This window comes from Pleurodeles waltl, chromosome 1_1 (assembly GCF_031143425.1).
Source record: "Pleurodeles waltl isolate 20211129_DDA chromosome 1_1, aPleWal1.hap1.20221129, whole genome shotgun sequence".
In the NCBI taxonomy this organism is placed as follows: Eukaryota; Metazoa; Chordata; class Amphibia; order Caudata; family Salamandridae; genus Pleurodeles; species Pleurodeles waltl.
Window position 1 is genome coordinate 701,931,959 of NC_090436.1, and position 72,089 is coordinate 702,004,047.

Genomic DNA, 72,089 nt, shown 5'->3' on the forward strand with positions numbered 1-72,089 from the left:
CTTTTAAATGCCAAGTCGAAGTGGCACTGTAACTGCACACACAGGCCTTGCAATGGCAGGCCTGAGGCATGGTTAAGGGACTTCTTATGTGGGTGGCACAATCAGTGCTGCAGGCCCACTAGCAGTATTTAATCTACAGGCCCTGGCACATGTAGTGCACTTTACTGGGGACTTATAAGTAGATTAAATAAGCCAATTGGGTGTGAACCAATGTTACCATGTTTGAAGGGAGAGAGCATATGAACTTTAGCACTGGGTAGCAGTGGTAAAGTGCGCAGAGTCCTAAAACTAGCAAAAACAGTGTCCGAAAAGTGGAGGGAGGCATGCAAAAAGTTGGGGGTGATCACCCTAAGGCTGTCAGGTCTAACATCATGCATACCAGTAAATCACGTTTAGTATAAGCACCCCAAAGCATGCCCACGCACAAATCATTGCTGGACTCCTTAAAACTACCAATGTAAGAAGATTGAGCAGGACCAGTGACTTGTTATCCAGTCTGGCTAGCTGGACAAAGAACCTGCTAGAAGAAACTCGCATATTAGCAGTTAGTCATAATGAATGCTGGAAGATTGTTATATTGAATTTGCTATCATATGCTTCCCCTGTTAAAAAGAACCAGCAAGCTCACAGACGCACAATGATCCTCTCGCCTAAAATGCATAACTTAGTAGGAGCTCAAAAAGGCAATTAGCAGATCAAAGAAAGCAAATGACCAACTACCATCATGGGAGACAATAAAAAACTGAGGAAACAATATATAAAACAGGTCTGGGAAGATCAAAGCTCAGGAATGAGGCATTCTGGGTGAAACTCATCTATAATGCAAAGCAAGCAAACAACAGTTCCTTCTAGGAGACCGTAAATGCTCTAGTAAGACCCCCCCAAAGTTAACAAACAATTCAAATGTACCAGAGGAATCTTGGGTCACATATTTGACTAGTGCATTTAGTAGTAACTGAAGGTTCGGGCTGCCGAGGACACCAGACCAACCTTGGTGATAGATCATGCGACCTACAGCCGACGGCGCAATTGATCCAATACTATTGATCATGAAGCGGACAGAGTGATGGAGCGCCAGGACCAAACGACATTCCACAGTCCAGATCCTGAGTACTGGGCAAAGGTGCTATATTCTTTAGTGAAGCCTACCTCACTGGCTTCACACCAAGAAATTGGAGAGGGTCAATCATATACCCAATTTTTAAAGGCGGCCATCGATTAGTCCCAGAAAATTATAGGCTTATTGCATTAATAGATGCTGAAACCGAGGCCCATATCTGAACTTTTTTTGTGCCGCATTCGTGGCATTTTTTGACGCAAAAGCGTTGCAAACGTACAAAATGCAATTATATTTTGTAAGTTTGCGCCGTTTTTGCGTCTAAAAATGACACAAATGAGGCGCAAAAAAGTATAAGTATGGGCCCAAGTATTATGCCTCTCTACTCCTACAAGAATTAATTGAGTGGTCAAATGTAAACAATCTGGTGCTAGTCAATCAAACAGGCTTCAGAGGGGCTTTGGCACAACAACGAACATTTTAGCACTAACTATATAAGAGGACAAGTGCAAGCAATTAGGGAAAACACTGTACCTTTGTTTCATAGATTTAAAATCTGCATTTGATTGTGTTGATTGAGGGTTATTGTGGCGCAAGTTAAGGGAGATGAGTATTCCAACTACTGCGAGACATTGAAGAACTCTATACAAATAATTGGCTCCAGGTAAAACTGGGTGATAGCTCGAGGCTATCAAGGAAAATCCCAAAAGAAAAGGGGCTGAGAGAGGGGTGCATGTTGGCTTCTCACCTTTTAATCTGTTTTTGGCTGATTTATCTAAAAGATTAGATTGTGCAAACTCGCACCCCCGGGCCATTTGAATGTGGCGCACCTCGCATATGCAAACGACATCATACTGCTAAGTCACTCCAAAATCGGCATGCATAGATCAGTCTCCGAATTAAATAAGTATGTCAAAGCAAACAAACTGGAAATAAACATGACTAAAACAAAAGTAATGACTATCAGAAATGGAGCTGCACAACCAACTAAGATCCGCTAGGACGACGTTTTCTTAGAGAAAGCTAACTGTTACAAATATTTGTGAGGTGACCCAGACAATAAGTTAAATTTTATGGAGAATAAACATAACCAGGAAAGCAAAGGGTCTAATTCACACATTTTGTGTCCTGCATTAAAAAGCTGGACCGCCCCTCTTTCAAGCCTCAATTCAATAATGGCTGCTAATTTTCCTCCAACAATAGCATATGCAAGTGCTGCCCTGCAAGGCAAGGATGCACTGCTTCTAGATACTCAGTATTCGGTATCCCAAAAACTGGTCCCTTTGCACAAGTTTGCTTGGCATTTGGCCCTCTAATCCAGCTGCTGGGAAGAAAATATGGCACAATAAAATATTGGTATGAAATTAGAGCGAGCCAGGGCAACTTGCCAAATAACACTCTATGGTCTGCCTTGGTTGATGATCCTTACTCCAGCCATCACAAGTTTCGCTATTATTCGATAAGCCAAACAAACATGGTAGAACTCTGGGATAAGAATTTGCCCTTCTCAATCTTTAAGCATGTGGCTAATAGAGCAGCAAAACTCCGTTCTGTCACAGATGATAAAAAATCCTTCAATATATGATCGCATGCTAGGATGGTTTTTAACAAATATGACAGGATGAAACCAGCTCTATATTAACACAGACATTTTCGATCCACATCAAACGAAGGCTGGTGGCAATATGCCTTGGCCATCTCCCAACATTAGCAGAGTTCCCGTCTTGGAAATATAAGGGGCTAATAACATGTAGATTATGCGGATCGAAAAAATACAGTTTTATACATCTAATCTGTATCTCTCCCATCCTAATATAAGCCTGGGTCACATTACTTAAAAAAGCTTGTTGGGTATAGGTATTCGTACGTGCAGGTCAGCAATAATTAGAAGCCTCAATCTGGAGGACACTCAATTAAATTGCAAACTGATTAAATTTCTGCTGATACACTAAAAGGGCGTGAAAGGCAAGCAGAAATAATTGAAACTGAAAATAAGTGCTGGAATAGCTGTCATGGTGGACCTGGGAAATTTGATCAATTTAGTTGTTAGGTGTAACAGTTGTGAAAAGAAAATAGAAATAATACAAACTAAAACTGAATTGCACCTTTGAGGTCGACAGAATGTCTCTTTTACTGCAAAGATAAATGAAATGATAAATAAGATACCTATGAATTAATTACTGTTTTGACTGAGTATGGTTTGATGTATTTTAATGGCTGATTTTAGATCTTTTTTATGACAGATGAATTAGTAGCTATGGTTTTAAAGAATTATATTGACCTTGTAATATTTTTTCAGTTTTTATTAACTAAACAATATAGAAGTTCACATTCACATTATCCCCCAGATGTGTAAACTTAATTTGGGAGTTGACAAACAGGGGTCTTTGGACAAGTGAGCACTGTGATGGTGGTTGGAGTTACAGACACAGAGCCTGCTGGGAGTTGCAGTCGGATCACTTCACCTACTAGACACACTTGACAAATGTTCTCCCCCCCCCTGGTGAGTACACTTCCTTTGTCAGTTTACTTACAGATGTACTGGGGCAAGTAAACACTGGGCTGATGGAGTTACAGAAACAGGGCCTGCTGGGTGTTGCAGTCAGGTCACTCTCTTTAGTACACAAACTTGAGAAATGTTTTCCCCCATGTGAGTAACGTTCATTTGGGAGTTGACAAACAGGAGTTTTTGGACAAGTGAACACTGTGTGGGAGGTTGGAGTTACAGATACAGAGCCTGCTGAGAGTTGCAGTCAGGTCACTCCCTCTCTTACATACACCTGTCAAATATTCTGCCCCCAGGTGAGTAAACTTCATTTGTGAGTTCACTTACAGATGCATTGGGGCAAGTGAACACTGGGCTGATGGTTGGAGTTACAGAAACAGGGCCTGCCTGGAGTTGCAGTCAGGCTGCTCTCTCTACTACACACACTTGACAAATGTTAACCCCCCCAGTTGAGTGCACTTAATTTGGGAGTTGACAACCAGGGGTCTTTGGACAAGTGTACACTGGTCTGGTGGCTGGAGTTACTGAAACAGGGCCTGTTGAGAGTCGCAGTCAGGTAACTCTTTCTACAACACACACTTGACAACTGCTATGTATTACATATCTGTAAGCAGGCTGTATCTAGGTTTGAGTATACATTTTCATTTTGGGACACAGCATGGATCCTGGAATGTATATATGATATTGTGAGAATTCTAGGCCCCATTTGGACATATGGCTCGTGATGACCCTGGGTAACTGTGATGTTGGGTCCAATAGTACCCACTGACAGTGTTTAAGCTCACATAGGGGGTCATTCTGACTTTGACGGGCAGCGGAGGCCGCCCGCCAAAGTCCCGCTGGCAGAATACCGCTGCGCGGTCAAAAGACCGCCGCGGTAATTCTGAGTTTCCCGCTGGGCTGGCGGGCGACCGCCAGAAGGCCACCCGCCAGCCCAGCGGGAAACCCCCTTCCATGAGGATGCCGGCTCCGAATGGAGCCGGCGGAGTGGAAGGGGTGCGACGGGTGCAGTTGCACCCGTCGCGATTTTCAGTGTCTGCTTGGCAGACACTGAAAATCTTGGTGGGGCCCTGTTAGGGGGCCCCTGCAGTGGCATGGGCACTGCAGGGGCCCCCAGGGGCCCCGCGACACCCGTTACCGCCAGCCAGGTTCTGGCAGTCAAAACCGCCAGAGCCAGGCTGGCGGTAAGGGGGTCGGAATCCCCATGGTGGCGCTGCCTGCAGCGCCGCCATGGAGGATTCCCCAGGGCAGCGGGAAACCGGCGGGACACCGCCGGTTTTCCGTTTCTGACCGCGGCTGTACCGCCGCGGTCAGAATGCCCATGGGAGCACCGCCAGCCTGTTGGCGGTGCTCCCGCGGTCGTTGGCCCTGGCGGTCCATGACCGCCAGGGTCAGAATGACCCCCATAGTCTGGGTATTGAATGGTAGTGATTTACATAAACACGACAGTGGGTAAAGATGAGCTGTGAGCATGCATGACATTGCATTTCTGTGACATTTGTTGTGTTGTAACGTATCAGACTCCACTCCCCCAGGTATTCCTGTCAAGCCCTCAGGAAGCAGGATGGCCAAGACCTTCTTCTCCTAGGGAAAACAGTGTTAACGGGGCACTGGCAGGGCGGCCACCAGTCTTCTTGGCCAGTAGCTGGTGCCTGGAGACCAGGGAATGGGACTTGTGTTTGAGGTTGATCTACCTCTTCCTAATGACCTTCGTTCTGTGCAGGGTGGTGCCTATGGCATTCACTCTGTCAACGATCCTGTCCAACATTTCCATTTTCCAACTTAGAAGAGTGTGCTAGATTTGTGTTCCAAACAATTGCGGCTCTGCTTTTACACTTTCATCCACAATGAATCAACTCATCTTCTGAGAAATGGTAATTTTTTTGAATGTGACATAGAAAAAAACAAGGGTGACAGGGATTTGCTTAACAGGGGAAGTGCAATAGGGTGTGAAGGGACAAAAGTGTATGCAGGGTGTTCTATGGAATGGTGACAAAAAGGGGTGCCTAATCTGTGTACTCTACAAAAAAGCTGCTTGGACTTCTTTGTCTTGCAGTGGAAATGCAAAGGATTGTGGTATGTGAAGGGGTGTGTTTTATAGTGTGATTTGCCGGTGTTTCCACTTGGCCAATGTGTGTCAACTGTGGTGTCTTCGAATTCATACAGTTGTCTGTCACTTTGCTGACCGCAAACCGCAATGGTCGACCGCCATTGGCTGACCACCAGGAGGGGACTGCCACAGTGACTGTGTGATCGTAATATGCTTGGTGGATGGCCGCAGCGCTGACGGTCTGACTGCATAAATTCAGGCCACTGTGTCGCTGGCGGTCTGCCTTTTTTGCTTGGCAGTCAGAGGTCCTGCCTGCATAACTCATATACGGTGGTCTTGGTGACCACTGGGGTGGCGGTCTTTTCAGGACCGGCAACATGGCTGTCTGGCGATCCGACTGCCAAACTTGTAATCACGTCCATAGTATTTCCTGCCTCAAACATGGAATGATAGCTTGCTAATTTATACCTAAGGACCTAAGAATTGTTCAAGGTTAAAAAAGTTGCATCATTGGGATATTCTTCATGGATCTGCTCTTTAGACGACCTGCCTGTACTGTTAAACGCAATAGAACATAGCTGTCCATTAGGGACTTCACTGTAAAAAGTCACATTATATTTCAAATGCAACTTTACTATTCCAGGAAGCAAATATACATTGATTATGACCTCAAAGTCAGCAGGTTTTATCTATTCCTTTGTTTACAAATACATACGGCTCTTTGATAGCAGGTTTCATTGATATGATGGATGAATTGAATGTTGTGGTTATGGCCTTTTATGACGACCGCAAAGAGTAATCTCATTATCTATTTGGCAAAAGATTAACACTTTTTGATTGTGCATGTAGGAAATTAACAAACATAGTTTCAGTATTATTGAACCAGAACTGCAGCTGATTATTACACAACCTATGTACCACAAACTGAGGCACCACAAACAACTTATCACTAGGAATTCATTTATATACTAGGCTCCTACGAGCTTCAAATATAAGTGGGGTGGCTGTACACCTTAAGTCTGCAAACTGAGGGATATTAAGCTTTTCATTACACCTTAGGACCAATGTTAAGATCTCTTGGATTTTTTACATCCATCATTTGTCCAGCATCAGTCTAATGTTACTTCTGGGTAGCGTAAATCTAACTCTGTTGCTGCTCTTTCAAAAAAAGATTTTGAGTAACATATTCAGCAGCCTTAAGGGACCATTGCCTTGCTTAAACCGTGTACTGTATAAACTGATTTCATCTGGAGTCTGTACATGAACTGTGCTCAATAAGGCCACCATAGTTTTGCTAAGAGATTGACAGCTCATCTCACAGCATTGATTGTGTGAAAGAATGATACATAGTGAATCATATCTGTTTTTTTTAAAGTTAGGGGCATATTTATGATGCCCTAGTGCCACCTTGCAGTACATTAACATCATTGTTTTTGACATCAATGTGGCCCAACGAAGCCGAAATCCATGCACCTTATTTACAGGGTGGCCCAATGCATACATTGCTCGACTCTATAGCCTTTGCGCTACATTATGCCTGCGCTATCTATGTCAGACAATGGTAGGTCAGACTCTCCTCCACTGTCCAGTTGTGGGGAATGAAATCTCTTGAACATGCAAATGTTCCTGGTGACAATAGAAGTACCCCGCTGGGCAACAACCAAGGATCCGCTCCTGCACACAATGGTCCAGCGATTTTTATCAAATGGCAGACGGAACTTACTCCCAGGGGAGCATTCTTTCAGCAGTACTTTATCCCCGCTTGCAAATTGGAGGCTCTAGCATGACGTTTGTGGCTGGTTTTCCGGTTGGCACTGACGTGTCTCTCGTATACTTGTCAATCATCGATAGCTCCTGGGACCCACTGCCGGTGATGTGGAATAGAATCTACCACTGCGCACCCTAAGGAAACATGTCCAGGAGCTTGGCCAGTAGTGGAATGGGGAGTCTGTCTGTAGTTCCGCAGAAAATAATATATGACATATTCACTAGACTGCCCACTGGCTGCAGCAATGCGTATGATCTTGTTCTATGTCCGCATGAATCTTTCGACCTCCCGATTTAGCTGGGGCCATTGTGGTGTGATTCGCTGATGCCGGTGGTCTCAAAGTCATAAGCAAGCTCTCTACTCTGAAATGGGGGCCAATTATCAGTCTTGATCTCAGAGATGAGGCCATGAGTAGCAAGAATCTTTTCAATACGAGGAATTCCAACATCAGCTGTAGGAGATGGAAGAATTTCCACTTCGGGTTATTTGGAGAAATCATCGATCATTATCATGTTGTACTAGCCATCAGAGAGACTCCCAAAGTCAAGACTGGTGGAAACCCATGGCTGACGCGGGCCTGGTTCTGTCCCAACAGGGATAGGCCGGCTGGGTTCCCCAGACATTTGGCACCATTCACAAGACCACACAGTGTTTTCCATGGGTTCATCCATTAGGGTAAACCACACCTTGCTCCTCTTAGTCTTCACCATGCTTTGGTGTCCATTGTGTGCCAGCTGTACCACCCTGTCGATGAAGGAGGAAGGAATTACTAACCAGTAGCCTCTCAGCAAACAACCATCAGGGTCCACAGACAGTTCATCATGAATATGATATAAGTTCTCCATTATTTGTTTGGAGACAGTAGTGTGCGAGTATAGTTGTTTCTTTACAGCCTGCCACTGATTGAAATGGATCGTCTGCAGAGCCCTTTGAAGGCAATCATCTTGCGCTGTGGCCTGAAATATCATGTCAGTGGAGACAGGCAGCGGTCTTGACCTGTCAGACACATACCTCACATACTGTTCGGTTTCACAAGCCTTGTGGATCTCGCTAGCAGTGGCTGCTCTGAGGTGGCAAGACAAATAGTTAGCCAGGTCATCTGATCCTGGTGTATATTCCAACCGACATCCATAGTCCTCCAATTGGAGCATCCACTTCTCTATCTGTGGCAAGGGTTTTGATGCTGTCCCAGTAAAGAGGGCTATAAGGGGTTTATGGTCCGTGGTGATTATGAAAGGTTGGCCATAGACATAAATATGAAAGTGCTTGCAGCCCCAGTGCACAGATATGGCTTCTTTCTCAATTTGCGAATTCCACTGCTCGGTGTCAGTCAGTGACCGGCTCGCAACTGCCATGGAGACCACTCATCATTCTCTTGTTTTTGGAGCAGGACGTACCCCAGGCCCTTTGGGCCAGCATCATCTTCAAACTTTGTGTCCTTACGGGGATCAAAATACTGCACAATGGTGTCACTGGACAAAGCATCCTTAGTAGCTTCAAATGCAGTTTGTTGGGCTAGACCCCCTACTCAAGGTTCTAAGGACTTCGTTACGTTTTGGAGTGGCTGTGTCAAGGAGGCAAGGTCCTTAATAAAACGGCAACAGTAATTCACCATTCCGAGAAAACTTTGGACTTCAGTCACATTGGTAGGTGGGGGCACATGCTTAATGTCCTGCATCTTTTCTGGATCTGGTGCCACACCGTCGGTCGAGAAGACATATCCAAAGAATTGGATCTTATATGTAGCATGACTCCTTGGCTAGGACCAGCTGGTGGTATCCTGAATGCAGGTCTAGTTTGGAGAACTCAGATGATCCACTTAGCTCACCTATCAAGTCATCGATCGCGGGGCATATGATGGCGTTGTTGGGGATATGCATGTCCACACACTTCTTTTGTGCGTCCCATCGTGAGAATGCACGTGCAGATGGAATAGCGCACCACTCACTGGATCAGGCCCTGGGTCTTCACAAGGCCCGGCAGGAGATCGGAAAGCTTCAGGCGGATGTAGGGGGCCAGGAGCACCGTTGCCATGGAGACACACGCGGCACGAGCACTGCATGGGAATTGCGCCCACCACGGTGTCGGGAAGCACTGTAGGTCGAGACACCCTTCCTGATAAAATGTAGTGCTGACACACTACGCAGTGCGCTAGCGCAGTAATAACACTGCAACACATTTTTTATGTTTCTGTGGTGAAGCAGGTGGTGCTCACTTCTCCTGTATCCCGTCTACTACCCCGCCCAATCGCCACGCTTTATTTATAGCCACCAACCGTGACCCGTAGGTTAAGCACATAAACCAACATTCAGGGAGGGGGTTGATGCGGCTCCCCTCACGGCCCACTATTAACAGAGATGGTAGTGCGACACTACAATGCTATTCCTATCTGTAATAAATCTGTCTAGTCATTATAATATCCCTTGATTATCTTGTAGTACCAATTCTCAAGAAAGTTATTATTGAGTGCTGTAGACCAAGTTTCCTGATTGATTCTTAGCAAAAGTGATTGACAGAGTTTTTAATGAACAGTGTCTAATCATAGACAAGGAAAATCGATGCATTATTAGAAGTGTACTACATCTTGTGCTGGGCTATGGACAGTCAAAAAATTCTTGAATGTATTTTTACTGATTGAGAATTATATATTAGCCTAAAAGTGCTTACTTTATTTAACATTGATATATCACAGTATGCCCTTTTACCACAGTAAAAGGTTAACACTGCAGTCAATTTTAGAAAGAATGGGTCAGAACAGATCAAGGCTTGTCTTTCAGAAATGTTTATAATAAAATCTGAAGCCACAGTTAGAACTGATTAGAGGGATGGGTCCACAGAATATGTAATATTGGATAGGAGCAGTCACCTTTGTTGTGCCATTCCTTTACACTTCACACTCTAAATCAGCTGAGTGAAGGGACAAGTAAGAAAAAGAAGCAGACATGCCAAAGATGCCAGGAAATACATGGCAATACTTATATGTGCATCTGATGCCGTTCTTTTGTCTCAAACCCTGAACATCCTAAAGAAGATGAAAACCTCTTATGATAATGTGTCTTTTTTGCACGGGCACCCACATATGTTTGGACTGATGTTGCTGTGTGTCCTGACCCCTAAAAACAATGTCAAAATTGCCTAAGTCCTAATTGGTGAATTTAACTTCCCAGTAAAGCCGTAGTATATAGTGCAGAAAATACACCAATGGCATGGGAAAGTTAATGTCACCTGTGGCCTACAGCACATGTACCATCCACTGGATTAGCAAGGGAAACATAGCTTCAGGCTTACCCCTGTAGCCTTACTTCAGCAGCTTTTACATCTACAAAGTAACAGTTTTTGACAGGCAGTAACCCTACTTTTAAATATTAAATAATACACTCCTTAGCATACCTTGTCACCTGCAAGGTAGGATGCCTAGTATTGTACACATGGAACATGCAATGATTTAATGTTGGCATATACCTGCTATGACCAGACTCCTACAGCTATTTTCACTGTAAAAGGATGTCTGCCCTTTGAGAAAAAAGCAGAGTTCCCAATAAAAGCTTAACTCTGCCATCTTTGATTTGGGGCCAACTACAGGAATGATTCAAACACTATTTATAATAAATATGTAGGAAAGATGACTCTTTAAAAAGCATTTTACCAACCTGATTCCCCAATAGGCTATCAGGCATTAGCCTGTTTAGAGATTGCCTGCCAGTGATTCCTCGTGTGACAACTGATCACAGAGCAGAAACAATGGCTTAAGCCTTTTAAAAGGAAGAGCTTAGGGCTGACGTGTGTGACAGATATTGGCTCAGGAAAGACCGCTGAGAGAGTCCAGGAACATCCATAACTTGGAAGGGACCAGGGTGAGGCCTGTCCATTCACAGTTAAATGTAAAGGGAGGTCTGAGGAAGGAAACTCATTGTTCTTTAGGCCCTGTGTAGCCTATCAGGCAACAACTCAATGAGAGTGGGAGTTGGTTTCCCAAAACTAGTTTGGTATAACTGGCTGGGAGGGAACTAAAATGTTCACTAAACACACCCTTGACTGGCCAATAGGCTATCAGGAGCAGAAGGCCTGTGCCATCTTAGATTTCCCTTAGAATGGTACACTTTGGGATAGTTTGCAGAATTCCAAACAGGATCAGCAGCAAAAGTGCATGGTTTGTCCCCGGGAACATTTTCCTCATTGCCTAGGGAGTGTCCAGGAGTCACCCGAACCACTGCATAGTAAATCCTATAAGAGTAGCCTCATCCACAGCTTAGCAGAACACTCTCCAGAACTGAGAAAGAACAGAAGGAGACAGGACCTGCTGTTTGAGACCTGTGTAGAGACCCGAAGGGCTGGACCTGCTTCCATGTGGCTACAGTGAAACTACAAGTTGCAAGAGATCTTTTTCCGGAAGTGCCCAGATGACCAGTAGCATCAGAGATTGGACTGGGCCTGCTTGCCCTAAGTGCTCTCCATAAGGTTCTGGGAGCCTTTAAAGTGGCCAAGATATGTTGCTCCAGAAACTCTGAAAACATTTGACTTTACATTTTTTTGACTTTCAAAACCTCCAGAGCATCAGCAGGACCTCATGGCAAAAGTTTCAGAGTTTAATGCAACTTTATGAGATACAGCTTCAGGCTTGCCTCACCGGCGGATTCTGTGCTCCATAAAAAAGACTAAGGGCCTGATTAGGAGTTGATTGGCTGAACCATCACAACTCCAATGGGGCAGCTGTGAGGCGGCCGTCAAGCCGGCAGTCTCACCACAGTCGTATTTCGATGTTTCCACCAGGCTGACCGGATGAAACGTAATTTTATGATGTTCCTGCCAGTCAGCCCATTGGAAACAGTGCAGTGGCATTGGCCTCGACTCACTCAGCACACAACACCCTTGGACTTGGCACTGTCTACCATAGCAGACAGAGCACATTCCGAGGGTGGTGTCAGGGGGACCCTTCAATGCCCATGACATGGTCGTAAGCAGTGCGGGGGCCCACTTGTGGCTCCAAACTCTGCCTTTCCACCTGCATTTTCATGGAGGGGACCCCATCATGGAAGGGCTATTGGAAAGGAAAGTCATGATCAGCACGGGGGTGCCGAACCCAGCACCTCGGTGGCTGACCATGACTTTGACCACCGCCAACCCATTGGGATCTCTGATCCTGGTGGAGGTAGCCGATCGTAATCTGGCAGTTGGACTTCCAGAATTGCAGGGGTCTGACTGCCAACGCGGACACCAAACTTTTAATGAGGTCCTAAGTGTAAAGGTAGAAATATTGACCTGGCAAAGATGCAAAAAGTATCCGCCCAACGGGAGGATTTTGTTGGACCTGAAATTTGAATTTCTCATGCACTTAGCTCTTCTCCCCAAAACCAACAGCTTCGTTGGTACTTCATCCTTCAGCTCTCCGACTTCAAGAGGACTTCTGCGGATACAGCCTGCAATCTTGCATCACTGGAGAATTTCTATTTCCATTTCAGAGACTAAGGGTTTGACTTATATGTTGGCAGAAAGGTACTCCGTCATAATAGCAACAGAGTTCCCTTCCCATCAACATAATGGTCTGCTCATAAAATGTAAAAGTGGGAGGACGACAGCAGAGGCTATTTCTTCTCTAGCATGGGCAAACTTCTCCAAAGGCCCATTCTAGGCTTTTGTTTTTTAAAATAAAAAAACTTTGTAACTTTGCCATATGGCTCTGTCCTGTTTGACAGAGCCATACGTCAAAGTGACAATCCATTTACAGGAACTGGCTTGACGGTGGTTCCTGTATATTCTACAAATGTTCATTGACTTGACAGAAATTTCTACATTTGGCTGTCAGGACCTCTGTCAAGGTGACAGAGTAGAATACTCCATTACCCTGGCACAGAATAACCTGAATGTCAAGATATAAACCGGGCTCTAAGTCGGAAGGCAAAGGTTTTGACCGGAACGAATCTGCTTGATGTACCTGCCCCATGTTTCATCAAGGCCTGAAATCACACCTACGTGACCAAACACTAATTAGAACTTTACACAAAACGTGACTACTAATTAGAGCTTTACCTTTTCTTGGCACCTTTTGCTTTAAATATCTGAAAATTCATGTTTCTAGTTTCCCTTATTAGATTTGTATCATTTTGGTGTAATTGTACATGTTAAATGTATCTCTACTTTCCTGAATTGGTTGTGGAACTTCTATTGTAATTGATGCTAAGTACTTTACACATCTTCAGAAGTTAAACATTTCTGCTCCTCCCCATAGCTACCAGAAGGTTGACCCAAGGCTCAGATTACTGACATTGTGATTTAGTGTTGCAAGTGGTTGGCCGTATTCCTTGTGGTGGTCTCCCATCTACCTAAACTATTAATTCACTTTCTTACAACTCCTATATACCCTTTACGAATAATTAAAATCCAGTACAAACTATTCTAAACCTTACATATTTGACAAGGGAAAACATTAAATAAATATTCCATTATATCAAACATACCTGTTTGTCGTGAGCACAGGTATTTCCATATTTAAGCCCTATATGTGAACATAATGATAAATGATGTATCTACATAAAGAAGGAAAGGATTCAATTTGAAAACGTCACAGGAACTGACCATCATTCATTTGTTGAAACTAGGTTGCAGACCAATAAAACGAGTTTAATAGCTACTAAGAAAAAGTGCTTGCTGCGCTAAGGTGTGGGGCGGTAATACATCAATATATGTTCTCTTCTGACTGAAAAAAAATGTTTTCGGCTATCACAGTGTTTATCCTACGTTTCTTGCCGCAAACAGAGGAAATATAATTATACTAGCCCAATTACAAATATGGATTTCAGTTTGATTTAACCTGGCTGCCAGTCTTCACCAGGAGATCATTAAGGATATTTTAGGAATGAAAGGAAGTTGAAAAATACAATAGGTAAAATATATAAGAAAACATTGCGTAGAACTGAGCTGTGACTGCCCCCAGCGCTTTGACAATTCCGAGACAATCCAACAACAAGCGAAATGCTGGGTAACGTTAAACTTGTTTTAGGATTGAATCATGGTTAAAATAGCTATCTTCTAAGAACGGACCACTTGATAAGGTTCAGAAATGCGGATCGTTCACCTCATGTTAACATTTTCCGAGTTATGTATTTTCTGACAGACTTTTGTGTGCCCCTGTGATGGTATAAATCTGCACAGTTATGCACATTTTATTTTTCTGTAATTTTGATAAAGACTCCTGATTCAGGTTTCTCCAACTCCTGTTGAGAAATAATTGATTCTGGAGCTGCAGACAGTTCTTCTTTTTCTTTTACAGTTAAACTCAAAGGAGCTGATCTAGAGTTTGGAGAATGGGTGCCAGTCCAACCATACCGAGGGCCTCATTTACAAGGTATGTGGCACAGGGTACTTGCTGTGCCTCCTTGCGCCACCAAGAATGGGCAGAAATGTGCCCTTTCAACAAGAAACAGTGCATTTCTGTCCTCTCCCCCTGTGATGGCGCACAAATTGCTGCTGTTTGCCAACACAGACACCCTTGCAAGATGATGCAAGGGTGCCTGCCTTGTGGGAATTATTGTTTTCGTGCAGGAAGGGACACCTTCCTGCACAAAAACAATCACAAAAGGTGTTTTCCTCTGTCTATGTGTGCTGCAGAATGCAGCACACATAGAAAGAGGAAGAAAGAAACGGGGAGAAATAAAGATATTTCTCCCCGTTGTGGCACTCTTACGCCAACCCTGAGATGGCGCGAGAATCTTACGCATTCCTGGACTTGTAAATCTGGGACTGCATCAGATTCTTTTGGGCTCCAAGGATGCTGCTTGGGAACATCCCAAGCAACACCCATGGAATGCCCCTTTCATGCAGTGTTATGCATTAAAGGGGTCCATATTTACAAGGCAGTGAAAAGCCACACAACATGGCTTTGCGTGGCCTTGTGAATATAGGTTGGCACACTGCACCACCGGAGTGCTACAAAAAATATGACAATGCAGTGGAGCAGTGTGCCACTAGGGTCTTGAAAATGAGGCCCTGAGTACATCATCCATCTGCAAGTGTTATGGTATACCATCAGAGATTGGCCTTAATGTCTGTCGACCATCATGACAAAGTTGTTTCTGTGTGTGGAGCCTGATTTCTCCACAGTCAGTCTCCACTTTGTCGATGCTGATATAATAGCTATACATCCACCATATTTAGAGTTGTATGCCATCATAGTGGGATGAATAGACTAGCACAATTTAGAACTTTAAACTCTGATGAGTGTACATTCAGCGTATGCTTCAGTCAGAATGACAGACACATCTGTCAAACTTCAGTATACGATGAGCAATGTGATGTACACTTATGCCAGTTAACACACACACCTGAATCTCATCACCTGAGTTAAATCACCTACTCCAAACAACATAGAAGACAAGCTTCATAGTAGACTCTCCTTTCCTTTCTCTACACTCACACAACAATTTAGTGTAGCAGTAGCTGAACCACAAATTATGGGCAGGCTAAATGTTGTTTTTTTTCCCTATAAATAATTATTGTTTTTTTCTCCGAAATGACAAGGAGAAGCAACCCTAGATTTTCTGAAAATTAGTTGACTTTTATGGTCAATGAAATAGTGAGGAGTGAGCTACAATTATCAGAAACCATAGTACAAACAACAACTATAAGTCAGATGTGGGACAGAACAATGGATTAGGCCAATGCTGTGGCTACCTTCCCTACAAGCTCCCACAGGAGGAAAATTGGGAGCTCTGGAATGACCTGCGGGGAAGAATATGTTCCTTTGCATCCAGGTCACACAGAGGAGCCCTGAAATCTGGTGGTGGTTCTCCCAAGCCCCTCAATCTCATGCACTTGGATGAAAATGTGTTGTCCAACCTCCACACTGAAGGAATTACAGAAATTCGAGGCAGTGTGGATACTGGTGAGTTTTTAAAGTAGTTTTAAATATTTCTAAATATTGACTAAATTGACTAAAACATGTTACTAAATAGAAGTATATTATGAGTATGTACTCTGTAGCTAAATACCTTGTATGTTTTTATAATTTAGAGAAAATACTTTAATATACAATGTAACAATGAAGTATCTCATTACACATGTATAATATTGGGCTTATACTTTACCGGTGTGTGGATGAAACCCTTTCTCATGATTCTTTAAATGTAAAGTTAAATTTAAATTTATTTTAAAGCATGTTCACACTACAATTTACATGCTTTTAATTTTAGCAATTTAAAAAGCCAAGTAATCAGCTCTCTCTTTCTCACAGTATTTTGCACAGGTACTCATTTGGCTTCCCTATGCTCCCTGTAAATTCTGGCCTATACCACTCAGGCATAATTCCGAACAATCTGATTTTCATTTGAGCAGCTCCAAATTACAATATCAATTCTAATGTTACATTAATAACAACTCCTACATTAACTTAAATGCATGAATAATTGTTCCTTTCTACATATCTGCTATATGTCACATTTCACTAAAAAGTGCACCTGCAATGTTAATGTATATATTTACCTTTGGATATTATTGTCATGAAGCACCAAGTGTTCATGATACACAATGTGTTATAATCACTGCAAAATGCATTGTCGCGTGGGCTCTCATTATCCTAAATGAGAGTACTGGATTTCTGGGTAGCAGGGTCGTTCCTGGTGTGGGGGACTGAGTCTTACCCACTTAGAAGGACCTTTGTTACCTTCAATCCGGTTTTGCTCCGGCTAACTAGCAGTGCCTCATCTCTCCCAAGGGGAAGGGATGATTAGGCAGCCGAGCGCATGACATCTATAAAACTTCTCAGGGAAGTCGTGGTCACTCAGGTCCCAACCAGCTCTTTCATTTACCGCATGATCTCATATACAAATGACAAAGACAGTTTAAGTTTTATAGATTGTTTTTAATAAAACAACTGTATTTTAGATATTAAGGCATGAGCCGCAATAACCAGAACCACACAACACAGTAGGATTGAAATAGTCACTATGAGAGTGAAACATAAAAACAATGCTATCATGGTGTTAATAGTTTCTATTCTCTCTCAATAGATTATATTTAGAGCACAGCATGTTAAGCTATTAGCTTGCCTTTTAGATTCCCTGGGAAACCATCAACCCTCATACCTGAGCAAAGACCTGTGATCTGGTTCAGCATCTGCAACGAGGCAGTCAGCGTCTAGTTCTGGTTCCCTGGTCGGAATCTCCCTCTTACGTGTACTAGGACTAGGAAGTGTTTTTATAACTACCACGCCGGTGTTCTAAGAAACATCCCTACGTAAGAATGTATACTTTCTACAAACCCTAAAGACTAAACTCCTACCACGTCTATCGGCAATGTACCAGACTGCATCCCTGACTGAAGCACAGAGCGAGCAAGAATGTATTGTTTGAGAACTCCAGTGCTGAAGTAAGCTAAACAGTGTGATAGAAGAAAATAAAACAATACCGTAGAACTGGCTATTTGAAAAATAACAATACGAAGCTGAATAAAAAGCATTTAGAGGAAAGTGCACAGAGGCTCTATGCTGCGAGCAAAGGAATAAAATACATCCAGGGCAAAGTGCACGAAGGCCTAAAACCCAAAGCTAACGCGCAAAGGATACATGAAACTGACCACACTACACCCTCCCCTTGTCGGTAGCAAGTGGTTCTAATCAAAAACGAGAAACAATATTATGCCCCAGATACAAAAATATACAAAATACATTTCGACAAGTCCAGAGGACATCAAAGCATAAATGTATGTCTAAATTTGTAAGCATGTGACGGTAAAGCCAAATCATTAAAATGTCAATTATAAAAAATCCAATTCTTAAATGGAAGCCACAGAAAGCAGGAGATCCTCCACCTCGACAGACGTCAACACTGGAAAATCCACTCCAAATACTATCATGGAGCAGGTGTGTTCCAAAGCCCCATAACCATCCAGGGTGGCACCCCGTGCAGGGCCTATGAATGAGACAATACCATCTTCCTCCAGGAAGGGAATCTCATAAACTGCCTCACGAAGCAAACGCAACCGCAGTGCAAAAGTCTGGGAATGATCCCTAATCGGGAACATCAACAGATCAGTATCAACCACTGGGGGGCGCTGCAGTGAGAGACAGAAAGCCAGGTGCATGTTCAAACGAGTACCAAAGGCACCGAAACACGGGCTGCACACAATCCAAAACTGGTCGGAATGACAGAGACCAGTCACACTCCAACTGTCCTACCTGACAGAAGTTTCACATTCGCTGCCGCTAAGAAAAACCTCCTTCATCCCATTAAGACATCTGTATAAAAAGGGAAGCTCCCACACCTCATGTATGTAACTGTCTCACAATTTCTCATATCTGCCCACCGGAATATGCCTCAAACAAGAAGTGAATTGCTGAGTAGAAATAGGCAAATTTATAACCCCGTGTATTAACCATTCAGCTGACGGAATCTCAGCCACAGTAAAAGGCAACTTTTCCAACTTTTCAATATTCAACATGACATATGTCAATTCCTTTTTAGCCATCAGCTGCTGTTGACGTGTCAAATTAAAGGAAAAAAATACCTCCCTGGTTCTGATGTGTTGCCATGGAACGCGACCCGCCTTCAATGTCTGTAGAGTCCAACCCAACTGCATATTGGAACGCGTCTGACTCTGCCCATGATATAAAGAAGACATATCTGATCTAATAATGTCGATAGCAGAGGAAACAATATTATCAATCGTATATACACGGTCGGACAGGGTATGCATTCCATTATCCACAACAGACAATGCCTGTTTCAAATTCTCCTGATCTATCTGCCTCAACCGGGCCGCTGCCTCCTGTTGTGAAAGTTTCCATATCTCATTGTACACTTCATACAAAAACCGTTTCCTCCGGGGCACTCTTGGGCCTGACAAAAAATCTTGCAAGTCAGTATAATTAGACAGTAAAGTGAGATGTGTCTTAACTGCATCTAGCGTGGATGTTTTTAACCATTGCTGACAAAGCTTCCCCATGCTATATGTAGTAATGATATCAGCATGTTCTGGTGATATGTAGCGAGGGTCTGCCCTACTAGTCCTGAAACCCCCTGAAGAGGTGACAAAACGTTGATGACACCTATTAGTGACTATGGGGGTCATTCTGACCCCGGCCGTCGGCGGAAGCCGCCGGCCTGGCTGGGACCGCCAGAATACCGCTGCGCGGTCAAAAGACCGCTGCGGGTATTCTGGCTTTCCCGTTGGGCTGGCGGGCGACTGCCAGAAGGCCGCCCGCCAGCCCAGCGGGAAACCCCTTCCCACGAGGAAGCCGGCTCCGAATGGAGCCGGCGGAGTGGGAAGGGTGCGACGGGTGCAGTTGCACCCGTCGCGATTTTCTGTGTCTGCAAGGCAGACACTGAAAATCTTAGTGGGGCCCTGTTACGGGGGCCCCTGCAGTGCCCATGCCAGTGGCATGGGCACGGCAGGGGCCCCCAGGGGCCCCACGACACCCCTTACCGCCATCCTGTTCCTGGCGGTGACAACCGCCAGGAACAGGATGGCGGTAATGGGGGTCGGAATCCCCATGGCGGCGCAGCAAGCTGCGCCGCCATGGAGGATTCCCCAGGGCAGCGGAAAACCGGCGGTACACCGCCGGTTTTCCGTTTCTGACCGCGGCTGTACCGCCGCGGTCAGAATGCCCATGGGAGCACCGCCAGCCTGTTGGCGGTGCTCCCGCGGTCGTTGGCCCTGGCGGTTTTTACCGCCAGGGTCAGAATGACCCCCTATGGGCCACAATAACCACCCGCCAGGACGCGTCAATGAAGTATTTAGCGTACCATTCTGGACCCAGTCTGTAAGTTCACCAAACGTGGCATTAATATAATGTTTCCAATCTTTCAATTTGGAAGGGACAGGTATGCCAGGCACATTCAACTCCTTAATCGTCGCTAAACCTAAACAGCTAGTCTGTTGTACAGTGTCATTTAAAAAAATCATCTGGACAGGAATAATACATGCCCTAAACAATGTGTCCCTACCCCGCATTTGCCAATTTTTTGTTCCCCAAACACTTTTGAAATCAATTGTCTTGGACCAATATTCATAACCTTCAATTGATAATTTGGACACAAACATATTTGAATACAATAATTTAGTATCAGTCAATAACATTTGCTTATTAACATGCGGAGTTACCCTAAAATAATATGACTTGGCATTCTGTTGATGATGCCCAGAAAAATACATAAATTTATCATAATAAGTTTTAGAACTCCCTTGTGGAGGAGTTGGGCAATGTTCTCATTGCATATACTCAAATATTGATTTAGGGCTACTGGCTTTATGAATAAAGTGGTGTCCATAATAATTGTAACAAAACTTGTCACCATAATTATCTATAAACTGGTAAGCATCTTCATTGCCAAAGACAGTATAATACTGTAATTCTGTCAACATAGAATCAACTGTCTTCACATCCCAATCATCAGATACAATGCCTGGTATAACTATATCATTCATTGATAACTTTAGAACATATGGTATTTGAATTGTCTCAGTGGGACCATATATATCAAACATTACTCTATCCCACACAATCCCTTCCGGAATTGGTACAGCAGAAATGTTCACAAAGGACAAGTCTCTTCTGACCATATGTGATGAAAAATGTGTTTTCAACACCTTCTCCAAGTGCTCAATTTCAGATCGTCCAGGAAGAAAATGACCATGTATTACCAGAAAAAAGGTAACAACAAACCCCAGCCACAGAAAAAAAACCATCACAGTCATCAAAAGCCAAATATAGTTCCAAGGAGACACAAAATAGGTACTTTTGAGCCTACACAACAGCTTACGTGGACCCAGGGTTGGTGTTGAAGAGGACGAAGAGTCTGACACAGTGTCTTCATTGTTAAAGCAGCCGGAGGCAGTTCTCGCAAAAGGTGCAACCGTAAACAAAGGAGCAGATTGAGTCTCCCTCCGTGGGACGCTGTAGACAACACTTTCAGAAACATCAGTAGTCACAGCAACGTGATCAAAAGAATCCAAATTATTTGCCGTAAGTGGAACAATCGCAAGATCATCTTCCACACTCCCCAAGCTCGGAGAGGAAACAGTGTCGGTGCAAATCACCTGCAGCGGAACATCTTCCCCAGTAGTTAGAGGGATTCGGGAACTACTGGGCGTTCCTCTTGGTCTGCTGTGCCGAATCGGCCACATGTTGTAACTTGACATTGTCGATGGAGACAGAGCGAATACCTTTGGCCCCTTGCAGCGGTGGCAAAATCACAGTTCTTGTGCCGTGAATACCTAGTACAGGGACTGGCGCTCGATAGGAAGGGACAAATTCTTTCTTCACCGTGACCTTTTCACGCACAAGATCCCCAACTCTGGGAATCCAACCAGTAGGCGTTACTGGTACATCCGTAATTCCTGTGGAGGCAGCACTGGCAGAAGAGTTATCTTCATAGAATTGTTGTAAATCCTGTAAAACAGTGTCACGATCATTTATGTCAAAGGGCGTTTCCGCCGCCTCCACACCAGGACCATCAAGATCAGGAACAAACATACGTGTTCCAAACAGGCACTCATATGAAGTACGACCCCCCCAGGGACCTTCTAGGCAAGTTATTAAGTGCTCTCTGTACTCCATACAGGTGGGTTAGCCAACTACGACCCGTACCTATAACTCTGGCCGTTAAGGATTGCTTTAAATCGCGATTTAAACGCTCCACGACAGAATTTCCCTCAGGATTAAATGGAGACGAGAACTGGAGCTGGACCCCCAACTAAGCCATGGTGTCCCTGAATGCCTTTGAGGCAAAAGCAGGGCCCTGGTCCGAATGAAAAGCCGCAACTGCATATGTATCGACAAAGATACGCAAATCTTTAATAACAGTCCGAGCGTCAGCCGAGCGCTGTGGCCAGACCCACCCAAATCTGGAGCACGAATCTACAGCTCTCCAATATATATTTGTATGCACTATCTGGTGTCAGTGGACCACAATGATCCAGGTACACACACTGTAAAGGTTTATTGGAAATCAGAAGGGGCGTCTGCTGCGGGCGCCTAGCCGTGGAAACTTTAATTTGTTGACAGATGTCACAACAAAGGACATACTGCTTTGTCTCTTTATAGAGACCAGGCCACCAATAACGAGCCTGTAAGAGTGAAATCGTGGCAGCCACGGCGGCATGTGCAGATGTCACCCCCTCATGTGCTGCAGTAATTAATTGAGGTCGTTCAATTTTATTGGGCATTTCACGTACACCAATGCCTGGGATTTTAACTACACCGTTAAGCATACCACCCATGCAATAATCATATTTAGAAGGGAATCCTTTAGGATATGGCGTGCCATCAGCCGTAGCCTTAATAGCAGCCAAAATCTCTGTGTCTGGTCTGGAACTTGAACGAGTTACTGCGGCAACAGTGGCAACTGCCACTGCCGATTTTGCGGCTTCATCAGCCAAAGTATTGCCAGCAACGTGTATTCCAACGCTCTGGTGTCCAAGTGTATGCACAACATGGACTTTAGGAAGCGTTTCTTTCAGATCCGCAACCTTCCCCCACAGTAATTTGTGTATTATGGTGTTACCCTTGGAATCTCTGTACCCATTCAACCTCCAGTAATGTAAATATTCATTGAAAGACTGAACACAGTAATAGGAATCACAAACCAGTAAAGTTAATACCCCTGGATCCACATGTTCTAGTGCTAACAACAGAGCTTTCAGCTCAACCAACTGTGCTGTACAGTCCCCCAATGTTTGTGTATAAGTATGTTGGGGGCAGAACTTCTCCCTCTCCATAATTCCGCTCACCACCGCACATGCAGCAGAATACTGTTGTTTAGTCCCAACCGCTGGCTGCGCAGAGCCATCGGTGTACATGACCACCTGATATTGATCAATAGGCAATGTGCCAGCGGGAACTGGGTACTCCATTTCATATTAAAGAAATTCTTGAGTCTGCAGTTTAGGGTCAAATATGTAGTCTACATCAGTGGCTGTCAAAGACGTTGCCCATTGTATCCATCACGGGTGTAGCGCTTTTGCATTAGGAACACTCGCTTTCATCACAGCCTCTAAGGCTGGAATCGGGGAAACGACAATGATCCGTTGGCCCTGGGCAAGAGGTCGTTCTTTAATCACAGCCATCTGTACCGCAGTGAGAATTTTCTCAGTCTGTGCAAAACGTTGTTCTGCAGCAGAATACAAGTGGGACTTGTATGCTATCGGGACCGTCCCACCCTCATTAAAGGTGACATACGTAAACCCAACGGCCCCAGGTATGACCCTGATGACCAGATGTGTCCTATTGTCCCTTGTATGTAAATGCTTTGCAGCTAGGAGATCATTTTGCAGGTCTCGAAGAGTATGTGTATGCTCAATCGTCCAAAATGTACTTTAAAAATTTGGGCGAATCAACTCGTATAAAGGTTTTATACCTGTAGCATAATCAGGAATGTAAGTTCTGCCAAAATTTAGAAATCCCAACAATGACTGGAGTTTCTTAATCGTATTAGGAGGTTGCAACTGTGCACATTTTTCCAAAAAGTGTGGCGCTAAGCTCTTACCCTCGTTCGACAGCTCATATCCCAGGAAAATGACGCTGAGGAAGGCAATTTTTGACTTTTTGAAGTTAAATATGTAGCCAATTTCGGCAAATCCCACAACAATGCGGGCCACCCGCCTTAAATGTTGTAGTAATTCGTCATCCGTGAGATATATATCATCAACATATGACAACGCTTCAGGGTCCAACTCGTGCAAAATTTCAGTCACACGAGCAGAAAACAGTCCTGGGCTATTCTTATACCCCTGAGGTAAACAACAACATTTTTTCTGGGAGCCAAACGCACTAAAGCTCGTAAAATCTCTACTTTCAGGTGCTATATTCTGGCAGAAGAAACCATTCGAGATATCCAATGTTGTTTTGTATTTCTTACGCACAATATTATTAATGAGTGCTGTGCTATGTGAATTCTGTATAGCATATGTGCGTGTACGTCCATTTAAATGTCTGTAGTCCACCACTATCCTATAAGAATGGTCCGGTTTAGCTACAAGGAAGAAGGGATTATTCATCGGCGAGATACAGGGTTCAATTACTCCCTGGTACTCCAATTGTGTAAGTATTTTCCTCACCGATGCCCTCGCTTCAAATTTTATATGATATTGCGGTTGTGGCTGAGGCTCGCCTTTTTTTGGAATTACATGGTAAGGTGAATCCCTATCCCATCCCACATGATTTCTGTATAAGGCGGGTGCTTGTGCCAGAGCCCATTCGATGCCATAGGACTCCGCGAGTTCTCCCAGAACAAGTGGTGAGAATGAAGGTATAATCACCTCCTCCCCAACTGGACAATCGCGCACAAAGTCTGGGGGCCAATCTTGTTCGGCCAGCAGAATGTCATACAATTTGACCACACGGTCCCAAAAGATGGCGTTTATACTGCGCTCAATGTCCCCTTCTAATTGTAAAGTTACTGTATAAACTCTATCGGGATCAGAGACACGCATATCTGCTGTTTCGACTTGTATGAAGTCATCAGTTGCTTTCACCTCCAGATGCTCTAGAAGATTCCGGCGAACTATTGTGACCTCTGCGGCACTGTCTAACAGTGCTAGTGCCCATGTCTTGTTCTTCAAGAGAACTCTCTTCTTGTGTGGCATGTCTAACTGAGACCGCCGCCACTTTCTTCTTTTTAAACTGCTGTTTTTGTTGGACCGGTTTCTCTTCCTTCTTGACAGAAACCTCAGATGAGCGTTGTGATTCCTGTCTTGGTTTCACGTACTCCGTTCTCCGCTCTGACCGCCCACATCTCTCATTTCTCTTTTCCGATGAGTCCTGAAAGGAACGAGATTGGCGTGTATCAGTATATTGATATCTATCAGGCGTCTTCAAGTTATCCCTATTCCTGATATTATACCTAACCTGCGGGGTCTCTGGTCACGGAGATTCTCCCCTTTCTTTCTTAGGTGTTTGTTGTTTTTTCTCCCAGCGCTTTTTAGTACCCTCAGGTTGCTGTTGTTTAGTAGTATCCTTACTACCTTTACCCTGAAACTGTGGTTTCTGCGGTCTAGCCCCTAGGCTATCACGACCGATACTAGAATATGTTTCCGCTATTATTCTCGCCAGTTCCCGCTCTTGATTTAGCTGCAGGACGTCTCGAAGACGCATACGCACCGCTAGTGCTACTGCCTCCCCTTTTAGATTACCCAATATAATGGAAGAAACCGTGGCAAAATTGCCTATCAGTTGCATCCCTAAATCTAAGGCCGGGGCAGCCCCATATTCATCTTGAATTTGTTTGAGCACCTCCGGTAAATTAGCCTATGTCGGTGTACCGTGTGCTGTAGTGTAGAGCGCGGCAAACACCGTGCCCCAGGTATTACAATGATCCACAGTAGGAACCATTCCATACGGCAAACACATCATCAATATTCTGTTTATCCTGAGGTCCCGTATGGGGAAATACTGCTTCCAGCGTATTCATTTTTTGCGCCAGCCAAAATGGAGTTTCCTCCTGTTTAGCCGGTACTTTATCCATAACTGAGTGTACAGTGGCCGGATTGATACCCGGAACCACTGCATGCGGTTGTGCCGGAGCAGCACGCGCTGGGTTTGTGTTGAGTGTCTGCATCACAAATTGAACTAAACGTCTATATGTAGCCGTCATTTCTGTATATAAACAACGAACTTCAGCCACCGCCAATTGAGCAACCGCTGGATGTGGTGTATATGTAGCCAATAAAGGCCAGGTAGGACCATCGTTACTCAGTGGGCCGAGCCTAACTGATGCTATGGTGTGGGTAGGGCGCCATCAAGCCAATTATTATGTTCTTGATAAGATAGAGGTATTTCCAAATATGCATATGCCCTGTGTTGTCCAGGGACATTTGCCAAAGTGTAATCGTGAAATGTGTTTGAATTCCCATCAACTGCCAGAAATATGACAAAAGAATAAAAAAGTTCTGTTCTATAGGCTGCATGGGCGTCCACCACAAACGTAACTGGACCCCCCTGGTTTGTCAAACCATGTGCTAACAGATGTACCGTGAGTGGGTGTCGCATATTAACTGCTATATTCATCACTTGGGGATTCGCCATTATGAAAACAGCGCTAGTCCAGAGAAGGCACACCAATATCGGGGAATTCCTTCCAGAGTTCAAGCTTGAACAACCGACCACAAAACAATAGGGTGTACCTATATTGTGGTGGCGAAAAACCTCAGCGCCACGGACGTCTCCGTTAATGGAACTGAGGAGTCAATATATATATGAGACCGAGAGAGTCAGCCGGACCCGAAAATTAGGCGGCGCCATGTCGCGTGGGCTCTCATTATCCTAAATGAGACTACTGGATTTCTGGGTAGCAGGGTCGTTCCTGGTGTGGGGGACTGAGTCTTACCCACTTAGAAGGACCTTTGTTACCTTCAATCCGGTTTTGCTCCGGCTAACTAGCAGTGCCTCATCTCTCCCAAGGGGAAGGGATGATTAGGCAGCCGAGCGCATCACATCTATAAAACTTCTCAGGGAAGTCGTGGTCACTCAGGTACCAACCAGCTCTCTCATTTACTGCATGATCTCATATACAAATGACAAAGACAGTTTAAGTTTTATAGATTGTTTTTAATAAAACAACTGTATTTTAGATATTAAGGCATGAGCCTCAATAACCAGAACCACACAACACAGTAGGATTGAAATAGTCACTATGAGAGTGAAACATAAAAACAATGCTATCATGGTGTTAATAGTTTCTATTCTCTCTCAATAGATTATATTTAGAGCACAGCATGTTAAGTTATTAGCTTGCCTTTTAGATTCCCTGGGAAACCATCAACCCTCAAACCTGAGCAAAGACCTGTGATCTGGTTCAGCATCTGCAACGAGTCAGTCAGCGTCTAGTTGTGGTTCCCTGGTCGGAATCTCCCTCTTATGTGTACTAGGACTAGGAAGTGTTTTTATAACTACCACGCCGGTGTTCTAAGAAACGTCCCTACGTAAGAATGTATACTTTTTACGAACCCTAAAGACTAAACTCCTACCACGTCTATCGGCAATGTACCAGACTGTATCCTTGACTGAAGCACAGAGCGAGCAAGAATGTATTGTTTGAGAACTCCAGTGCTGAAGTAAGCTAAACAGTGTGATAGAAGAAAATAAAACAAGACCGTCGAACTGGCTATTTGAAAAATAACAATACGAAGCTGAATAAAAAGCATTTAGAGCAAAGTGCACAGAGGCTCTATGCTGCGAGCAAAGGAATAAAATACATCCAGGGCAAAGTGCACGAAGGCCTAAAGCCCAAAGCTAACGCGCAAAGGATACATGAAACTGACCACACTACAGCATGCTAATTAATGTTGGCATACCATAAATGCATGTTAGAGTTTTAAAAATCTTTGTTCTTACCAAAATTGTTGTGTTTTGAGTTTATTCTTTTCTGTGACAGTCTAACATATTACTTCTCATAAAGTTAATCACCAACTTAGTTGAGTACATTACAGACTTACACTGTGTCAGTAATGACCCAACAGCAAGCTACAGTCCATGTGCAACTGGCAATGGTCATCTTTTCCTTTTCTTTAATTGACTCTTATGATGTTTTTCATGAACCTGATACATATGTTGCTGCTTAGGATCCTGCAAGGGAACAGACAGCATGTTAGGTCCTCTTTAGATCTTACACACATTCTGAAAGTGTCCTGAGGAGTGAGCTGAGTCCACATTTATGCATGGCACCAACCAATGTGTATGTTAAACTCCTGGTCAACCTCTAACCAATGGGGAACATTTCCCACAGGTAACCCTATACAATTCTCCAGCATTTCATATGCAACAGACTGAAAACATCCCATTGGGTAGAGCTTAATTACCACCATGATCTGTATCTATGGAAATGAGCAACTCCACCTCTGTGGTCACTGTAAACCACTTCTGGATGCTGCTCCTCTACCAATGTGATTAGGTCAAGGCAGACTACTGAGAAGGTTGCAGGCCCAGGTGTTCGCTACATCTACCTGTGGCAATGTAGGACTCTTTGAAATAAATCAGGGTAATAGGCAAATCCCACGGGCCATTCTGTCAAGGGAAGCAAAACACAACACAACATCCAAGGCCTCTTGTCCCTGTCCTTTGCAAAATTCACACATCATCACATGGGGACATTCAGATGATAGGTGAGAGTTGGTATTCCTGCAAATGGATCTCAATATGCTTCAGGCACGTAAAAATAACTTCATACCATGAGCTGTTCCTTATTAGGTATTGCTATATATATTTGTACAATAAACCTGTTTGCTTTTTAACTGATAAAGTTGTTGTATTGTATTTCCACCTTCTCAAATCATAAATTAGCATAGTAAATGTTTATTATTTTACTCAGTGTTTTCCCGTGGAACAGGCAGCCTTGCTGCACTATAAAGAACATTTGTGTTGTGTTTGTAAAACTTGTATGTGTTACACATTTTTAACCCACCCATCAAGGCTTATGTGCAAAAAGGTCTACATACTGCTTGCTTTTTAAATGTAATAAGTGAGCTTACGGCCTGTTGAAAAGGGTATTTTCATCTAAAGAATGTGTACTATAAAACTACATCAAGCAATGGCCAGACTGCAGTGTTGTTTGGGCCTCTACTGTATTGGGGGCCTCAATGGTTGATACAGCCCATTAGTGACAAGTAATATATACAATGGACATACTGGTAAGTAAAAAATGCCAAACAGGGTTATGGAAATTCAATCATGTTTAAAGGGTGAGCACATGCGCTTTACCTCTATTTAGCAGGTGCAAAGTGCACAGAAGTCTATAAGGAGGATAAACTGTAAAAAATAAAATGTGGGGAAACTACACCACAAATATGGGCATTTTGGACTTGAGTAAATATGTAATTCTTGTCTGAAAGTAACAAAAATGACACAATGCATTGTAAATATTATTTCAATTTGTTCTGTTACATAGACCCAGTCAGATTAAAATGTTCATGTGAAGAAATAATTGCAGTGGCCCTGAATTGGAATACACAAAACATGCTGCATCAAAGTTAAAATAGCTTTTTTTATTTTATTTTGTTTTACCCAAACTACTTTAAGTTTTACTTCAAAATATAATTGAAAAAGAGCCAGAAATGTTAATAATCTTTAAAATGTCTTTATCAGATTCACAACCAAGAAATCAAATATCAAGTCATCAAGTGACCTGCCCTACAAACCATCTTTGGAAGCCTTTTGTGGGAGTACTTCTCACCATAGTGAAGACCCAGATGATCAGTCTGGTCCATCTGATTTATCAAGACCTAAAGCTTTTTTACCCTTTAAGCTCTCTTACAACTGTGGAACCAGCAACCCAAGTCCATCCCTTTGGAAAGTTCTGTGACGAACATCCCATCATATGTCCCTACAACTACATCAACAGTGATTACCCCTTTCCTCTTACCAGTTTGTACAATGCCAGCATCATCTACTGAACTGCCAGGGAAGATGCCATCTGTAGCCACAAGCAGAAGACGAAGGGCTTTTGAGAGACCACTAGGGCAGGACCTGCTCCAGGCAAGGGTGGTGACTGACGGAGTCCCAACTGCAGCTCAGATCGCATCAATAGGGCCCAAAATGTATTACTGTCTCCTTGGTTATTATCTCCCTTGCAGAGCTCTATGTGCCTATCTGTAAATTAGACACATTTTACCGAATCCACATTCAGAAAGTGCACAAAATCATTATTTTGCTTTTCCAAATAATTTATGTTACTAAACATATTGGGTGTAATGTATATGTAAATATTTTAAAACATAATAACACATTCCTAAACTTCCTAAAAAGTCAATCATTACTCAAACCTGTGCCTCAAGGTTGCTGTACAAGAAAATAACATTTTATAAGAAACACTCTTAAAAAGACATTTTATGAAAAAATATTATCTATCAGTTCATTTGCATGCATTCTATATTAAATTCTTGTTTATGTAGAAACATTTGTGTCCAATATGGATTTTATTCAACCAACATTATTTAAATATATTTGACAACATAAGAAATGTGAGATGCCTACACTAAAACTTACCCTAGTGCAGGCATACATAAAGGATGATAGATACTTGTGTCTATCTCATAAAATTGTGTCTGTCATATTGTCTGTCAGTGAAATGAGAACCATGCAATAGTGTATTTACCTGGTGAATGACTGACTTATCAGTCACTGAGGACAGACTATTAAAGTCAGTATAGGCTGAATTGTTAGTCCATCATCAACTGCTTGTTGATATTTAACTTCCATGATGGAGGTTTTACACTGTGCTTTTTTACATATAAATATCAGCCATGTGATGGTATTCTTTCAGCCATTTTCTCACTTCCCTCCTAGACTCCACCATAGGCACACCTTCTTGAACATTGCTGATCATGGGATTCTGCTGGATCACAAAATGGCTGAGCCAACTGCTGACAGGCACCTAAATTCACAGAAGAAGAGATTGCCAATGTAGCAAAGGGGATCCCTGACAAACTACAGGCAGTTAATTCATCTAGCAGAGAGTCAGCTAAGGCTTTTGTCAAACGATGTGTAGTTATGTTTTTAGTTTTTACATTAAAGATCTTAATTGCATAGTAATAAATACAGAAATGCCTATGCATTAATGTTTAGTAATACTAATACTGACATCACTTCAAAGTATATTTATATTATTCTTAAAAATAAATAATTTAATACAATTATAAAATGTGGCCTTCTAAATTTCTCTGTCATGTTAATGTACTTAACTATGTGCAAAAGTATTACAAATGTTTGAGGTCAATCATCAACAGATGTGACTATATTGTAGCCACATATAATTATTTATGTAAGTGGCATTTGTGTTTTGTTATTTCTTTTTTACTTATATACAAAAACAATATATTTTGTTATATAAAGTTAGTATTTATGTTGCCCAAAATGTTTCTCTTTATGTATTTGAATTGGATAATATTTTAGTGCACCGTAATATGTTTTGTAATTAAAAAACAATATGTATTTTTAAAGTGCATATTTTAAACTTCAGTTTGATAACACCTACCACAGTCACAACATCAACAGCATGTAGCATGTATTTGTTTTTGACTAAGAGTCTCATTAGGAGTTTGGCGATCAATAGACCTCCATGGTGCCGGCGGTGGTCCGACTGCCGTCAGCTTGGTGGTCAGACCACCATGCATGTGGTTCCGTAGAAGAAATACCACTGTGTTCCCGCCTGCACCCCCAGACAGTGCAGTAGTGGCAAGAGAAGCCAATTAAGACATCAGAGCCAGTGTTTCTGCCGGGCACATTATGATGTTGCTGTCCGCCGATGTGACTGTGGCAGTCCAACCACCACATTCCAGCTGGCAGAAACAGAGGCATTAAAGGAAGGAACTCACCTGCAGGCAGAATCACATATCCTGTGCCACCATGAACCTGATCACACACGTCCTGCCGTTGCTCATAGATGCAGCATAAAATCCATGCTGTCGTGGACGCAACTGACTGTATGTCAAAACACTTACCCTTGTCCTGAAACTTACCAACAGATCGAGGCAACTCCATCCCCCTGTTATGTAGGTTACACTATGTGGACCATGTACCGAGTCGTACACAATGAATGACCCACTCAAAGCCACAAGAAACCCCCTTTGGGCAGGTCACTGACACTGCACCACCACACTGACAAAAACACATGTATGCCCCTCACAGTTTCAGGGTCAGTGAAGTGTAACACATTGTGTCACACAACAGCCACACCACATCAACATCACACATAATTCACCTGACACCCTTACAATGATGGCATACCATGAACTGTCTTGAGATTGAAGACATGTTGGAAAATGGGCTACTGGTAAGGGCAATTAAGTACCTACACTTAGCAATAGGCCACTAACCTCCACTTAGGTCCAGTTAGTTCTCAGTAAATTAAACCCAGCTCAACCTTTGGTAGCTTGGCAACGAGCGACAAGGCTTAACTTAGGAGACAGGGTGTAAAGCATTCAAATATTTCAAAACAATAATTAAATTAAATACAGGAAACAGTTTAAAAATCTAAAATCAATGTATAAACATAGATTATATTTTTATCTTTCATATGACAGAAAAACGAATAAAATCGGATAAGGGGAACCAGAGATATGAATTTTTAAAGAATTATTGTTTTCTAGTGCATAGAAACAAAAGCGCCAATCTGGTCATCTGGTCGCACCTCGACCTGGGCAAAGTCAAAGTTTAAGGCCGACCGCGATGGAGCCTGGCTTGGCTATAGCCCGCGAGAGGCCTCAGTCAAAAGTTTACCTTAGGACTTAGTTGTTTTTCTCAAGATTTTCTTCAGCGGGACGAACATGCACCTCAGGCCAGGTCGCGGTTGAGGCAAGTCGGCTAGAGTTGCCGCGGTGGGTCGGTCCCTCTATGGAGCTTTTTTCCAAAAGTTCTCCAAACTTCTCCAAACTTCTGGATCTTCTTCCAGATGTTCTTTTAATGTTCTTTTGAGGTCCACAGTTCACCCCAAGGTTCCAAAAGCTCTGAGAGGCTCCTTGAGGGTGCAGACTACAACTCCCAGAATGCACCTGGCGCATGCTCCTTTTTGGCCACTGGACAGTGGTCAGCTGGTTGGTTTCTTCAGGAGTTGGTGCAGGGGACTCTGGTTAGCAAGATTTCACCTGTAGCAAACAGGGAGTCCCTCCTTGAACCAGTTGAAGCCAGGCAAAGTCCTTCTTGTGGTGAAGCCCAAGTGTGCAGCTAGTGCAGTCCTCCAGAGTGCAGTGTCCAGGTGCAGGCCAGGGGTCCAGCACGGCAGTCCTTCCTCTTCTGTAGTTCTTCCTGGTAGGGATATGGTAGGTAACTGAGGTGTGGGTGCAGGTCTGCCAGTTTTTTCCTTGCTCCTGGGTGAAAAACAGGGGGTCTTTGTTCTCCAATCAGGGGCAGAGTCCTTCCCCCTGTGATGACCACTTCCTGGGAAGTGTGGCAAAAATCAATCCCAGGGAGCAACATTCCTCAAAAATCCATCATGGCTGAAAGTGATTTTTGGAGGTTACATCTGGCTGAGCCCACCCACTGTTATGGCTAAAAATCCTAACACCCCCCTCTCCTACACTCTCCTAATCTAATCAAGGGGGCACCAAATTGTCTGGGTTTGCAGGATGTGAGGGTGTTGCTGGGTTGCTCCAAGTGTCCTTCTCTGCCTTTGAAGACCAGTTTGGCAGCCCTCCCCCTTCCTGCTTCATCATCTGCTGAGGGGAGATCTCCTCCCACAGGCACATCTCTTTGTGTGGAGCCAGGCCACTTTACACCTCATCAAGGCAGCCTGGCCAGGCTGCCAAAGGCTGGCCAATCAGAGCACAGCAGCAAAAACACTGCAGGGCTGAAGTTGGCAACTTTTCAGGTAAAGTTTAAAACTCTTTTCCTGAACATGTCATATTAAATCCCACAACTGGAAGTTGTGGGATTTATTATAACAATTATTTGATACCAAACTTCTGGTATCTGTTACTTAAGGGGACTTTAAAAATTAAAATAAAATCTCCCCATTCTAGCCCATGGAGGCCACTCACTACAATGAGGGAAAAACTAATGTGGCTGTTTTACCTCACCAGGGCTTAAAAAACTAATTTTATAAGGTTCCTGCTTATAGTTGCATGGCACCCAGCCCTAGGGGCACATAGGGCACACCTTAGGGGGTGACTTATATGTAAAAATAAGGTGTTGTGCCGCAGTGCGCACCACGAGCCAACCATTCGGCTCGGGCCGCGGCACACGGCATGAAGACGCGCCACGTCCCCAGCCTGCTATGCACATTACGAGGCCCCAAATTGGGCATGCGGCCTCGTTCTTTCTTAGCGCGACGCACTTACATGCAGTTCTGACCTCCCCCACTCACCTGTTCTTCGTCTCTTCTTCTTTTTCTGTCTTTTTCATTATGCCTTCCTTTATGTTTTTTCCTTTTCCCATATTACCCCTCTCTTCCCAGCATGCCTTAGTTCCCTACTCTCTATGGCTCCTAGTCCATTATGTTCTATGTGTTTTTCCCTATCTAAAATGGTGTCCTTGTGCTTCCTGTTGGTCGCTTCCTGTTTTTTGGTATTTAAGAGCTGTGATTCTTTCTCTCCTTGCGCTGCAACACTTTCTGTTTGGATGGTGTCTTCGGTCCTGCTTCCTCGTATTCGATACTGGCTCACGTCTGTTCCAGTGTTTTTTCCTGTACTTTGCTCCTGTATTTACCTATTCATTTTGCTCCTGTTTCAGGAACCTTTCCTTTTTGGAGTTTCTTTTCCCCTTTCAGGTTTTTTTTTCCTCTGGCACTACTTCTAAAGGACATCGCCTGCTCTTGGCGTTTCCATTGCCTGCAGCACCGTGGCTGCCAGAAAGAGCCACCCCTACCTGGGCCAAGGCTGAACATTCAGGAACAAGATCCTCGCCACTCGTTCTGCGGACTCCAGGTTAAAGCAGCGCGTAAGTCGTGACAGATTGCAGCGCCCAATACTCCCGACGTCGTCTAACACCATGGATGATACAGTGGCGGCTGCTGCAGATCCTGATCAATCTCTTCTGGCAACCATTCAGCAACAGGCTCAGGAACTGCAACAATTATGCAATTAGAATGCTGATTTACGACAGGCTTTGGCTTTCCGCAGTGCAGATGTTCCGGCTGTCTCCACCTCAACTCCTCATTTCTCCAGTGAACCAACTAAACTGCGAGAGTTCCTCGATGCATTAACTGTGTATTTCACCTTCCGACCCACCCAATTCTCCCACGACAAGTCAAAGGTGGGTTATCTTATCAGTGCGCTATCCGGTCCTATCTTGGCCTGGGCAACCCAGATGGTATCATCCAATGACCCAGTATTGTCTGACTATCCAACCTTTGTGAATCAGTTCAAACAGATGTTTAGTCATCCAGGATTGGAGGCCTCTGCTGAAGAAGCATTACGTGACATCCAACAAGGCTCTCAAGATGTCCTCCAATATGTTACCCACTTTCAACAGCTTGCGGCCGAGACAACCTGGGTGGAACGAACTCTGGTGACTTTATTCCATAGAGGACTTAAAGAGGAGATCAAAGATAAGTTGGTACACTCCACCCGAGTTGAAGATCTTCGTGGTCTGATGGATCTAGCTCTTTCCATCGAATACTGTCTCCAAGAACGACGTACGGAGAAGAGAAAAAGTAGAGGATCTTCCCAGCCAAGTGCTTCACGTGTCTTTTTGCATCGTCCTGAGGAACCTCGTCCTCCCATCAGAGACACAGAAGGTGAACCTATGCAGGTGGATACTACTCGAGGCCCACTTTCCGTCAGCGATCGAGAAGAAAGACGTAAGAAAGGATTGTGCCTGTATTGTGGTGCTGCCGGTCACATGCTTCGTACCTGCCCCATTTGTCCTCTAAGGCCATCGGGAAACGCCACTTCCCATCCTCTGTAAGAAGGGAGGAGACGGGATCATCTGCTATACCTTACATCAGTTCATTCAAGGACAATGCCACAACTTTGTTTATGCTACCTGTGACGTTACAGTTACCTGACGGTCGTGAAGAAAGAACAATGGCTTTACTTGATTGTGGTGCTAGTGGCATACATATGGATAAGACTTGGGTCACAACACAACAAATACCAACATGACCCAAAGAAGTCCCAGAACAAGTTCACACAGTGGATGGATCCTTAATATCCTCTGGCCCAGTCGATACTACCACCCTGACACTAAGTTTACAATTTGGGAACCACCAAGAACACATCTCATTTGATCTAATATCATCTCCCAACCATACTATCATTTTAGGAATTCCGTGGTTCATAAGAAATAACCCTTATGTAAATTGGGAAACCTGGACTATTTCCTTGTCCTCACAGTTTTGTCATGAAAATTGCTTTGCTTCAGACACATACTGGTTATCCAAGAGGTTGATGCCTACTGAAATTACTACTGGATGTTCCATCAATACAGTCCAAGGAGTCCCCGATCACCATCTAGAATTTCATGATGTATTCCAAAAAACATCCAGACCTGTGTTACCACACATCGAGACTGTGCTATTCCCTAGGAACCTGGGGCGATTGTTCCCTTTGGGAGAATGTATTCACTCACGGAACCCGAAAGGGACGTTCTCAAAGTGTATCTGCAAGAAAACTTGCATAGCGGTCTTATTGTACCATCATCCTCTCCGGCATGGGCTCCTCTCTTTTTTGTACCCAAGAAGACGAAGGAACTTCATCCCTGTCTAGATTTTCGAGGACTAAATAAGATAACTATAAAAGACCATTATCCTTTGCCCTTCATCAAGGATATTCTAGAGGCAGTCAGAGGGGCTCAATGATTTACCAAACTAGATCTTCGAGGAGCCTACCACCTTTTGCGTATCAAAGAAGGAGACAAGTGGAAGACTGCCTTCCAAACCCCATTTGGTCATTATGAGTACAGAGTTATGCCTTTTGGTCTCATTAATGCCCCCTCAATTTTCCAAAGATTTATGGACTCTGTGTTTTCTGATCTCTTGAGCCATACGGTCGTCATCTACTTAGACAACATCCTTATTTACTCTAGACGTCCTGAACTTCATTCTACTCATGTGAAACAGGTCCTCCAAAGACTCAGGGTACATAAACTGTCCTGTAAACTAGAAAAATATGAGTTTGACAAGACCGAAGTCAAATATTTGGGATATCACCTTAGTCCCACTGAAATAGCAATGGACCCGGAAAAGGTAAAAGCCATCCTAGACTGGCCTTCACCTTCCTCTATTAAGGAAACGCAATGTTTTCTAGGACTGGCTAATTTTTATCAACAGTTTATTTTTGACTTTGCAGAACAAACCAGCCACATAATTCAAACATTAAAGAAGGAGAATTTAAATAAAGGCTTTGTCTGGACACGGGCAGCTGAAACAGCTTTTCAGAGTCTAAAAAAGGCCTTCACTCAAGCACCAATGTTGAGACACCCAGATACCAACAACAAGAAGATGACGGTCTTGAACATCCTGTTTTCTATTTTTCCCATGTACTCTCTGCGCCAGAACAACATTACTCAGTATTAGAAAGGGAGTTATTAGCCCTGAAAACAGCCTGCCTAGAGTGGAGACAGTTCCTTATGGGTTCCAAAGAGCCCTTCGAGGTGAGAACAGACCATCGTAACCTACAATGTTCACGTAATTGTCTATGCCAGAACAGTCGTTAGGCTCGTTGGGCCTTTTTCTTCAGTCAGTATGACTTTTATGTCACCTATATTCCTGGATCCCAAAACATACTGGCCAATGCTCTGTCTCGCCGTTATCCAGATTGTACTCCTACCCCATCACAATATCTACTTGAGCCCAGTAAAATCATCGGTGTAGCTCAATCTTTCCTGGATGAGGTACAACTGGAATATTCCAACCTGTCTGATCAAGAGAACCTAAACCCCCTAATACGTAAACAGAATGGGTATTATTATTATGAAAACCTGTTGTTCCTCCCTACTAACGGAGTAAGAGAAAAGGCGCTGCAAATGTGCCATGATTCTCCGGTTGCTGGTCATAGAGACATCAAGGCCACGCAGGAATTGCTCTGGCGGTCCCTCTGGTGGTCTACCTGGAAATTGGATGTCGAAAGATACGTTCAGGCTTGTCCCATATGTGCCCAAGTAAAAATACCCCGTACCAGACCTGCGGGATTGCTACAACCATTGCCTGTTCCACGGGCTCCCTCGCAAACCATTTCTACTGATTTCATGTGTTCACTAACTCCCTCAGCAGGAAACCGGGTTATCATGGTCACAATAGATTCCTTTACAAAGATGGCTCACTTCACTGCCCTGAAAAAATTACCTACCTCTCAAGAACTAAGTCAGATATTTATCCATCATATTTTCTGTCTGCATGGACTCCCACACAGCATTGTATCAGACAGGGGACCTCAGTACATCTCCTGGTTTTGGAAACATTTCTGTAGGATACTGAATGTCAATATAGCACTATCATCTGGTTTCCATCCCCAAACCAATGGACAGACCGAGCGTCTCAACCAAGGATTAGAGCAGTACCTTCGCTGTTTTTGTAATTCTACCCAGAGCAACTGGAACACTTACCTTCCTATCGCTGAATTCTCTTACAATGACACTGTCCATAGTGCCTCCAAGGTCACCCCCTTTTTCTGTTCTTATGGCTATCATCCTACCTCTTTTCCTACTACTCCTCAGTCTACCTCTTCTCTTCCTGCTGTCACTTCATTTTCCAGACGACTTTTACAGATCCATAGATTGATTCGATCTAACTTGCTGAACGCTAAGGGATACATGAAGAGAATAGCAGATAAGAAGCGAAGGGATGCTCCAGTATATCACCTCCAGGATAAAGTCTGTCTTTCTTCAAAAATGTTGCCTTTGCGACTTTCTCAGAATAAGTTCACACCTCGTTACTACGGTCCTTTCCGTATTCTTCAGCTGATTAATCCTGTCACTGTCCGTCTTCACTTTCCTCGTACCTGGAGGATTCATTCGGTCTTTCATGTTTCCCAGCTCAAACCCTATTTACCTGATCCTTACTCTCGACAATTTCCTTGTCCTCCTCCTTTGTTAGTGAATGATGTACCAGAATATGAGGTACAGGAAATTTGTGACTCTCGTATCTTTTAGAAACGTCTTCAGTGTCTGATTCATTGGAAGGGTTACCCTCTCAGTGAATGCTCTTGGGAAGATGCGTCTTCTGTTCACGAACCTCTTCTTATTCGTCATTTTCACTGCTTGTTTCCGCACAAACCTGGGCCTTCGGGGGGGGGGACCTACTGTTGCGCTGCCGCGTGCGGCACGAGCCAAACATTCAGCTCGGGCCGCGGCATGCGGCATGAAGACGCCCCACATCCACAGCCTGCTGTGCACATTACGAGGCCCCAAATTGGGCACGGGCCTCGTTCTTTCTTACCGCGACGCGCTTACATGCAGGTCTGACCTCCCCCACTCACCTGTTCTTCTTCTCTTCTTCTTTTTCTGTCTTTTCATTGTGCCTTCCTTTATGTTTTTTTCCTTTTCCCATATCACCCCTCTCTTCCCAGCATGCCTTAGTTCCCTACTCTCTATGGCTCCTAGTCCATTATGTTCTATGTGTTTTTCCCTATCTAAGATGGTGTCCTTGTGCTTCCTGTTGGTCGCTTCCTGTTTTTTGGTATTTAAGGGCTGTGATTCTTTCTCTCCTTGCGATGCAACACTTTCGGTTTGGATGGTGTCTACGCTCCTGCTTCCTCGTATTCGATACTGGCTCACGTCTGTTCCAGTGTATTTTCCTGTACTTTGCTCCTGTATTTACCTATTCATTTTGCTCCTGTATCAGGAACCTTTCCTTTTTGGAGGTTTTTTCCCCTTTCAGGGTTTTTTTTCCCTCTGGCTCTACTTCTGAAGGACACGGCCTGCTCTTGGCGTTTCCATTGCCTGCAGCACCATGGCTCCTAGAAAGAGTCGCCCCTACCTGGGCCAAGGCTGAACATTCAGGAACATGATCCTCACCACTCGTTCTGCGGACTCCAGGTTAAAGCAGCGCGTAAGTCGTGACATAAGGTAGTTTAAGACTTTGGAACTACTTTTAATTCCAAAGTGGAATTTGCATATAACTTTAATTTAAAAGCAGCCAGCAAGGCAGGCCTGCCTTTAAAATGACATTGGGCACCTCAGCAGTGCACTATGCTGGGGTCCCTAAACCTACATGCCCTACCATATACTAGGGACTTATAGGTAGGTTTAATTAGCCAATTATAATTAGCCTAATTTGCATACTGATTTTACACAGACCACAAGCCCTGGGACTGGTTAGCAGTACCCAGGGCACCATCAGAGTCAGGAAAACACCAGCAAAAAGTGGAAAATGGGGGCAATAAGTTAGGGGGCCTCTGCAATCAGCCCTGTTCTCTCACAAGAGGCATATGTATGGATGTGTAATTTAACATAAATACTCCTCCCAGAATCATCCCTGTAACAGACCCACACATATCACCCACATTACAAGACAATGGAAGGTAAATAGGATGCAGGTTATTTTGTGAGACAAATATCCCAAGCTCACAATGGAAACAATACCTGCAGAATGGGGATGGGAGCACCAGGAGCACTCCTGCAAGGATACTAACCTCGGACACATATCACTTTGCACATGGCCAAAACACCATTTCAACAGGAACTGGCCCTTCATGTATTTCATGGACAAACTATAGTAGAGTCCAGTGACATTACCTAATTGCCAAATGTGTAAGTGCAATTCACGAAACCAAAAACAGAGCAGCAGCATGGGTCATACATATAAATAAAGTAGCTGAAATGTACACACATCAAAATGGGCACATGTTCAGTCAAATGTAATTAAAGTTAGCACAATTAAACACCATACATGTTAGGGCAAACACAACTCTAATTTCCACACCTGAGACAATTGTTCACTCCATATCAGTAGGAGAAATCTAACACAATACATGCTGACATTGGCCATACCCATACCATATCAAACAAAACACAATGCAATGACACCCCAAATGGATTAACAACCACATATCCATATAGTGAAGATCTACCCTTGTCCTGGGTGACACCAGCATTGCCCACAAAGTCAGATTTTGACAACCACAGCAAATGGTCAGCAATTAGGGTGAAACACACACAACTGTAGGCAAACAACACAAATTACTTAGGAATAACAAACATGCCAAAAAGTAATAGCAGAACAATGTGTACACAAACAACAACCACTTGGGTTTATTAACAGTAAATGCTGAAGTGCAAAGGCCATTGGCCAGTCCATATTGTAGCCTATGCACATGAATGTGCCGAAGCTTGACTCCAATCACTGGCAGGGAACCTCTACAGGAAGGGGCATCACATAGGCATGCAGGCAGACCAGGGATCATGCTTGGGTGGGGTGGGGTCAGATTTGGGATGGGCGGGTTTGGGTTTGGGAGGGGTCGGCTGTTTCATTGGAGAGGTTGGGCTTCTTTTTTTAGGGAGGCGTATAGGTACTTGCAGGGAGCAGCTGTAACAGGAGAGGTGTTGGATGTGGAGTGGATGGTTTGGGATGGGGATGGGGCCTCTTGGGTTTGAGAAGAGGCAGAGGTCACAGGGGAAAGGGCAAGGTCAAAAAGGAAACTTTACTTGGGAAAATGGCTAAGGTCGTCAGAAGGGATTGGGGTTTTGGAGGTTGAGGGAGTAGTGGTCTTGCCTTTGGGTGGTAATGCTTTTGGTGTATGAATGTATGAGGTAAGCTTGGGTTTGAGTGGTGTCTGTTGCGTGTGTGAGTATTGGGGGCTGTGAGGTGGAGATGCTGGGTTATGTTAGAGTGGTGGATGTATGTGTGGGTGTTGGAGTGGTGTCTGGGATATGGTGGATGTGATGGATGTGGCTGAGAGTGTTGGGGTGGTGTCTGGGGGTATGGTGTATGAGGTGTGTGGGTCTGTGGGGTGTGAGGCATTATCTGCGTGTATGGTGGGTATGGTGGATTTGTCACTGGATGTTGTGGTAGTGTCTGATGATATGGTATTTGTGATGTGTGGGTTAGTGGCAATGATGTGGTGTCTGTGGGAATGGTGGCTGTTGCAGTGTTTGTTGGTGACTATTGAGTGTTTGCATGCCATGTGTCTTGTGGTGCTCGTGTTTATGTGTGTTGCTTGTGTGTGTTGAAGTAGGTGTCTATGTGCTTAGACAGGTAGAGGAATAGGGAATTTGGATTGGGAAGAGGGAGGTAGTGGGGGTAGGATCGTGGGGGGTGGCTGGCTGCCATCTGTGAGGAGGCCAGAACCTGAAAAGATATCTGTAGACCAGACAGGTATGCATTTGTCTGCCGGAGTTGGGTGGCCAAATCCTGAATGGCATTCAGAATGATACTCTGCCCCATAGAGATACTCCTCAGGAGGTCAATAGCCTCCTCACTCAGGGCATCAGGGGTAACAGAGGCTGGGTGTGAGGTGACTGGGGTGAAGGAGAAGACCACCTTCTTGTGGGGTAACTGGGCACTGCCAACTTGGTTGGGAGCATCAGGGAGGGTGGCAATGACCTTGGGTGGTAGACAAGGATAGTACTGGAGCAGGTCGTGATGGGTCCACCACCACTAGGAAGTGGCCACTGGAAACACAATTCTGTGTCCTCCATGGCACTCCCCTCACCCTCCGGGCCACTGGGTTCCTCCATGTTGATGGTGTCATGACTGGAGGTACTGTGGCCAGATGCTTCTCCACTTGGTTCCGCCGTGTCGGCTTCTCCTGCCTGGGATGATGCTGAAAATACAAGGAGAAATAGGGTCACTTCATATTCCTGATCACACTTGAACAACAGCTGTGATTAACAAACATTACTATGACATAAAGAAGGCCCCAGCAACAAACTCCACCAAAGTGGCTCCTACATTTGTCACACCACAACATATGCAAGCATGCCACCTTAGCTGACAACAGTTGCCCGCAGGACATTCAGAATCATAAACAGCTCCAACTGCGTGAGTGAAGTTATACAATACAGTACAACTTGAACAAGTAGGAGACCTTATCAACTTCAGTGGTTTGCCTCATGTAGCATTCCTCAGTTACCTATTATACAATAGTATGGTAATGCTCAATTTATTTACACAGATTTACACAGATCACACACAAGGTCATGCATACATCTAATCGTCACATATCCAATACTCCATTATGAAGAAATGATGGTTCATAATCCTGGCATGTTGCTGACAGAAATACAGTAGCCTGAAGAAGGTGACATGGAAATACCCATGTCACACTGGCAAACAGATCAACAATGCTCACCTCAACATGTGTAAATTGTCCTAATGGAATCATGGAGGTTGTACTAATGTTGCTCGGATAGATAATACATCTAGTACAGAAATGTACACTGGAGTCAAATTGTGTCCAATGTCAGGGAGATACGCCTCCAAACTCCACAACACAATGACTCAGCTAGCCTCAGGGAAATTACCTTGCTTGATTGGAACCCCTGACTATAATATACTCTGATTACATCAGTAGAAGCCAATAGTACTTTGAGAGTTGGAGAGGCCCAGGGATTCTCAAATACTTGTAGAAAGCCCTCAACATGTTGTCCATTGTGAAGCCATATCACTGTCTCCATTTTTCTCCAACAAACATAGATTTCTATGGATGAATGGTTGTAAACATTCACAAATGATTCCGACATAACTGCTAGTCACTCCATGATGCATGCCAAGAAGTTAGGTAATGAACCTTCCCCATTTCACAAGTGAAAATCACTTTACTACATGATGGCACATCAATGGAATGGAAATGCACATTGTGGGTAAAAACCTGTAGTCCTACCTGTACAGTCCTTCATTGCTACTGCAGTAGTACATGCCAAATGACATGCATTGACAGTTGAGGGTATGTGTGAGCCACCAATCAATGATATTTGTGGTACCACATGAAATTTAGCCCCATGACATATGCCCAATTCCAAACACATATTGCCATGCACACATGTGTGAGGGAATATAGAAATCATCCCATGAAGACAGGTAGACCATGCATGAAACAGCAGTGAAAACGATTTGTCAAAAGTGAAAGGAGGACATGCTAACTTGTAGGCACAAGGAATGATGGCAACAGTGACTTCACACAAATCATGTCAATGGATATTCCCCACTTACCAAGGGAAAGTATTTCTCTATAAATGCACCCAAAGAGCAATGTCTGCTCTGTCACATGTATGATGGCCACCTTCACGACAGACAGTAATGAACCATCAGCACTCGTGGCACACTGAAGACAAGTGGCCTCTGTTTGATGGATGCCAATATACTCACTTGAGCAGATGGCTGAAGACAGTGATCCATTATGTCATCTCATTTGGGCTGTCACACTGAAGAGTAGTGGACTGTTGTGTACAGTTTACACTCACAACAACAAACAACATTACCTGATTGATCATTGTACACAGCCATGTGTTGGCCCTGGAGAGCAAATTGCTTGTGGATTGTACTTGGTTGTATCCTAGGTCCCTGGGTTAATAGGCAAGGCACTTCAGCATGCACCAGCTTCCATACATACACAAACAGTTACTCATCTTTTATGTCACACATGGCCCATCCCCAATCTTCCGGGGGAGATGGCCGAACCAAAAACGTCACCTTGGCAATTTGACAGACAGGAATATGCCCTTCACTCTCCCCTTTGTGGCTGCTGTGCTCCACTCACACACCCACAACCTCCAGGTAGGCCACCACAAGAATATAGGCCATTAGGGGGGTCACGCTCTGATCTTTCTGGCCAAGTGTTTCAAGTCCTTCCACCTCTTCTGACAGTGGGCACTCCTTTGGATTTGGACCCCCAGGGTCCACACCTTCCAAGTCAGGGCTCTCCAAATCCCCTTATTCTGATGGACATTGACCTATATGGATGCAAGATACAAATAAAAAGATTACAAACACACATTTTCACCTAAATGGTTGTGTCACACACATGTCAGAAACACCAAGCACAAAATGTGCAACTTGTCAGCACACAAGTGTAAAGCACACATGCCAATACAAAGAGGGACACGACTACACACTTTTGGAGTTATCTGCACACCAAGCCACTACCCTGCTCATATCTTATACTGACTAAGCAAGCCTACTGACACCACGTAGCCCATGCCCAAGCAACATGTACTGTGATGTGAGACAAACTGAAACACTCCATACCATTGTGGCTTCTGAAGGGCAAACTCCTTGGTCCTGACTGGACCAACGCAGTTACGCTCTACAACAATGACTCACTGCATACAGTCCCTACAGGCAACTACCATAGTACAGATTTTACCCTTACACTTGAGTGACAGTGAAAGGGCTGGCATGGTGGGCAGGAAAAGTCTAATCCCTTTGCATATGTGGACATGTGGCCTACTAAATGCAGACTCATGGTACTACAGGGTGGGTTTCTGTGGTATGTACCTATACCACAGAACACACCTTTGACCATACATGGCAAACCTACAGAGATGGCATCCAACACACAAAGGTATGTTTGGTTTAATTCCTGCTATGCAACCAAGCTACTGGGTCACATATCATGGCCTCCCTGGAATCTACACACTATCTGCACTTGGGTTTCTCTACTGAGCAATGCACCTGTAATGGACAAATGTGATTTATGTGAAGGTGACAAGAGCTGTGGGAGTAAGGGGCCTGCCATGAGTCAAAGACACACATTGACAATAATGCAAAATGCACATATGGACTAGTTCAGGGATTTACCTCAGTACCCATTGCTAATCTGGTCATTGGATTGAGGCATTCAGGGCAAGTTTTGCCACTAGAGCCTCACATTGATTACATGACAGGATTTACAGGGAGTGGTCACAGTGCCACAGTTGCATAGTCACAGTGACTCTCCCACAGCATGGAGTTTGTCCTATCCCGGGAGATAAATTTGCCAGGCCCTGGTCTTTGCAGGCTGAGCATACAGAACCTACATGACACTCACATTTCTGTCACTTCCATGTATGACAGTACATCATGTGGCAATCATCAATATGGCTTGTGTGGCAACCGAAAGAGCACAGTGAGTCAAGATATACCTCTAGAACAACAGTTTGGCAAGGCCAGATGTGGGCTGAAAGATCTGTGGCACAGTATACATTGCTTACAAGATCCTTAAATAGCTCGAACAAGATGCATACACGTCATGCACTTATATGTTGTCTGACAATTACAACTGTCACAGCTAAAGAAATGTAAGTGTACAGCAGTAAAGTCTCCTTGCCTAGGTATATGGATTTAACACAAGGAGGATCTAGGCCTAAAAAAGCATCATACCACACAATGTGCATGTCTAAAAACTCCAAAACATGTAGTACTTTTCTCCAATACCTGCACCATGTACATCCCATTGATGCCACACAAACAGGTACACAAGAAGTCTAACTGGCATACAGGGGCACATTGCAGCCTGGGAGGAACGAAAGAATGATGTTGAACAGGATCAATTGTGCCTATGAGATTCCTACCTGCTTCTCTGGTGAACCATAGAGCTGTAGAGCTGTCCCTACAGGGGAAGGACCTTGTCCATGAGATTCTGCAACTCCTCTGGAGCGAAGGCAGGAGTCCTTTCACCTGCCGGTCATGGCATGATAGCTCCCAGAGGTATGAACCAGCTGAAGTGGTTGAGTATTGTTGGCTGTAGTGTCAGGGGTCAAGTGACTGATTTTGCAAAATGCAAAGTAGACATACGCCACATACGTGGTACTGAAGAATCCAACTACGCCAGGGAAAGTCCGCTTCAATGAAGCTCATGGAAGAATACAGCGGGCAGTCAAGGATTTTTTTTTGGCTCCTGCAGGCCAGATTTCACTGTTTAGACAGGACTGGGGAAGCCCTCCTCTACTCACCCGGGAAAGTGTGTCAGATCACTGTGGCATGCTGCATGCTCCACAACATTGCTCTACGGAGGAATATCCCAGAGGAGGGAGAACCTGCAGGGCCACAGGGTGAGAATCCTGAAATGCCAAATGAAGATGACAGTGGTAGAGAGGAAGGAGCTGACTTGCAACAAGATCTCATCGACAGCTTGTTCTCATGAGTGTAAGTATGTCATGTGATGTCATGACTTTGACTGTACAAAATGCTGTAGTTGTGAGAATGTGTAGAGTTGATTGTTTGAAATAGTTAGGGAGCTGATACGCCAAAGGCTGTTTGATGAGATAAATGTTGACACATCCCCACATTGATAATGTTGCTTTGTTTGTGTCAGATTTATTTCAATGTACTTTGCTTTCCAGATGCTTGCTATGTGACTTGAGTCATATGTATGGTTCCATGTCTATACTCCTTGTTTTGCTCTTTCTTCAGGTACCTTGACCATGACATCTTAATGTGGACATTTTGGAGGTGGGACATTGGCAGGTATGTGTTGCTGTTCTGACAAACAAAGTAGACATGGATTCTTCCAGGGAATGTAGGTCACAGTGTTTGGGTGTCGGAGACATGTCCCAAGACAACCTGCAGTGATAGGATGGAAGTTTATTGGACTCCATTGGACATATTCTTTATCCTGTGTTGCCTCTGATGCATCATGTGTGTCAACCTGTGGTCAGAAAACATGTAGTCATAGGCCACAATCATGTCAGTTACCCTTTACATTGGCTAAACCCTCATTTTTGTATGACCTTTTATGTAGTTGATGTGTTTCATCATTGTAGGCCAAAGTGCCTGTATCAAATCACTGACATATGGTTGTGTCATACCACCAGATGCATACGCACCTTTTTGTAATGACCCTGTGATCAGAAACTGTTGTACTGCCATTTGTCTGAGTCTTGCATTATATGATGTTGGATTACTTTGGTGTAGTAGGTGATAAGGCTCCAGCTGATGGCATCTACCACTTTAATGTTTGTCTATTCTACAGGACAATGTCTGACAAATCCCTTCCTTCCATGCTCTGGAGGTCTGCACCTGTAAATAGGTCCATTTACCCAGTATGATTCAATCATTTATGTTTCTCTATGTTTCAGAAATATTGAAAGCCTATGTGCTGAACAATGTAATAAAATGTCTTCTTTGACAAGACAGTTGTATGTATGTGTTTGTGTGGAATAGTTGTAATCCTCAGCTGAACAATGTGTACATGCAATATATCCCATCTTGAACAAGTACATTGGATCATCATCGTATGGTTCACATGGTCTGACATATCTACAAGTTGAAATGTGAAATTAAAGACAGCAGACAATGAGTTAGTGACCGGTTAATTTTTCGGAAAGCTACAACTAACAGAAAATATATGTGACATTACTCAGCAAAAATTCAAATATGAAGGGGTCAGTCATGGTGAATGAAATCATTGGAGTAGATGCCACACCATTGGAAGTTCAGAGTACTCCTCCCATTGGAAAATGAAAGGGGTTCAGGATCAGTCTGCATAGTGAATGTGTGACACACTAAGGAGGACATTAAGGAAGAGGATTCTTGCTGGCAGTGGTGGGGGTCTTGCCATGTGCACCTTCTGGATTCTTGCATGGACATCCCCGCTTGCAAAGAAGGGGTCAAATGCTGCGGAGTTAGGGTATCTGCGGATGTTTGTGCCTCTTTCAGGACCTTCCTTCCTGTGTCTGCTACAGATGTAGTTTGGCATGATCATTGTAATGTTAATTTCCCGCAGCACCCCTGTTAGGGTACCCATTTCGGTATTATGGACATCCATATTCTCAATCATGACCCTGTGCAGCTGTTTAATCTCCTAGAGTTCAGTCAACACCTGGCCCATCATGCCTTGGGACTCCTAAGAGACCCCCAAGACATTGCTGATGGTGTCCTGGCCGACTGCAACCCCAGTGGCCGCACTCCGCTGGCCCACAGCATCCATCCCACACACCCGACCCCCACAAGCCTGTGCCTTTGGCACAGGGTGCCCTCTCTAACTAGTTTCTGGACCCTCAGTGTCCGGAGTGTCGAGTTGCACCTCAGGATTTAGGACTGGGCACCACAAGATAGTGGAAACTGTGCTAGATACACAGGTTGGTGGGGCGCATCATTGACTGGGATGCTGAGGCTACAGAGCTGGGAGGTCACGTTGTAGGCACAGTGAGACCAGGTCGCCAGATGGGCCAAAACCTTCATCCACATCCACAAGTCCAAGAGTGTTGTCATCACTGAGGTCTTCATCCAGAGGGGTAGTGGTAATCTGTTCTGTGGCCTCCGTGTGCTCAGTGGCAGCTCGACCTGCTAATGAAGAACGTCCAATGTTACTAGTTGAATTTTGACACCTCCAAATTTATTGTGTTATAGTAAGCAGAGACATTGGACTTAATTATGCTGTAGGTTATCCTATTGTCCCATGTTACCTTGGTATTGGGTTATTTGACATGACATGTGTGAAGCATGCCTAAACTATTTGACTCAAGCAGCTCATGAGATGTGCAGATCAGTTGCACTTTGGAAGATGGACTAAAAATGTCATCTTACCACCAGTGAAGCCAGCACAGTGGAGAGGCAACATTTGGCTTTGACCATTTTGAGCCTTGGTTGAGTGGAACCCAGGCAAACACAGGACTTTGTTGTATATGTGACTGGAGTCATCATGTGCCCAGTGCTCAGTCAATGTGTCTACTCCTGATATCAATTGGGTGATGCAGCTTGAGGCCTTTGAAATACATTTTTGTTCACACTTGGTAAGGTGTCATTCCTATCCTCAATAGTTTCATCTTGGGTTAGCAATCTCTTAGGCCTGATGAAAAGGGTTGACGGTCGGACCGCCAGACCGCCATGTTGGGGGGTCCAAAAAAAAAAATGCTGCGCCGGTGGTCCCTAGACCGTGTTATGAATCAAACAGGCAGGACAGCCGTCTGCCAATCAAAAAAGGCAGACAACCAGCAGTGTAGCAGCCTTGTAGCTAGGCGGTCTGACCTCCAGCGCACTCAGCCCCGAGGCCAACCACTGAGCCTATTACAGCAGGAGTTACACATTTAGTTAAAGTAGGTTTGAGGTACACACATGAAAATGGACACATGGCCATTAACATGTATACAAAGGTGTGACAATTTAACACCTTACATGTGTTGTTAAGGACATCTCTAGCTTGAACACATTAAACAAATGTCCAACATACATCATGGGGAGAATGGGAACCCAATTGATGTTGACATTAGCCAAGCCAAGAAGAAATACTTACCATATGAAATATCACCCATTTCAATGTCAGCCCCAATAAGATTGCATCCCACATATCAATCCATTGTACATTTTGCCTTGTCCTGGGTGACTCCAGCAGTGGTTCCAAGGTCAGATCATACCAATCACATCAAATGGATCGTCAATCTGGGTGAAACAAATACAACTGTAGTCACACATCCCAAAGTATCCATGAACATCAAAATGGTAGAAAAGTAATGGCAGAGCTAAGGTGTAAGAAGATTATCAACCATTTGTATTATTACCAAATAAACAAATGTATATAAGGTCAATTGTCAGTCCAACATCAATTTTGGTTGTCCAGCACACTGCTTTGCACTTACCGTGCCTGTCTGAACACTGCCATGGGAACCTCACCAGGAAGGGGCATCTAGTGTGTAGTCCAGGCACATCAATGATGTCCTTTGGAGGGGGAGGTCGGTTTTGGAATAGGTGGGTTTGGTCTTGGGAGGGGAGGACCTTGATTTGGGAGGGGGGTCCTTTTCATGGCTTTCTTTGGGGTATGGCTGGATTAGTAGGGGGGTCAGGGGTGACAGGGGAGGACTGGGATGTGAAAGGGATGGGTTGTGGGTGGAAGAGGTTCCTTTGGCTTTAAGAGGGGTGTTTGATGTGAGGAAGGACAAGGGCAAACAATAGACTTTCTTTAAGGAAATCAGTAGGGTGTCCAGGAGGGATCAGAGGTTCAGAGATTAAGGAAATTGAAGTGTCAGATGTGTGTGTTGGTGGTGCTGATGTTTGCTTTTTGTAGGTGTCAGTTGTGTGGGTAAGTGTGAGAGTTTGCATTTCTTTGTAGTGTGTGATGTGGATATGCTGGGTATGCAGGGAGTGAGGGATGCATCTGTTGGTGTGGGATCTGGGGGTATGGTGGGAGTGGTGGATGTGTCTCTGGTGTCAGGGGGTATGGTGGGAGTAGTACCTGGCTCTGTTGGTGTGGGGGGGGGTGTCTGGAGATATGGGGGAGTGGGGATGTTTCTGTTGATGTGGGTATAATATCTGGGGTAATGGTGGGGTGGTAGATGGGTCTGTGGGTGTGACTGTGATGTTCGGGGGTATGGTGGTGGTTGTTAGTGGGGTGAGTATCTGTTGAGTGGTTGTGTGCTTGTGTGTTTTGTGGTATTTTTGTTTACATGTGCTGCTTGTGGCTGTTGAGGTGTGTGCATGCTTATGTGTGAGTGTGCTTGGAACAGGTATGGGAATAAAGAAATTCGATGGGGAAGAGGCAGGTAGTGGGGTGGAAGTATAGAATGGGTGGAAGGCTGCTATGAAGGAGGATGCCAGAGCCTGAAAAGATCTCAATAGGCAGACATTGAACTGTGGGTGCCTTCTAGATGGGCCATCATCTGTTGCAGATGACTGCCCTGCCCCTGGATGGCAAAGATGTTTCTCAGGTGTTCAATAGACTCCTCACCCAGGGCAGCAGAGGGAATAGGTCCAGGGGTTGAGGTGCCTGGAGCAAAGGACACATCTCCCCTTGTTGACAATGATGGTACAGGAACTGTTCCTGCGTGTCCTACTACCACTAGGCAGTGTCCACTAGAGTGGAGTCAGACAACAATTATGTTTAGTCTGTCTCCTTCTTGGCACTCCCCTCATCCCCTGGGCTACTGGGTCCCTCCATGTCTGTGATATCCTCACCAGAGGTACCATGGCCAGCTGCTTCCACACTGATGTTGGCCATGTCTCCTTCGCTTACCTGGGATGATGCTGACATGACAAATACAAATAGATTCATTGCATGTGCCAGAACACACTTGATTAACAGTCAGGATGACAGAACATTACTACAAATGTACAGTAGACCCCACCTACAAGGTCCACCAAAGTGGCCTCAACATTTGCAAGGACACATGAATGCATACTACATGAACTGTAAAGTCAGAGTCGCCCACTTTAAAGTCAGAGTTGCAGACAACTCCAATTGCATTAGTGAAGTTGTGCAATCACAATACCCATGTATCAAGGAGGATACCTTGTCACTTTGAACGGTTCGGGCCCTGCAGCATACCTCTGTAACCTGTTGTCATCAAATAGTATGGCAATGCAAAATGTATTCCTACTGGTTTCACGCAAGGCCCTGCATTCTGCAAATGTTCATAAACCTCATACCACATCATGATGAAATGATGGGTCACTAATTAAGCTATGTTGCATTATGATGTACAGTAGCAGGAAGAAGGTGGCATGGAAAACTTTGTGTCACACTGAAGAAACTTCTCAATGGCAACTTTCTAATATGTCAATTGTCGAAATAGTGTAATGATGAAGTACTAATGTAGCTTCACAACATAGCACATATTCCCCTGAAAAATACACTGGAGACAATCTGCTCAAAATGTCTAGGAGATTTGCCTACAAATATCCACAGCACAATGAATCAGATAGGCCTCGGTAAATCACCAGTTGCGATTGGTACTCGTGAGAACTCCATTCTAACATTTCATAACTAAAAGCCAATAATGCATTGAATGTTTTTGATGCTCAGGGAAACTCCATTACCTGATAATGACAAAGTAAATTTTTTTGTGAATTAAAACCATAAACAATATAGAAACATGTGCATAAAAGACACAATAAACAGCAATGAGTCATACAAAGAGTAATCGATCTTCACACCTATGCAATGTGCAAAATTGTCCTAAAGTGCAGATCTCTACATGATTAATATGCAAGGGTGACACCATCCCGTATAATGTGTAAATACACAATACATGCAATAAATGCTAGTACACCATCCTAAAAAAGGCTAAAGAACAGCAAACCTAATATCCAATCTAACTTGATATCAACATATACTTTAAGCATTTCAAGAGTTTCTATTAGAGGTCTTCTGCACCCACCATGCTAGTCTTCTGCATCGATAAATAGTTAAAACAGCACAAAAGGAATGGACAGGCATATGTTGTCGATATAACTAATTGCAGGCTTCCCAGTTCCAAGATAACCTTTTAAGCAGAGATTCTACATAGAGTGCAACTGTATTGATCTTTGCTTTCATATGGTCGTTAGCCAGCAGATTAGACTAAATTGTCACAATTTCGTCTAACCTCTTAATAGTGACGTACTATTATACTTGATTGATCTTGACTTGTACAAGGTGCAAAAACTATGTGCTGATATGCTCTTAAGTAATACATTACATTGGCTGAGGCTTATATATTATACTAGAATGCACAGAACATTCAACTGTTACTAGTGTTACCTCGAACAAGCAGATATAAAATCAGGCATAGTAATTAAAATGGCAGGATAGGGAGCCAGCCAAATTTTAAGATTCCCTAGCAGCCCGCCATAAATAGTCACTGCCTGTATGATTGAGAGAATTACACAAATTGACTCCACTGTACCATACGAGGCTGTCAAAGCTTATAGAAGCACAACTGGGCACCAAACAGTCAACCCATGCCTGTATTACTGGCAGAATTCTGCAAGTAGGCAAATCTACCCAGCTAAAACATTCATGGCTGTCAAAGGCTTATACTATTCACAAGTAGACTCAAAACAGTCATCTAATGCTGATTTTTCATTATAGAGATGGTTAAGATGGATAGTGGAAATACTCAAGCTGACGGGATGGGGTGCCAGCCATAATATAATGTCCCTAGGAGCCTACCATATCCAAACTGGAATTTCAGAGATTTAGAGCTCTTGTTTGAAGCCTTCCTCCCTATCCCACTTGATCTACTCCTATATTTGGGGTGTTGCATTGTTCAGGGCATTAAAAATATCCATAAACTGTGGAAATAGAATATTAAGCATTGCATTTCTTGGATCCAGTAATTTAAGAATAACTGATCTACAAGACCTAACTCCCAGTGTTTCAATTTTTTTTCTCAGCAGACTGTCTCACTGTTGGTCAAGACCTTGGCAGATGCAAACTATGTACTGCAATGTCTCATTCACTTGGTGGCATAGGTGACATTACCAATCCTCTCTTTGATCATCTTTTCTCTGCTTTGGTAAAAAGTCTAAAGTTGGAGTATAACCCAATCTTAAATCCAATATTTTCTGTTTAATCTTCAGATGGTAGATGGCTTCCAAGAGTGGGGAGTCTCATTGGGCTGCATATGATTTAAATGCAAGCCACCCATGTGAACCCTTGGCCACTTTACCTTTATCACCCAGCCAGCTTTGCAGTTTAATTGATTTATTTACTGCTCTTCTAAAAACATGGCCGGGTATATTAAGGTTCCATAAGTCACCCAGCTTGAGCTTTTTTATGCTTTTGTCCAGATACTGCAGTGACTAAATGGGATACTTTTTGCCTTTTTACGGTTTAGTAGTGTATGCAGGACTTCTCCAATGCTACTGAGCGGTAACAAATCATCTGCATACAACATATTTGACAGTGGGTGACTGCCAAGACTCGGGGCATGTGACACCACAGCATTGAATTCCGTTGAGAGATCTGCAATTTATAGGTTGAAGAGAACCATTACCTGAAGAGGTGGTTTAATCTGTTTCACAATGTGAAGGCACATCACTGTACCAGCTATTCATGCAAACACAAATTACAAAGCATTACTGAGTGTTCACACTCACGTATGATTCACACATTTCTGCATGTCACTTCCTGATGCAAGTCAACAGTCAGTTAATGATACTTCACCAATATACATGTGCAAATCACTAAGCTTAATAATTTCACATCAATGGCATGAAAATGCACATTGTGAATTGGTACTGTAGGTCTACTTGTCATGTCCTTCATTGCTTCAGCAACTTGACATGACAAATGACATTGAGTAATGGATTAGGGTATTAGGGTATGTGAGACCCACCAACCAATGTTAAAACACTCCTGTCTGTGGTAACACATGAACTGTATACTATGCACATACAACTATTTTCCAATCAGTTCTTGCATGCATACATATGTGTTGGAATCAGACATCATCCCCTGAAGACCGGATGATCATGTTGGAAACTGTAATGTAAATGATACTACTAAAGTGAAAGGTACACATGCCAACATGTAGGCACAAATACTGTTGGCAACACTGATGTTAGCCAACTCAATTAATTGTACATTCCCCACTTACCAAGGGAAATTATTGCTCTGTGCCATGTCACATGAATGAGGGCTGCCATCACATGAGGCACATTAGTGAGGTACCAACACTCATGACACACTGAAGACAAGTTACCGGTTGGGTACAAATGTCATCCACAACATCAAACAACTTGAGCTGATTGATCACTGTACTCAGTCATGCATCTGCTCAATATAGCATATTGGTAGTGGACCGGACTCTGTTGTCTACCTGGTCATTTGGACAACAGACAAGGCAATCAGTATGTACTTATTACCAAACCTACACAAACATCATCTCTTCTTCAGGGTCGCACATGGGCCACCTCCAATATTCAAGGAAAGATGGCTGCTTCTGACTCATAAAGGTGACAATGTAACATGTATGAATCTGTCTAGGACTCACCCCCTTGTAGCTCCCTCAAATACCCATCAAGCTCTGGGTAGGCCACTGCCAGTATGCTGCCATAAGGGGGATCAGAGTATGGCGCTCGTCATGTTCACGTTCACGTTGGGAGAACAGCCCGAGCTAGACCTAGGTGATCTTCCAGGCCCAGTGTCTTAGGTCCTCTCACCTCTTCCAACAATGAACGCTGCATCAACAATAGATCCCCAGGGTCCTCACCTTCTGAGAGATGGCTCACCAAAGCTCTTGCTTCTGATGGGCATTGTCCTATATGGAGACAATAAATAAATGAAGACATCACAATTTAATAATTTAGGATATATATTTGGTTAACACACATTTTGTAGACACCAAGCATAAGCATTCACATTTGTTAACACACTACATGTCGAAATTGCACATGCTGATAAGTACGGGGACATACACACATACTTTTGTAGTTATCTGTTGACTATCCACAACCCTGGCCATGACATACACTGACTAACTAAGCCCACTAACTTTGTGTAGCCCAGGGCCAACCAACATGTACTGTGATGTAAGCCACTATGACATATAACATACCATTGTGACCTTCTGAAGGGTAAACTACTTGTGCATGACTGTACATATACCTTTAAGTTCAGACACATTCACTTGTTGCAGATGGTCCATACAGGCTACTACCATAGTCAAAACTGGCCTGGGTGTCACTGAGAGCTTCCTCTCTGTGGATGTGATGACACGTGGACTATGTAATGGAATCTAGTGCTACATCTGATTGAGTCTGTGTGCTATGCACTGGTATCACAGGACACACCTCACATCATATGTGGCACTCATACAGAGATGGTATTCAACATACCAAGCTATGTTTGTTCTGATTAGCTCAATGTAACAAAGCTAGTGATTCACATGTTAAGATCTCTCTAGAACTAACCAACTATCTGCACTATACGTTTGTCAGTCATGCAAGAGGCCACTACAGTGCAAACATGACTTAATGAAAAGTACCTTCTATGATCTGTTGGAGTAAGGGGCCTGTCATTAATAAATGTCACACATTGACAATGCAGGTCAATGGAAAGGTGTAGCAGGCTGGGGGCTTTCCTCAGTCACCATTCCAAATGTAGTCTATGTAAAAGCATTCAGGTCTACTATTCTGAATACTCATTTTGGGAACACCCAGGGATCTGCAGGCCTTCAGGGAGTTTACCCTCTGCATCAGTTGCATTGTCAAAGTAACTTTGCCCCAGCCAGGCTATGGCCCCTAATGGGTAAAGCTTTGGCTGGGCTTTGACTGGCCTTGCTCTCTGCCAGCTGAACATACTGAACCAAAGTGAACATCACATTTCCATCACTTCAATGCATAACAGTACATCTTGTGGCAATCCTATATGCGAACTCAAGATTGTGAGACACTCTAAAGGAGTCATTGAGGCTCAGCTAGCTCAACAGTTTGCTAAGGCCTGATCTGGACTGAGTGTTATGTAGGACTGTACACATTGCTAATCCATCAACAGAATACATACACAGCTCCTGCTACAATGCAAATACATTTGTTTCTCATTTAGCATCATCTGATCATCATATATATCATTGTTACCCTGACAACTTTACTTGCGTAGACATGTGACTGCTACAGAAGGAGGATCTAGGGCTTATCACATATCACACAACACAGTGGACATTTGAAATTCACAAAGTACAGGGTTCCACAATCCCTGACATCCATGACATGCACATAATATGTATGGACCACAAAATGAAACTACAGTCATCCAAAAAAATATCTGGGACTCAGAGGCACATTGTAGCCTGTGAATAAGGATGGTGTTGAACAGAGTCAGATATGTATATGAGATAGTTACCTGTTCCTCTGGTGAGCCATAGAGCTGTCCATACAGGGGAAGGACCTCATCAACAAGTTTCTCCAGCTCCTCTGGAGAGAAGGCAGGAGCCCTTTCAACTGCTTGGCCTAGAGTGATTGCTCCCCTGGCGGCACAGAGAAGCTAAAGTGGTAGAAGTGTTGATGGCAGCAGTGTCAGGAGGCAAGTGAGCTATTTTTAAACCACGGCATACATATACACAATCCTACGAGGTCATCACAATTGGTGGGCACAACCATTGGTCCACAAGTGTCAATGTCAACAATGGTAGCCTGTGGCTGGGACCCCAGTAGATGAAACCATCTACTGATCAGTCAACTTCCGCTGCTCGCAGAAGCTTCCAAAAGTCCAATATGAAAGGTCAGCCATCTGTCATTTTAGCATTTGAAACTACAGTATTGCTGACTGGTGAATGCGTCACTACTACTACTACAAATGTGTCGTAACATGTACACCTACTCCATTGATGTGTATTTTCTAGTACACAATCATCAGTGTAGTCCATTGCTAGTCATTAATGTCATATAACTGTGGTGCAATGTGTACTGCCTATGGTGGTATTTTGGGAGGGGAAAACATATTTTTCTATGACAAGGTGCATCGAGGTATATAATCACAAAAGGTGTGGGGTAGTAGGAACTGGGGGTAAGACTGAGTTAGTCTTTTTTTCAGTGCCTGGTTACATTAGGTTGCTTTATAGGGGGTGCTGTGTTGACCTACAGAAGTAGAGGGGGATTTTCCTTTACGGACTAGGTGGTCTCACACACATAATAGTGTCTTGCTTCATCATATGACCACCTAGCCCCACCCAAGTAAGATGATACTACGCAGGCGGACTCAACCTCTGGTTAAAAGAACCAGGGGGAGTGCTGAAATTAAATTGACTGGATAGTTACAGTGATCCAGAGGGGGTGAATAATAAAATTACTGAACATGTCACCGGTGGCTCATGTTAGTTTTAATGGTGGTGCATGTTGGTAAGACTAAAACTAAGGGGGAAGGCTCGTTAGAGAATGATGTCTCTTGGAGTCTAAAAGGGGATGGACAAGACCAAAGGTGCATCGAGGACCATGCAGGTGTGTGATGTGGGATTTATAGCTGGATCTTGAGGAGTAGACAATTAAAATGTGTGCAATGGTTTTTCAGCCAGTAATGTTTTGTCACATCACTTTTGTCTTACTCATCATATATGCAGCTCTGGACACTGTGGCTGATGCACCTATTCATTTGATTCCACACATAGGTACCCTGGGATAGACAGGAGGTGACGACCTCCAGTGTACTGTCAATTCCCAGACCTTCAGACCATGGAAGACAGGGATGTGATAAAACAATTTCAACTGAATAGGCAAAATATATATGGTCTATGTTGTCAAGAGGAGTCACATCTCATGACTCAAAACACTAATATAACATGTATACCACCCATTGTGAGACTCATGTCAATATTACACTTTCTGGCCACAGGGTACTTTCAGTAAACAATGGCCATGGCTGGTGGTATGTCACCACCTATGGTCAGTGATGTTTTATAAGATGTGGTATCAGTAATGATGAAACACATCAACAGCTTCATCGGGTTCCCCAGACGTGAGGATTTAGCCAATGTGAAGGTTGGTTTTTATGGAGTTGAGCACCTCCCACATGTGGTGATAGCCATTGATGGCACCCATATTGCATTGGTATGGCCGCATGCAAGTGAACGTCTATCAGAAAAGGAAACCCTTCCATTCTATCAATGTGCAAGTTGTTTGCTTTCCAGATATGTACATTTCAAGCTTCTGTGTCCGGTTCCCAGGTTCAGCCCATGATTTCTTTGAAATATGGAACAGCACTATACCCCATCTGATGTCACAACTGAAACTGGTGAGGAACTGGCTTGTTGGTAAGTAATATATGTCCTAACTTTGTGTGTGCAATGTCAAATGCTATAATCAGAAAGTGCGTGACTCATTGTAGCTTTTATGTCTTATTACAATTCAGGACACTTAGGCGGTCATTCTGACTGCGGCGGCCATTCCAACTTTCCCGCTGGGCCGGCGGGCGACCGCCAAAAGGCCGCCCGCCGGCCCAGCGGGAAAGCCCCTGCAACGAGGAAGCCGGCTCCGAATGGAGCCGGCAGAGTTGCAGGGGTGCGACGGGTGCGACGGCACCCGTCGCGATTTTCACTGTCTGCAAAGCAGACAGTGAAAATCTGTATGGGGCCCTGTTAGGGGGCCCCTGCACTGCCCATGCTAGTGGCCCCCAGGGGCCCCACGACACCCGTTCCCGCCATCCTGGTTCTGGCGGTGAAAACCGCCAGAAACAGGCTGGCGGGAAGGGGGTCGGAATCCCCACGGCAGCCCTGCTAGCAGCGCCACCATGGAGGATTCCCTGGGCCAGGGGAAAACCGGCGGGAAACCGCTGGTTCCCCTTTTCTGACCGCGGCTTTACCGCTGCGGTCAGAATAGCCCAGGAAGCACCACCAGCCTGTTGGTGGTGCTTCCGCTGCCCTCCGCCCTGGCGGTCAGAGACCGCCAGGGTTGGAATGAGGGCCTTAGTATATTCCAACCATCTTTCGTTGTTTACATCACTAAGGAATCCAAATCTGCTAGGGGAAGTCTGCTTCAATGAAGTCAATGGAAGAACACAGCAGCCAGTTAAGTGGGCTTTTGGGCTCCTGAAGGGCGGATTTCGCTGTCTGGACAAGACTGGGGGGAGCCCTCCTCTACTCACCTGGGAAGGTGTCAGATTACCGTGGCCTGCTGCATGCTCCATAACATCGCCCTGCAAAGGAATATCCCTTACATTGCAGAGGAGGAAGAGCCTGCGGTGTCACTGGGTGAGGATCCTGAAATGCCAAAACATGATAATAAGGCCTTGTTGACAGCTTCTTCTCATGAGTGTAAGTATGTCATGAGATGCCACGAGTTTGGCTGTACAATGAACTCATGTTGTGTTGATATGAGGAGTATATTGTCAGAAAAGTGTTATGAGGCGTATGCTCTGGAAAAATCTGGTAAAGGGTGTTTGGTGATGAAGCTTTTGACACACTCTACTTTTTTTGGGTGTTTGTTTAGGTACTTTCACCATTGCATGTTCATTTGGACATTTCAGAGTTGTAACATTGTCAGGTATTTGGTGCTGTTGGGACATACCATGTGGACATCGATTGTTCCTGGGAATGTAGGCCACAGACTTTGGGTGTACATGACCTATGCCTAGACAGCTTGCACAGAGATAGGATGGAAGTTCAGGAGACTCAATTGGACTTATTCCTTGTCGTTTGGTGGCCATGATGCACTATGTGTGTCATCATGTGGTTAGTACTTATGTAGTTGTAGGCCAAATCCATATTAATTTTACTTCACATTGGCTAAACACTCTTTTGGTTCAAACTCTATGCAGCTGTTGATGTGTTTCATCATTGTAAGCCACAGTGCCTGTGGCACAACACTGACATTTGTTTGAGTCATACTGCCAGGTGCAGAAGTACTGAACTGTAATGACCCTGTGATCAGGAACTTCTGTACTGCCTTCTATCTCAGTGTTGCATTTTATGATGTTGGAATGCATTTGTGAGGTATGTGATATGGATCTAGCTGATGACAACAACCAAATTCATTTCTGCAGGACAATGCCTGATACAGCCATTTCTTCCATGTTCTGGAGGTCTGTACATAGAATTTGATCTCTTATACAGTATGATTAAAAAAAAATTGATTTTCCATGTATCTGACATCTTGCCAGCCTATCATTTGAACATGGTAATAAAAACCTTCTTAGAAAAGACACTTGTGTGTATGTGTTGGTGTGGCATGATTGTGATCCTGAGTTAAACATTGTGTAAATGCAACATATCCATGCTTACACAAGTAGCTAGTTTTGCCATTGTATAATTCACATGGTTTTACATATCTACATTGATAAATGTGGAATTTACTACAGCAGACAATGCATTTGTGACTTGTGGATTTATTAAAGTATTAAAGGTAGCTACATACTTGGTGCAAAAACAAGCACAAATAAAAAGTTAAGGAGTCAGTCAAGGCGAATGAAATCATTGATGTAGATGCCAAATCATCTGAATTTCATATTCCAAATTACTACTCCCATGAGGAATGGAAAAGTGACCATGCTTAGTCCACAGAGTGAATGTGTGTCACACAAAGGAGGGCATTAAGGTTGAAGTTTCTTTCTGGCAGTGGTGGGTGTCTTGCCATTTGCACCTCTTGGATATTTGCATGGACATCCCTCCCTGCGAGGGCAGGGGGGTTCAGCTGCTGCAGAGGCAGGGAGGTCTGACAGTGTTTCTTCCTCTAGCAAGGCCTCCCTTCCTGTGTCTGCTGCAGATATAGATAGCCTTGATGTACTTGCACCACAGGAAGGGTTAGATGGTGGTAGAAAAGTCCTGCTCAGGGGTGGATGTCCATCAGCACTACTGTTAGGGTGCCCATGTTGGAACAATGGGCCTCCATCTGTTGGTACATGTCCCTCTGCAGCTGCTTGATTTCCTGGAATTTAGTTACTACCTGACACATCGCATCTTGGGACTCCTGATGGACCCCAAGACTTGGCTGGTGGTGTCTTGGTCATGAGTGGCCCCAGTGGCCTCAGCCTGCTGGCCTACAACATCCCTCCCACAGACTCCACCCCCACGAGCCTGTGCCCTCTCCAACTGGGTCCTCGTCCCTCTGTGTCAGGGGTGGTGATTTGCACTTCAGGATACAGGACTGGGAGACACAAAATTGTACTGACTGTGATAGGTACACAGGTTGGGGGTATGTTACTGGCTGAGTTGCTGAAGCAGCTGGTGTGGGAGATGTTGATGTGGGCACAAAGAGACGCACTGTTGCTGTCTGACCAGGCTGCCCAGATGTGCCAGGTCTGTCATCCACGTCCACATGTCCAGGAGTGTTGTCATCCCTGGGGACTTCATTTTAGGGTTCATTGGGAGTCTGTTCAGTGGGTTATTCTCACAGTAAGTAGGGACCAAGGAAAATGTTAAAATGTAGGGTTTCCTATTGTGATATATTTCCATGGTATTGAAGTTGTTGGCAAGACGTTTGTGGAGGTTTCAAAAACAATAGGATTGAACAACTCCTTTGATGTGTTGATCCCTTGCATTTTGAAATAAGGAATGAACATGATACCTAACAAACAGTTAAGGCAACCCAGTGGAGATGTTTCACGTGCATTTAACCATTCCAAGGTTTAGTTGTATAAGATACAGGTGAACATTTTACTTGGTTATATGTGTAACAGTATACATCATGTGAGCATTGTAGAGTCAATGGGTTACATGTTACTTCCAATTAGCTGAAGCAGCGTAATACCTTACAACTACTTGATGTACATAGTTGGTAAGATGTAATTCACGGCATCAATAGTGTCATTTGGGGTTACCATGACAACATCAAGCTAGGTAGGCATACACATCTCAGAGTTAAGCATCATATGCAGATTGCTCAGTCCATGATGAGTGAACATCAGTTGTGACATGGATAACAAGTGAGTTTGGGCAAGTGCACAAGGGTCTCTTGTTTTGAGTTACAGAAAGGGGGCATCATGGTTGTTATAGTCATGTAACTATCAGACTCCCAATACTAGACAAATGGTGAACTTCATGATGAGTGAACATCAGTTGTGGCATGGCTAACATGTATCTTTGGTCAAGTGCCCAACAATCTCTTGTTTTGAGTTACAGAACGAGGGCCTCATGGTAGTTGTAGTCATGCCAGTCTCTCTACTTCCAAGCACTTGACAAATGTTTAGTCTGACATACCTGTTGCCACACTGCAGTTAGGTTGGATCATACATTTAGAAGTTGACACACATCATGGGTCCTGGGAAGACCTTTTGATAATAAAAAAATGTACAGACCCCATTCCAAGATATGGCATATGCTAGAGATTGATACATGTGATGTTATGTACGGATATATACTTGCACAATCTACTGTCACTGAAACTTTGGATATTGCAGGTTATGAAAGTAGATGAACAACACAATGGCAAAAGATGAGATGTGAGATTACAGGACATTGAAGTTTTGTGACAGTTTTTGTGATGTGACACACCAGACTCCGGTCCCCCATCTATTCCTGTCAAGCCCTCTGGATGCAGGATGGCCAAAACCTTCTCCTCCCAGGAAGAGTTGTAATGGGGTGCTGGGAGCACCACCAACAGTATTCAGAAACTCTAGGTGTTTCCTTGAGCCCAGGGAATGCACCTTCCCCCTCAGGTTGTTTCACTTCTTCCTAATAGACTCCTTTGTGCACAAGGTAGTGCCTACACCATTCACTCTGTTGACTATCCTTTGCCACATTTCTATTTTGCTATTGAGAGGACTATATTGGACTTGGGTGCCAAACAACTGTGGCTCTACTTTTATAATTTCATCTACCATGGCTCTCAACTCACCCTCTGAAAAATGTGGATTTTTGGGGCACGACATGACTGAAAATAAAGTGGGTATAGTGACAAACTAAACAAGACAAGTGATATTTGGGACAAAAAATGAAAAAATGGAAGAAGTATATGAAAGGTGAAAAATGGGATGGGAAAAATAGGGCTGCCTTATGTGACAAAAATTGTAAAAAGTAGTGTGGTCTATGTCTTGCTGTGCTGTGGTGGAGGAGCAAAGGCTCATGGTCTGAGATGTGTTGTTTTTTATAGTGTGATTTGCAGGTGTGTACACTTGGCCAATGGATGACAGCTGTGTTGTTTTTTAATTCATCCAAAGGCCACTATCTTGGGGCTTTGAAGTGAGAGTACTGCGATGGCTGACTGCCATCAGATAACTGCCACAAGAGGGCCATCTTGTGAATTGTGTTTTTGTAATTGGCCCAGCGGGTGGCACAAACATGACTAAGAATGAGTATGCACCAGCAAGATTGCAGCCTGCCATGCCACTGGCAGTCAGCAAAACATCTACCCAGTCAGTGGTTTAACCTGCATAGACCATAATACGACAGGCGGGAGACTACACTCAGACCGGTCTTCTTGGGACTGCCACCACAGCGTTATGAGAGTCTGACTGCCAAACTTGTAATTGGGCCATTAGTTTTAAAGGCTTCCCTCACCTTGTTCCACATGTTCTTTTATTTTCTTTGTTTTTTTTATGCATGCAAATTTTTTTCTTATATTCTTCCTTTTGTTGGTAAATCCCCTATTCATTATATTGCTCTTGTGGGTATTCCACCACAATATCGACTTCAAAATATCATCAGTGCTAAAATATTGTGGAAAACAATTGTAGATAAGTATATTGTTTTTAGTAGGTTACAATAATATTGTTAAGTTCAAATATAATTTACTATAGCATTATTTTATTATAATGATTTAGGGGGTCATTATGAGTCCGTTGGGCCGAACTCACTACCGCCACTTGACCACCAGTGCGGTGAAGTCCCCGCCGGCCCTACTATGATTTTCCCATTGGGCTAGTGGGAAACTGGGCCTTTACATTGATGCAGGCTCCTGCCTAATTCAAGCAGTGAAATGCACAACGGGGCTGTGCATGGGGGCCCCGAGTCACCCAGTCCACCAGCATTTCCCTGGTGGTGTAAACCGCCAACAAAAGGCTGGCAGAATGGGACTCATAATCTCCAGGGTGGCACTGCATACAGTGCCACCCTGGAGGAGTACAAACGCTGAGACCGCCAGGCTGCTGGCTGACGGCAGCCTGGGGGTGGCAACGTTTTGACCGTGGCGGCTCTGCCATGGTCCTAATATGGCGGGCGGACCACCACGACCGCGGTAGTCCACCCACCACTGTGAGTCTGGCAGTCTCAGGACCGCCAGACATATAAAGAGGGCCTTAGTGTTTTGTATTTTGGTTTCATTTATTTATTATTGTAATTTGACATTTACTTTTATTTTTTTATTAAGTGTTTAATGTATTTGCTTGTTTTCGTTATTGGGGTTGGGTGGATATTTTTTAAAGTATGTATTAATTTATGTTAGTTGATTACTGTTATATCTTTGCAATGGATTCATTTATATATTTAATTATTTTTAGTGGTTCAATTAATTTTATTTTTGGGTTGTGGTGTATATTGCACATTGGGTCCGTAGTTTGTTAATTAAACTATATAGCAATTGTTATTAACCTCTTAGCTGCTGGGCCTTTTCCCCCCCCCAGTGCTGAGCCCTTTTTTGGCTATTTGGGGTAGTTCGCGCTTAGGCCTTCATACCTTTTTGTCCACATAAGCTATCCACGCCAAATTTGCGTCCTTTTTTTCCAACATCCTAGGGATTCTAATGGTACCCAGAGTGTTTGGTTTCCCCTGGAGGAGACCAAGAAAATAGCCAAGATACAGTGAAAATTTCGTTTTTTCCAAAAAAATGGGAAAAGAGGGCTGCCGAAGAAGGCTTGTGGTTTTTTCCCTGAAAATGCCACCAACAAAGGGTTTCTGGTGCTGAAATCACTATCTTCCCACCTTTCAGGAAGGGGGAGACTTGAATCAGAAAACCACATTTTTCAACACAAATTTGGCATTTTACTGGGACATACCTCATTTTTACTATTTTTGGTGCTTTCAGCCTCCTTCCAGTTAGTGACAGGAATGGGTTTGAAACCAATGCTGGATCCCAGAAAGCTAAACGTTTCTGAAAACTAGACAAAATTCTGAATACAGCAAGGGGTCATTTGTGTAGATCCTACAAGGTTTTCCTACAGAAAATAACAGCTGAAATAAAAAAAAATTTAAATTGAGCTGAAAACAACAGCCATTTTTCTTTATGTTTTACTCTGTAACTTTTTCCTGCGATGTCAGATTTCTGAAAGCAATATACCGTTTTGTCTGATGGACTCTTCTGGTTGCGGGGATATTAAGGGCTTGTAGGTTCGTCAAGAACCCTAGGTACCCAGAGCCAATAAATGAGCTGCACCCTGCAGTTGGTTTTCATTCTATACTGGGTATACAGCAATTCATTTGCTGAAATATGAAGAGTGAAAACAAGGTATCAAGAAAACCTTTGCATTTCCAAAATGGGATCAAGATAAGGTTTTGAGGAGCAGTGGTTATTTGCACATCTCTGAATTCCGAGGTGCCCATACTAGCATGTGAATTGCAGGGCATTTCTCAAATAGACGTCTTTTTTACACAGTCTCTTATATTTGGAAGGAAAAAATGTAGAGAAAGATAAGGGGCAATAACACTTGTTTTGCTATTCTATGTTCCCCGAAGTCTCCCGATAAAAATTATACCTCACTTGTGTGGGTAGGCTTAGCGCCCGCGGCAGGAAATGCCCCAAAACACAACCGTGGACACATCCCATTTTTTTACAAAATACAGAGCTGTTTTTTGCAAAGTGCCTACCTGTAGATTTTGCCCTCTAGCTCAGCCGGCAACTGGAGAAACCTAGCAAACCAGCGCATTTTTGAAAACTAGAAACCCAGGGGAATCTAAGATGAGGTGACTTGTGGGGCTCTGACCAGGTTCTGTTACCCAGAATCCTTTGCAAACCTCAAAATGTGGCTAAAATAACACGTTTTCCTCACATTTCAGTGACAGAAAGTTCTGGAATCTGAGAGGAGCCACAAATTTCCTTCCACCCAGCGTTCCCCCCAGTCTCCCGATAAATATGATACCTCACTTGTGTGGTTAGGCCTGGTGCCCGCGACAGGAACAGATCACACAACGGTCAATGTTGGTCCTTACGTGAGGCAGCTGTTGACCCTGGGGTGATCCATTCCTGACACAGGCACTAGGTGTAGGCACTCAAGTGGGGTAGTGTTTTTATCAGGACAGGTGAGGAGTCACTGGGTGGTAGGAATGTTGTGGATCCCAGCATATTCCTGTAGTTTGTGTGACAGAAATGCGAGAAAAATTGAGTTTTTTTTCAACATTTCAGCTTTGCAGGGTATTCTGGGTAAGAAAACTTTGGGGAATCCACACAAGTCACACCTCTGTGGACTCCCCCGAATGTCTAGTTTCCAGAAATGTTTGGGTTTAGTGTGTTTCTCTATATGGCCGCCGAATCCAGGACCAAAAACACAGGTGCCTGCCTTACAAAACCAGTTTGTTTTGCCATAGATAATTTTGATGTCTCCACAATATGATTTGGGTGGTGGAATTTGGGGCTGATCTAAATTGGGGAGCTCCCAAGAGAGCACTCTCTCTCTCTCTCTCTCTCTCTCTCTCTGCTTGCCGCCGCATTCACCTGCTCTCTGGGTTGGCCTAACCCTCTATTACCCAGTTGCACGAACAGCTTGCGAAGGGACAGCAGGACTGTCCTCATCACCTCCCTCATAATGTACTGGAAGAGGAGTTATTGAATGGGACTCCTCTGACTGAAAAATCACTCCCAGAGTCTGCGCCATTGTCCTATCCCTTAGATGCTGTCCAGTATCTGATGTCTCAGTCTCTGATCCTATGTCAGAGCGGTCCTCTATAACCCGAGTGCAGGCAGCAGTCATCCATCAAGATGCCATCTCTGCTATTGGCTAAACTGTTGCTCTAAAACACTAGCCTACGTAGACAGTCACAAAATCGATGGTGTGTGTGAGATACGTGCAACAGTAGAGGCCACCTTACCTGTGCTTCTTCCCTCAATCAGCACATACTTTCAAGACACTCAAAAAACACCTTGTCACATACCATTCGTCACAGTCTTTAGCACCTCCTGCGCCCAGTCCAACAATCATTATTGGTGCTCCCACTCCCTCCTCCTCGGATTCCCTCATTACCACCCAGCAAAAGTGCCCTTTATCTCCACATAGCCGCCCTCCACCCCGCACATACATTTCATTGGTATTATAGCGCAGGTAATGGCTGACTTTACTAATGTACTCAGCTATTTACATAAAATACAGATTTGCTCTTTGCACTAGGCATATAAACCTTCTGCGCTTCTTTATGGCACTAAAACTGCCACTAGACAAGTCGGACCCTTTTCCCCCCAGGGAAACCACACACATATTGACAAAAGTGATATATATATGACAGCCAACCACCTGGAACTCAACTGAAGCAAAACCGAAATAATCCTCTTTGGCCCACACAAAAACACCTGGGACCCCTCATTGTGGCCCACCACGCTAGGCCCTGCACCCACCCCCGCCAACCACGCACGCAACCTCAGCATCATCCTAGACTCCTCCCTCTCGATGACCCAACAAATCAACGCTCTCACCTCCTCATGCTTCAACACACTCCGTATACTGAAAAAAACATTCAAATGGATCCCCACAGAGACCAGAAAAACTGTCACTCACGCACTCATCAGCAGCAGGCTTGATTACGGAAACGCCCTCTACGCCGGCACCACTCTAAAACTCAAGCACAAACTACACGCATCCAGAACTCAGCAGCACGACTCATCCTCAAGCTCCCCCGACACAAACACATCTCTCCACACCTCAAATCCCTCCACTGGCTCCCCATTGACAAAAGGATCACCTTCAAGATCCTCATCCTCGCACACAAATCACTCCACAACACAGGCCCTGCCTACCTCAACGAGAGTCACCTTCCACACCCCCACACGAAACGTCCGCTCAGCTGACCTCTCTCTCGCCTCTGTCCCCCGCATCAAACACACCACCACCGGGGGCCGATCCTTCTCCTCCCTTGCCCCCAAAACCTGGAACGCCCTCCCAACCCACTTTCGCAAGACCCAAAACCTACTTCTTTTCAGGAAGGGCCTCAAAACCTGGCTTTTCGAACAGTGAACCTCCCAGCCCCTTTCCCTCCCCCCATCCCCCCCCCAGCACCTTGAAACCCTCACAGGTGAGTAGCGCGCATTATAAATCTCTTTGATTGATTGATATATATAGATCTACCTTTATATATATATCTATCTACATAGATATATCTATAGATATATCCATGTACATAGATATATCTATCTACATAGATATATATATATATAGATCTATATATAGATCTATTTTTTTTAGTTGTTGTATGGTTTCCTTGGGGGCCAAAATGGCCCCCAGGGAAACCCTACAACATCTAAAAAAAATATTGCCCCCAGAGGGGCCCAGGAAACACTTTCAGGAAGGCCTCGTAAGAAAGGGGAGACTCTCCCCTTTCTTACGAGGCCTTCCCGAACGTGAGGAAGGCCGTTTTCCCCATCGAAACAGGAAGCGGCCGCAAGGCTGCTTCCTGCTTCGATGGGGAAAACAACTTTGTAACGTCAGCGCGCCTCGCCAAAGGGGCGGGTGGGGGGTGGGGGGGAGACACGGAAGCTTCCGTGTTTCCCGGGAAAAGAAAAAAAAAATTATAATTTTAAAATTAAGATTTATTAACACCCTCCCTGGTGTCAGCCACTGGTCGTGACCCGCACCAGGGAGGTAGTGCGGGCGTTGGCCAGTGGCCGTCGCCCACATTTAAGGGGTTAATGGTTAATTTTCTTACTTTATTAATTAATTCATGTGTAAATACTTATTCATATATTTCATTTTTGGGTGTTTGGATTTATTGTGAGCCTATTAATATTGCACTTGGTCAATATCTTTGAAATTCTGTTAGTCTCATAGATCTGACTTTTCCATAAAAAAAAGATCTCTTTTTTCAAAGCATGTTTAACTGCAGTTAGAACAGTAAATATGACAACCCCTTCCCCAGCATATCCACTTTGTCCAATATTTGTTGGAATGAAGTTAGAATAGTAAATCTGACCCCGATGAACATATGAACTTTCCCTTATCTGAGTTGAAATTGTGATAGGATCCTAAATTTGACATCCACAAAATATATGAACTTTGGTAATTGTTCGATGGACTGGATACAGACAGTAAATCTGACACCCCCAAATGTGTGCCCTTTCTGCAATGTTTGTTGGACTAAAGTTCAAATAATAATTATTACCCTTCTCCCTCCAACATGTACACTTTACCCATTCTGAATGGGAGCTAAAACTGTAAATTTCACTCCTTAGATGAATGCACCTTCCTCAGAGTTACCTGGATTGGTGTTAGTATAGTAAATCTGAACCCACTAAATGTATTTCTTCTCCAAAATATTTGTAACACTCAAGTTAGAATACTAAATGTGATCCCCTCCCCACCACTATATGCACTTTCCCAAACATTAGTTGGACTGGAGTTGTAATAACAAATCTGACTCCTCCAAGTGTATACAATTCACCACTGAGTTGGACTGGAGTTAGAATAGCAAATCTGCCCCCTCTCCAAACCTATGTACTGTCCTTAGAGTTAATTGGACTGCAGTTTGAATAGTAAGGGCCTCATAACAATCTGAGTGGCATTGCCGCTGAGACCGCCAATATGGCTGGGGTGAGATTGCCATCATGTTGGCGGCCTCACCCTCATCGTATTACGATGTTTCCACTGGGCTGACTGGTGGAAACTTCATATTGTGACATTTCCACCAGTCAGCACAGTGGAAACAGTGTGGCAGCATTGACCTTGTCTCCCTTAGGGAGCAGAGACCAATGCCATTGCGCACAAGCACCATCAGAATGCACTCTGTCTGCATCAGAGACAGTGCGCATTCCGAGGGTGCTGGCAGTGGGGGGGCCTGTACTGCCCACAATGGTGCTTGGGTGCGATGGCATGGACGTACAACATGGTCATGGGCAATGCAGGATCCCCTCCTGTGGACCCCAGTACTGCCTTTTCGCAAGCCTTTACTGCCATGGAAAGGCTGGTGGAAAGGGGAGTCATGGTTAGCATGGTGGTGCCAAACTCGGCAGTGCCCTTGCTGGCCACGATTCTGACTGCCCCTTACCCGTTGGGATCCCTGATCCCGATGGAGGTCTCATGGCTGTCTGACCTGCCAGGATTGTATCGGTCTGACTGCCACAAACTCATAAATGGGGCCTAAATCTGATCTCCATAGATCATTGGTTGCAATACATTAGTATTTTAAACTGTAGTTTAGGTTTAGGAAATTAGGAGTAGGATTTAGGTTTAAGAAATTAGAAATAGGTCAATTCAATACTAGTACTACAGGTGATCCGATTTAGAAAAGTACAGTGCTACTGTGTCTGCCTGTCATAATATTTTGTAGGAGACTCTACCACTCATCTATTTTTTTATCTTCTCTATTTCTTACATCATCACCAAAGGGAAAGAGGGCATCACAGGTGGGTGAAGGGGCTGTTACCACAAGGTCTGCAGCGGGTAGAACCACAACCACCAGCGCCGCGGCCGATAATTCTGCTGACCCCAGTAAATGCTGGTATTATTATTATTTCACTAACTTTTACCTCTCCACACTATTAAAATAATTTGTTTATTTTTTACAAACCTCCTTTTTTTTAAACTCCTCTATTTAACAAATTCTTGTTATCCCTGCCTTATCCTTCCTTTCTATAGTCCATGTTTCTGTAGCTGACTTCCTCCTATCTGTACCCTGTAGCTTTCTTCTGCTTTGGTAATAAGCTTTCTGTCTCCCCTTATATATATCCTATTATTGGAAGAGTAATGGAACATACTGGTACTGTGAAGATTGCAGGTCCAAGTAAACTGTTATTCACCACAAGTTTGTTGAGTAGGCTTTTTTGCTCATGCTCAAATAGTCTACAAGAGAGTGCCCATGGTAATGGACACCCCCAATGTTGTAGTGCCAATTCAGTTGTACAGTATACCAGCAGTTCCCATGGCAGGAAAGTATGAGATCCCATTGCATTTGCCAACCAAGCCCATATTATCTTCATTTACCATTCCATCCCTTCATCCCGCTTCAATGACTCAGAGTCATCATAGCTCTGCCCCTCCATTACAAAACATTTTCGGTTGGCTTGACTACCTGGCTTTTCTAATATTGTCAACCAACAAACCTCCCTAAGTATTAATTTTTATAGAAAATACTGCTAACCGAACTGCACTGAGGTATTGTGGTTGTACTTTGTTAAAAAATAATAATAATTACTTAAAAGGCAAATCTAGCATCGAAATGTGTACTTTTTTTCTAGCCACACGGACC